We start from the raw sequence: 72089 nt of genomic DNA on the forward strand, positions 1-72089 counted from the left end.
CATGTGTACTGTTGGTGTAATTTTGGGGTCTACGAAGAGTTTTTGCTCTATCTAGGAGCATGGGAAAAAGTGAAGGGTAAAGGTGAAACATTGTAACTAGCCATCTAATAACCATAGTCAATGAGTCTTTATTTCCCTTCACTGGTAATTGTGCAAAATAAATCTTATTTGGGGATTTCTTTAATTCTTTGAAGGAAAGGCCTATATCTTACACATTTTATAAGCAACAGCTATTTTTAGGCTTGTTTTCAAGGACAGGAATAAATACAGCTGGCAACAATTACTTTTAAAATGTAAGGCTTAAATAAGCATTCTTTTAAAAGGGTATTTAAGAGGGTAGCCACAGCTGGATGTTCCTATCATTATGCCTCCCATGTCAATCAAAGTTTTTCTATAGTCTAGGTCTACATCAAGTCCAATGAACATAACTAACAAAATGTGTATTTATGTAAACATAACAATGTTATTAATAGTAGCATTACAATAATCTGGGATGGTTTGGTAGACCTTCGTTATTTCCAGCTTTTGCCATGGTCTCCTTAAGTAGTATATGAGATGAAATAAACAGAGTTCTTTAAATTTGTGGGAAAATCTGAAAGGCTGCCACTAATAACTCTTTTCCAGATTCAGAGTAACTATCCTTTGAAGGACAGTGTGCAGACTGCTAGTTGAAAAAATAAAATATAGCTTGATATGGGTGGTTGATACATAAACATATACATACACACACATATACCTGTACATGTACACACACGTACATGTACATATAATATATACAAAATCCTGGGCTTGGTAGTAATCAGAGAAACTCTCAAGGCTGCCGATCCTGCTAGACACGTGGTGTAGCAGTTCAGAGTTCCCTGGCTTGCTGCAGCTGCCTTCCACGTGCAAGAAGCCACTTCTGAGAATCAGCAGTAAATGGAGAAAATTACATGTGAGGTATATCTGAAATATGTGATATAGAGACTGACTTATCCTGTAGTAGAGTATATAGCAAGTAGGCTGAACTCTTTTTGTACAATGCAGAGTTCTTTAAATTTGTGGCATAACCTGAAAGACTGCCAAGCATAAAACATCACTTTGCAAATAAACCTGAGTGACTTACACAAGTTAATTTAGAGGACAAAAATGAGTCCTCTAAATTTTCACAGCCTTTCATGTAAAATCATTGGAACTCTAAAATCATAGATTTCAACTTTTGTAGCTTTTAGGTATTGCTATAATTATTATAGAACTTGCAAATATAAAGAAATTGAAATTTACCTCTACCAAACAAGGAACTGAACGTACTCTATGATGAGAACATAGACATTATAAAAGACTTAATTTTTGAAATTTATAATTGTGCTTTGGAATATCTCAACTTGTGGAATCTTTTGATGCAGCTGTTGCTTTTAATTGGATGAAACTATATTTTGTATCTAAATGGATTAAAATTGAGATGACATAATTTTGTAGTATTTTTTTGAGACGAAACCATCAAAATAAACGTACATTTTCAAGACTTATATAATGAGCTTTGTTTTGTAAAAATACTTGTTGCACAATATAACTGAGTGAGGTTTAAAAAAAGACAACAGCTAGGAAAAGATTTGAACTGAAAAATTTGTACATTTCAGTATAGAGAAATTAGAATGGAGAATATGTTTTATTTAGCAGAGTGTTTTGAGCTTAATACGTCTCTCACCACTTAATTTTCCATTTAAAACATTATAGTCTTCAGAGAAGCATTCGTTAAAGCTGTCAGTAATTTTAAATTTATGTGAAACTGTGATGATTTCAGGAAATTTTATGAACAAATTAAAAATAAGAAAGGCCACATTGAAAAAAATTGCATTCTTTGGGAAAATGTGAGTATCTGGTATTGGAGAAAAAACAACTAAGAAACTGATTAAAGTATGTGAATATGCACCAAGAGTAAGTATTCTGCTTATGCCACGTTTAACATTTAGGTAATTGATAAAAAGAAGTTTCATAAAATTATATATGTGTGTATATATATATATATATATATATACGTCACTGTTAAGGGTTTTCTATTAAAGAAAGCAGAAAGCAATAAAAATAAAATGTGAAATAAATTTTAAAGCAAAAAACATAAAATTCTAAATAGGTCTGAAGATTAATTACAGCTTAGTTACAGCTGAAGTTATTTAAAACAGCATTCCATGATAGTGCTTAGTTATCATAAATGAGGCCCACTAAACAAAAAGTTTCCGTAACTTCTCTACTGGGCAGAAATTATTTTAATTATCGTGTTAGCAAACGGCTTAATAGAAATGATAATGTGATATACATATTTCTCATTTAAATTTTCCTCTAAACATAAAATTTTACAACCATGAAACTGAAGGAGTCAACCTATTCAATGACTATAAAGCTGCGTGGCAAACAAGCTAAGTGGTAATTAAAACAGCTTAGGCAAAAATAAATCAAAATTGTAGCTTTTTAAAAATCAATTTTCATCCCCCTAATTCTGGAGAATTTATACTCTGCCTCTTTTCCTTGTGTTTTAGGAAAGAAGCCCAATATTCAGGGTACATGAATTAAAATTAAACATTAAAATCAGTAAACCTCAACTGGCACGAATAAACAATATGAAAGAGTAAGCCCAAACACGATCTATTTGTTTACCCATTTTTCTTATTGTGATAGCTATACTACGAAATTTCTAAAACTAGATGGGAGACTGGCTTAATATTTTGGCAAATAAACACATGCAAGTTAATGAGGAATGGGAAATAGAGCACTCTGGATTTTAGCATAAACAATTAAAATAAAAAGATGTTACATTCCCTATTCCATCAGTTGACGGTATACTTATTTTTCTGGGAGAAATTTGGAATCTAAGCAACTCAGGTCCAGTGAGTGCAAACAACTGACATGCTTAGTCCAACAGGCCCCTGTGAGCAGGCCCTCTAAGGCATTTCCTGACGCCACACGACCAAGGACCTTTCCCCCCTTACTGGACGCTGCGGGTGATCAGGTGGCCCTGAGGAGCAGGAGCCTGAGACCCAGTCAAGCCTGCTGTCAACCTCCATCTGATGGAGGCCACGTCCTTTTCATGAGGCTGGTAAGAATGTCGCCCTATACCCCCACTATTTCTATTTTTGCAACATTCTTCCCAGTCCTTTCCTTCCTTCTCTTCGTCCCAGCCAAAGTAAAAGCATCCCTGGAATTTAATGGACTGAAAGGAGACCGGACGACTGACTGGTAGAACGGGGCCTGAAGTGGCTTTGGAAGCAAGGGGGTTAAGGGAAAGGCAAAAGGGTTGAGCAGAGAGAGGCAAGAGGCAATCTCCCCCTACCCAACTGCCCCTCCCAGGAGCAGATACGGCCCCAACAGCCGGCGAGTCCCTCCGGCCTGGAAGACAAAGGAAGGATCAGGGCCCAGTGGTGACGGGGAGGGTGGGGGCAACGACTCGCGTGAGCTCGGGGACGTGAGAACGCAGCCCCCGCCCCGTTCTCCGCCTCCCCTGAGAAAGGCGGGGCCCCCACGCCGCCCCGAGACAGGTCTCCCCGCCACGCCGGCAGCGGGTCCCAGGAGGCCGCACACGCCCAGGCACGGGCTGCTGTGGGAGGGCGCGGTGGGGGAGGGGAAGGACGCGGGGGCGGAGCCGGCGGGCAAAGAAAGGCCTAACGGCGGGGCGGGGGCGGGGTCTGGGCTGGGAGGGCGGGGCCGCGGAGCGGGGTGGGGCGGAGCCGGCCGGCCGAGGGCTGCCTGAGACAGTCACTGCCCTGACGGCGGCGGCGGCGGCGGTTGGCCGGTGGGGGCTGGGGCGAGCACGACCGATTCTGCTGGGAAAGCTGGAACTGGCAGCCGCCGGGGGCCAAGAGGAGGATCCGGAGCTGGGAGCGTGCCCCGGGCCTGGCGGAGGAGGCGGCTGCAGTTGGAGTGGAGTCCCGGGAGCGCTGCTGGCGGCGACTTCTCAGCGAAGCAAGTGTCTGAGACTGAGTCCGCAGCAGCGGCAGCGGCAGCGGCGGCCACGGCGGCGGCTGGGGCCGAGGTAACCGGGGGGCGGCGGCGGCGGTGGAAGCGAGGCCCCTCCCTCGGGTTGGAAGCTGGGAGGCCGAGGCCGGGGCTTGGACCTGACCCAACCACCCACCCTCTCCGGCCTCGAGCCCCAGATTTGCCCTCTTCCCTCGCACCGCCGTCGGCCGGGTGGGAGCGGGAGCCGGGCATGGGGCGGGAGCGCAGAGGCGGAAGCCGACCGGGAGGCGACCCCTCGTCTGGGATTGGCAAGGACCTCAGTCACCCCCTCCCCCTTCAAAAGACACACCCCAATCTCGGTGCGGGGCGGGGTGCAGAGGCGCTCCCAGCCTCTGGAAGGGCAGACCTCGGTGTGGAGGCTGCACCTTCGCTTGTGGCCTCTCCGAGGTGGCTCCCCTGTGGCTCCTCTGGGCAGTTCAAACCCAAGGTGGTGCCCGGCGCTGGGAATCGCGGAGTTCCTTTTGTCTGTCAGCTGAAACTGGAGGCCGAACCTGTGGGCAGACACCCACCAGCACCGAAGCACTCTACTCTTTATCCCTTTCCTGTCTTGGAAGGAATTTCTCCCTAGCAGCCTTTTCTCCGGCCAGAGCGGTAGATTTTATCCCTGACCTCCATCCTTGGCCCAGAGGAAGGAAGGATTCACATTTTACTTGTGTTTGCTTTATCATTCCTATAAGAACAATCATCCCCCATCGGTTTTTATTTTAAAACCATTTCCCATCTAGCTGCAACCCTAGTAATCTTCCCCTAGATTTTTGCAAACTATCAACAAAGAAGTGTGGCTGGAGGAGTAGACAGTCCTTGACTGACTGGACTGTGTAAGTTAATAGAGCTTCCTTAGCTGGCGCTGTTCTACCAGTCTACTGTGAATGAGCGTTTTGCCTGGAGTTAAGGGTGTTACTGTATGTGCATAAAGTATCTCCCCCCTCCCTTGCTATGGTGAAGTTGCAAAAATCTTGGGTAACTTGATTAAAATGTGGCTGTTTGGGAAGCATAACAACGAGGAAGAAAAATGCAGAGGGGAGAATGTGATTATTTCAGTGGTTTTTGTCCAACTTTTTGAAAGTGCCAAAGGTGAAGTACGTAGATTTTTGAGATTACGTTAACTGGTACACTGCAACCTTTATTGTCCTTAATAAGTTTTTAACATATGATATTTTGCACTGAGGTATTTTTGTTTGTTTTATTTTAGTTACTTGTGGAATTGTTGATTACCTGGACGTCTTAAAACCAAGAAACCTATGAACAGGTTCATTAAGAATCTGCTGTCTTGAAAAATGCGTTTTATGAATGCTTTGAATTAAGAAGGTGTTAACAGTGGTTGTCATTTCTGCCACATAAGAGACTATAATCTGAAACAGTTCCCTGGCAGTTGCCCAGATGCCTGAAACTGGCAAGATCTAGTAGTCTGAGTGATCATCCTTCAACGAGAAATACAGAGCTACTTACATACTGTACCTCATACCGTATAAATGTAATCTCTCTGATGCCATTTAATGCAGTGGACCTCTTTTCTGAATCTAATTGTCAGATGCAGAATTAACACTTGGAATCTGGAGAAGCATTTTGTACAAATTGAAAGATTGGGTTTTTTCTTTAGTTTTCCATGTATTGTCTCATCTCTGTTCTTGAAACATCCACAATCACATAAACTCCATTTATAACCATGGAGTTATGTGACTCATTGAAATATAGGAAAAGTGTTGCTGAGCTGTGGAATCAGGCGTTTTTCCCTCAGTTCAACAACTAATGCATAGACTGCTGATCAAGAATAAGGAACCAAATAAAGTCATGCACGTTCTGTTGACAGATGAACTCTGTGGCTGTTGAATTTTACTGTAACTAGTTACTCTGTCTTCAGAGTCAACTTAATATACAAGTTATGTCATAATGGATGGAAAGACCTGTGTTGATGTATCCAGACTCTAGCAAATGAAGATAAAAAACCTGTTATGACTAATCCTTGGGAAGAGAAAGTCTGCAAAATGGCTCAAACCAGTTTACTGCAAGGGAAGCCGTTTTACTGTAGGGAGTGGGTTTTCCACAAGCTTCAGCATTGCCTCCAGGAGAAAAGTAACTGCTGCAATAGTGCTGTCAATGCACCATCACTTGTAGTGAATTCTGGGAATAATGCTAGTGGTGTCTCTGGAAAGGGAGCTGCCTGGGGTGTGTTGTTGGTAGGAGGGCCTGGCAGTGGCAAGACGGCCCTATGTACTGAACTCTTATGGCCAAGTTCACCTACAAGTTTGCAGAGAGGTTTACATCGCCAAGCTTTGGCCTTTCATTTCTGCAAAGCCCAGGACTCTGATACTTTGTGTGTTGGAGGGTTTATTAGAGGTCTAGTAGCCCAGATCTGCCGCAGTGGACTACTCCAAGGATATGAGGACAAGCTAAGGGATCCAGCAGTCCAAAGCCTCTTACAGCCTGGGGAGTGCGAGAGAAACCCAGCCGAAGCATTTAAAAGGTAACAATAAAAATGTCATGGTGTTCAGATTTCTATGCCGAAATTAAATTAATTTTTAGTTGTAGTTTTTTGTTTTAACTTTGTGGGTTACTTTTACTAATGCTGTACATTTGGCCTTAATCTGAAGTTATGAATATACCTGTTTACTTTGAATATCAAAGGAAGTAAAATTTAGGTTTTGGTATTGCACAGCATATGGATTAAAATGGATTAAAATAATTTTTACTTAATAACAGAACGTTACTTACGTTGCCTATAAATGGTAAGGGAAATTTGTTTTACGGTGGAGAAGCACATTTAGCTGTCTGAAAATAGGTTACATTTTCAGAGGGTGAACTGAACTTATCAGTATAGAATCTAGTATCTTTTTTTTTTTCCTTGTGGTATTTCTTTAAGAAAGGTTTTCTTTAAAGGAGATTATTGGCCACTGAGAATCTGAAGAAAATTTGCTGATGAGTTTTGGATTTATTCTCCTATTAACTAATTGAAAAACTGATATTTTGAAGTATGTGAATTTATAAATAGTGAAAATTTGGGATCATCTTACTGCTTTTAGTGAGTGGTACAAAGAAAGTGGTTTTTCCTAACTTCAACAAAGCTTTTTTTCCACGGTAAATGGATTGGTCCAGGAAGTGAGCAAGTTGCTTTCCGGAGTGGTTTCAGATTCAGATCTGTTCAAGAAAACATAATTCCTTGAAAACATTTTTTTTTTTTTTTTTTTTGCATATCATGCCTCTGCTCATTGTAAAAGTAGCAGGCAAATTGTTAGTTTGTGCCTCACTTCTGCTTGAATTACCCATTTTGCCATAAGCTTTTTCTCTACAATAACATTCTTAGAGGGCAAAAGTTTGTTCTCCAAAGATTCTGGTATACTGTGCACTGGAGGTGTGTGTGTGTGTGTGTGTGTGTGTGGCTCTCTTCTGCTTGAGTGTGTTTCTAGGAGAGATTTGAATCACTCTAAAAAGAGTGATGTTTGTTTTTATGTATCCTCAAATCTAATTGGGTGAAATCTATACATTTCGAAAGTAATACTGAAAATATTTAATAGTAATTACAGTAAACAGTATGTGTCAGTCATTATTCTAAGTGCTTTACAAATATTAGATCATTTAATCCTCATAATAATCCTGTGAGGTAGTTACTACTCCCATTTTATAGATGAGGAAACTGAGGTACAGAGAGGCTAAATAAATTGTTCAAGGTTACAGACTAGTAAATGGCAGAGCTGAGATTTTTTAAGTGTGTGTGTGTGTGTGTGTGTGTGTTAGTAATCTTAGAAATTCTTTGGAGGACTTGATGGGAAGAGGAGGAGTTTAGAAGGTTATGTGTGGCAAAGCTGGAGAACAGGAGTTGTGTCACAGTGTGGTTTGAGTGTGGGTTTTCAGATTACCCATATAGTGATAGAGAGAGTGGTATTCTAGAATGAGAGTTAGGGATGGTACAGAATTCAAATATGGGAGGGATTTATTAAAGTCAGCCAGAGGGATGTATCTTTGAGAGGTGTGATATTCTTGTAGCCTCTTTAATGTGTAAATTTGTCCAATAAAACTCAAGGCAAATCTATTATCTTTTGTTGTTAGCCATCAAAGTCAGCGTTAAAACTGTTGTATCATTCTTAAATTAATGAGGAAATCTGTTAGTTGATGCCTGTGGCATGTGAGATGCAAGGTTTGATGGAGAGTGTTCAATATGGAATCACTGTACGGAATAAATAATGTAGTCTTTAATATAAAACTATACCTTTTAATAGAATTAAAACTGTACATAAGCAACTGTTTTCCTCTTACTGCTTTTTCTGAAGATACTAGTGGCAGAGCAGAATTTTCATTTCTTTGTGATAAGTAATTTCATAAGCTATTTAGATTTATTGACACCTACCAATAACTTTCAAAGAGCTTAGTCTGAGGTGAACTTAATCTGATGTAACCAAGGTATGTAATTTATAATTTATTGAAATTCATATGTAAATTTCTAATACCTGAATGTTTAATGTTTAAAAATCATGTCTGATTACTATATTTTTGATATATTCTGATCCTAAGCATAGCTTTCTCTACGGTATCATAGATTTTCCTGAAAAATAATTCTTTTATTCAATTGTTTCCTTTATTTTTTCTTTTTCCTGTGTGATTCTCAGTTATTAACTAATTGAAGAGGAAGAAGAAGCAATTAGAGCTGTGTGTAAAAACCATACCAGCCCTGCTTTTCTGATTGACAGAAGGAGCCAATCACTTTGCATTCCCAGTTTACACTTTAATAAAAGAGAAGGCATTAGTCTTTCTACTTGGACCATTTTGGTACTCTTCACTGATTTCTTACTGGACTTTTCAAAAACCTGAGTCACTTTCTTTCTTCATCATTAAAGTAATTGATCATGATATTAATTAGGGAACTATGGTATTGAAACACTCTTTTTGATCATTCATAGAGACACATTTCCATTAAAACTGTGAAGCTATAATACAGCTATATTCACTTGCAAACCTGAGAGCACAATTCAAAGTTAAAAAGGTATGTTTTTGTTTGGTATGTGATATTACATGATCTAGGCTTCTACTTTTGGACAAATAATTCAAGATTTTATTGTAGGTTCTATTAGTGATTCACAGATTTCTTAAATAAGTCCTTTAGAGAATTTTAATAGGAACGTATTTTATTTAGGCATGGATAGATCTAATTCAACAGGTGGAAAATGGGGCTGAAGACCGTTGTTTCCAAAGAGTTACAATATTTTGAGGGAAATGGAAATGGAAGTAGCTAATTATAAGATGACAGGAGATTAAATATAAATGTAAGCAAACAGCAGGAAAATATTTATTTTTTGCTTTTGACAAAAATTAAATCCGAAACCAGTTTTTGCATTATTACTTTTTAACCTTTAAATTTCTGCCAATATTGACGGTTTCATATACAGACTTTTCCCAATTTATGATAGTTCAACTTAAGATTCTTTGACTTTAGGGTGGTGAGAAAGCAATATGTATTTAGTAGAAACCTTACTTTGAGTACCCATACAACTGTTCTGTTTTTTACTTTCAATATAGTATTCAATAAATTACATGATATATTCAACACTTCATTATAAAATAAACTTTGTGTTAGATGGTTCTGCTGAAGTGTAGACTGATGTAAGTATTCTGAGCATGCTTAAGGTAGGGTAGGCTAAGCGATGATGTTTGGTAGGTTGAGAGTTATTAGGTGCATTTTTGACTTAAGATATTTTCAATATATAATGGATTTATCAGGGTGTAATCCTATCATAGGTTAAGGAGCATCCGTATTCATGTGTGAAACAATTTTAATAGTTATAGAAAGTTGATAATGAAAAAATCTCAGTTATTCACAGATTCACAAAGCTGGGGAAATTGCAGAGAAGTGATTTACGTGATGCTTTTTAAATCCACTTATCGTTTCTTCAGTTTACTTCCTAGCTTTCTTTAATTTTTTTTGTGCCTAATGATAGTAGATGGAATACATAATACATGAACTTGTATGGCTAAATCGTAATTTGTTAATTACTAGTTCATAATAATTAAGGAAGAATGAAAGGAACTTCATCTTAATCTAGTGAAACATTGCCACTTTCTTCCCTTCTGACATGGTATAGTATATTCTGTAGTTTCTTACATTTAGTTGTCACGAAATTTCTTCTGACATTCATTCATGTGTATGACAAGTAATGAGAGTGTTCTGTGTTTTAAGCATAGTTCATTTGCATTATTTATTAAGAACCTTCTGTGTGTTAGGTAGAGTTCAGCTGGAGATAAATCAGGGAATAGAACGGACAGAATTCTGCCTTCATGGAACTTAAATTCTAACATTAATATTTATCTTACTCATAGAGAGAGAAATCACCATCGGAGTAAATACTTGTTACAGTGTTTATGAAACACGTGAACATTTAAACAGTAGTAGAATTTTGTGATCTGCTAAAGGGAATGATATGAAGACACATTGCTATCTTTTTTTCATTTTATTTTTCGTATCCAGTTAAAGTACAATGCTATTGTTAAAATTAACAATAAAATTAACAATTTATTTACAATATTTTATTTCCTCAATTCTGAAACTAAGTTGATGTTTATATTTTTACTTACTTTGAGAGCCAAAGGCTGATTTCTTTAATTCTGCCTCCCACTTTAGGCCTTTAGTGCAAAACTTTGTATATTTTACATTGACTGTGTCATTTCTAGAGTTAGTGTTAGAGGTGGACTCCTAGTAGTCCTAGAATTGTAAAACAAATTCCAATTATTTTTGACAAAAAACTCAAGCATCTAAGTTAGTGAGGGGTGGAGGGTAGTAGCATTAGGTTTTGTGGCTGGTTTAGAAGATAGCTATTTCATTCAACCAGAAACACCTTTCTGGACTTTGAACAGAAATCGTTTTGGAGATTTAAAAGGATATGGTGTTGGGAAATACAAATTTTTGTTCTTAGTGTATGTCATTACCTCACTTTTATTTTTTGTTAACAGTCTGCAGGACCAGATATGTGATGTCAGTTTTCCTATGTTGGGTAAAAATATTTTGTTCTGTGTAATGTTAACAGGAAAAATTAAACATCTTCAGGGGTACCACGGGTTAAGTGTAAATGGAGTAAAATTGCAATAAAGAATTAAAGATGAATAACTCTTAAGTTTTGAGAGTTTAATGGAAAATTTGTGCTAATGGTGGAAGGCAGTATGCCTTGTTAGAAAAAGAGTGCAGACTGGGAGACCAAATACTGACATTTGTTTTGTGTGTCAAATGGGAATCTTTGAATGTTTGAATAATCCTTCTAATCTTGTCTCTTCCAGGAGCATTTATGGATCTTCACTTATATCTGTTTAGGTTTGTAGCTTGCGTTGCAGTTTTTTTGTTTTTGTTTTTGTTTTTTTTTGAGACGGAGTCTCGCTCTGTCACCCAGGCTGGAGTGCAGTGGCGTGATCTTGGCTCACTACAAGCTCCGCCTCTCGGGTTCACGCCATTCTCCTGCCTCAGCCTCCCAAGTAGCTGGAACTATAGGCGCCCACCACCATGCCTGGCCAATGTTTTGTATTTTTAGTAGAGGCGGGGTTTCACCATGTTAGTCAAGATGGTCTTGATCTCCTGACCTCGTGATCCGCCCACCTCGGCCTCCCAGAGTGCTGGGATTAACAGGCCTGAGCCACCGCGCCCAGCCGTGTTGTAGTTATTTATGCATATATCTTTTGTTATCTTCCCTATTAGGCATATGCTTCATAACGTTATTCATGACTGATGAATTTTTTATATCTGCCATGGTGCTTTGTATATAGCACTTCGCATATAATAATTGTTAAATGACTGTCTTTTGAATGAGTGCATAATGCTGCTTGCCTGTCTAGAATATTTGTGAACCTAATTGAAAGAAGGGTGAAGCTCTTGAATAAGAAAGGAAATTGAAATGTTACGTGATTTAGGTCAGTTTTAAATGCAGACCAGACTGGTATAGTGATTATTAATTTATTAACCTGCTGTCTGTTCTTTAGCATGTATTAGTATGGCATTAGTCCAGATAGTTTTAAGTGGCCAGATATCTATCTCCTGTCTCAACTGGCTCCAGGTATTTTTGGCACTCAACAAAGAAGCCAAGAACAGAAGGGGGCTGGAATGTGTGCCTCCTTCTTAACCTCACTTGTATGTTTTCAAGGCAAAATATATTACATTCATAATCAATCTTGTATAACTAGTTCTCTTTAAAATAACTGTCATCTGTTCTTAAGTATTGTCAAATTAAAAGATTATTCTAAAGTGCCATTACTATTCAAATTTTAAATAAGTGAATCAATATAATTTCATAATCAAAACTTTACATGTTTGTCTTTTAGTCTAAAGATCATCACCTTTCACTGAATGGTCTATCATTTCCAACTTTTAACTATGTCCTTTCTACTTTAAGATACAAACTTCCGTTTATTCAAATCTTCCCACTTTCCCTTCTTAAAGTCTTTTCTTTTTACCCTAGCTTGTCTGTTCCTTTTATATTTCAATCTAAGTGCTGCTTCCTTTGGTTCCTGGTACTCTTTATCATTTGCTGAACCAGTCCTCAACCTCTAATCATTTCTGCTCTAATGACATAACATATTGCTCCTGTTTGCATACTTAGAACTTTGAAGTCAGCCACATTCTTAGTTCTGTTCTGCAATCTAATTTATTGTTTGATAACTCAGATTCCTTTTAGACCAGAGAGAGTGAAGTGGTGCTCTACAAGTTGAGTATGTTTTTTTTTTCCCCAATGCAGCAAATTTCATATACATATCCAGATTTTTGCTTTTTCTTGGAAAAAAAAAAAAAACCTGGAAATTTTGGCAGTACTTCTTTCTCATTCCTTTGAGGCAGTAATCTTACAGACTTGACTCAGCTGCTGTCTTTATATGAGCCCTGCATGTTCTAATTTGGTTCAGTCTTCACCATGCTCTATTATTCTGTACCAGGACCAGTTCATCTATTTACACGTGCCAGCCTGGCTCCTATAGTCATTTTCAAGGACAAATATGTTTTCTATTCCTCTGAAAAAAATGCTATATTTTTTGTCACTCCCAGAATTTGCTCTCATAATGTCTGGAGTTTGCATGTGCAAGCGCTGCTTCCTCTTCCCTATCAGTTTCCCTTCCTCTTCCCTATCAGTTTCTTCCTAGCTTACTAAAATCTAACGTTCATCTCTACACATTTACAGAAAGATGTTTATTCATGATTGCCTGTGAACTTACTGCTCAATTTGCCTTTAGCCTTTTTTTTTTTTTTTTTCAGTATTTGCCCTTTTTTCTTTCAGAATCTCGCACTGACTCCATTCTTTGGTGGACCTTCCTGTGGGTCCTCTCTGGGTGTTTGCCCCACAAGCTTAGATCTTCTCTCTTTACACATATGCCTTCAATTATATTATTTGCTTACACGGCTACCAATGCATAGATAAAGCTGTTGACGCAGATTTGATTACCATCTTATTAGCAATCAAATCTGCGTCAATAGCCTTATCATTCTGATCAATATGTATCCTTTCACTTGGTAGTCCCTCACTAACCTATGTTTAAACTAACTTCTCTTGAAGCATTTCTATTCATTGATGATTCATTTATTTCTTAATCAAGTATTCAGTGTCAACTATGTGTTAGATATGTACTAAGTATTAGGGCTAAAGTGTTGAGCCAAGCAGAACACTAAGTGAGGTAAAATACATTGAACAAATAGTCACAAGAATACATGTTAAGAACACACCTTTGATAAGTGCTAAGAAGGAAGAAACAGGATGATAAAGCATATAATAGGAAGCTTGATTATTATCTACAAATCTGGGAAAACTGACTCCTTATGTAGCTTCTATAATTATTCTTAGTTCATAGGCCGTTTTCTACTAAACAATGCGATCTTAGGATCATCAATATTAGCATCACCTGGGAGCTTGATAGAACTGCTGACTCTCAGGTTTAGGGAATCAGAATCTGCCTTTTAATGAGATCCCTAAGTGAATCCTGTGTGCATTAGAGTGCTTTGAGAAGCACTGTCCTAGGCTGGATTCTAGAGTTTTCTTTGACTGTCTTCTGTCATAATATTCTAGTCTAAAATATTTAATCTTGTTCTTGGGATAGTCCTTGAATTCGTTTACCCTAATCTATAATTTTTATTCACCCATTCCAGTTGACCTACTTACTTCATTCATTTTTCTCACAGTTGCCTAATTAACCATAGTAAAACAGTGTTTTTTTTTTAGGACATTCCTCTGAGTCTGTGATAACCCACAGAACAAATTCAAATTTCTCTGCTTAGCTTTGGAAACTTTTAATAATTTGGTTATGCCTCATCTAACGTGTATTTCTATAACCTCACAGAGCGCATTATGCTTATTCTTTCAAGAGTTATTTTTAAGTCTATGAGACATATTAAAGCTTCTAGGGAATATGGACAAGTGAGAACATTCTTTTTCTTAGCATTTAGTGAAACCTTTATATAAACAGTAGACATATGAAGCTTTTGTTTGATATATGTTGAGGATTTGATTTTTTTGCGGTTTGCTTTTAGGTCTCTTGTTTTTAGCAATTTTGCCTTTTTTAATTTTAATTTTGTGAAGTAAAATAGTTTGATTTTTATGAAAAAAGGTAACTAAATATTTATTTTTTTGTTTTTAAAAATCTCTTTGGCTGGGTGTGGTTGCTCACACATGTGGGAGGCTGAGGTGGAAGGATCACTTGAACCTAGGAGTTCGAGACCAGCCTGGCAACACAGTGAGACCCCATCTCTGTAAACAAACAAACAAATGAACAAATCACTTTGAAGTGTGTTCCTGTTGGTTGCCTGTCTTTACCCTCTAGTTGTTTTAGTAGTGTCTTTGACCGTATAATTTTCATTATTTTAAATTTCAAACCTGTATCTATTATGCTAACCTAATCTCAGAAATATTTCTAATGCCATTTTCTTTCTACTATACACATGTTTAGCTAAGTCTTTAATGATAAAATAGAATTTGAAAATGTTTCTGTAATTGCTTACTAAAGCTAAGTATTAAGAAGAATTACATATTCCTCGTGGTTATCTTGAAGAATGATTTGGAGCTTTCCAGAAACTGGTAGCCTTTTATGGTTCTCTCATTTGTCTCTATTTTTGTCTCTATTCTTTGTACCTCCATCTACTAGTGGTCTTTGTCATAAGAGATTGCAGGTCCTTTCACTAGAGGAAAAGTGTACTTCTTGGTGGGGCGTGGTGGCTCATGCCTGTAATCCCAGCACTTTGGGAGGCCGAGGTGGGCAGATCACCTGAGGTCGGGAGTTCGAGACCAGCCTGACCAACATGGAGAAACCCCATCTCTACTAACAATACAAAATTAGCCGAGCATGGTGGCGCATGCCTCTAATCCCACCTACTCGGGAGGCTGAGGCAGGAGAATTGCTTGAACCAGGAAGCGGGGGTTGCAGTGAGCTGAGATCATGGCATTGCACTCCAGCCTGAGCAACAAGAGCAAAACTCCATCTCAAAAAACAAAAAAAAAGTGTATTTCTCTATCTTTTAATTCAGCCATTAAGATTTGCTTTGGCCAGTGGATTAACAGACATGACCCAAACAGAAGCGTAAAGTTGAGCTTGTCTTCTTGTGCTTCTGCCACCACCATGAGAGGGACAAGATCTTGCTAGCCTGCTGATCCAAGGAACATGGGAGAGCTGTGGAGCAGATGGGACCCAACCTGTAACTTGTCTCCAACCCTAGAGTAAATCACCAAGAGCAGAGATGCAGAAGAAAGCTAAAATGATTGTTACTTTAAGCCACAGAGTTTTGGAATGTTTATGATATACCACTATTGTGAAAATAGCTAATGATACAAAAGTTAAATATTTAAAATGGGAAGTCACTAATTTTTATCAGAAATATAGGAGTCACCATTGATTCCTCACTTTCATTCGTCATCTACATTCAATCCACCAGATACTTTCGTTCTGTCTCCAAGATAAAACAAACACCTCCACTTCTCTCTCTGTCGATCACTACTACTCCCATTTTCTATTGCCTGGACTATTACTGCACTAGACTCCTAACTGCTCTTCTTGTTGCTATTGTTGTTTCTCTTATTTTCACAAAGCAAAATTATCAGATCATGTTACTTTCCTGCTTAAAACCTTCCAGTGGCTTCTTACTATGTTTAGAATAAAACCTAAGCTCTACATGGTCTACCCTTGCCTAGCCTTTGACCTTATCCTGTACTACTTTATTCTTGCACATTACTCTTCATCGACATTGCCCTTATTATGTTCTGAAATAGGCCATGTTCCAGCCAGCACATTTTTGTATGGCTATTTGCCCTATTTTCATTTAGGTACCATCTTTAACATTGCCTCCTCAGAGAGCTTTCCTTATTCACTAAATCTTTAGAAGTCCCCTAGCCAGTCATTGTCTTAAATCACATCACTCCATTTAGCTGTCTTTATTCTTAATTTTCAGTATCTGTAATGATCTGGAACTATTTTGTGCATTTGTTTCTTTTGACTTTCTGCCCATCTATTGGCATAACAGAGTATTTGCTTTTGTTGTCCTCTTTGTATCCGGGGCTTATAATACAGTAGGAACTTAGTAATTATTTCTTGAATTAATGAATAACTATTTACATTTTAATTTAAAACATTATAATTTTGTTCACACTGATAATTTTTATTGCTTTAGCCATGTTCAGTTTTTAAGTAGTCCATGGTTTTTTTTTTTGTGGAACAATTTATATATGTAGATTATATAGTTATAGATGAAAAGGACTTCTTTTAAACCCTATTTTGGTTATTGTATTTGTATCTTTTGAAATTTATGTTGAAATTAATTTTTATCAAATAGAAAATCTTTTGAATAGCATTAGATTTATGTTATTTGATGAGAGTCATATGAGGTCACCTTTTGCCTCTCTTCCATAAATCCATAGTTTGATCTGTGGAATAGCTGTCATTCTTTCTGAGACTGTCACTTAATATTTATTTGGAAAGGAGAAAAAACTTGAATTCAATCTCAATTGATACGTTGGTTAAATTGCCGCTTAGAGTGACACAGGTCACAAACAATAAAAGTCACAGGAATTCAAAGGGAAAAATTAATGGCCCCAGAGGATAAGAAATCCTTATAAGAAAGCAATTTGTTGGGGAAATAATAGATTGTTTTCATCCCCTGAAGCATTTCAGTGATACGGGAAAGTAAACAGGAAAGCAAACATACATGTACCTACCCATTTTTTTTTTTTTTTTTTTTTGTCATATCTGCTTCTAAATCTGAACTTTCTGTCTTGTTTTAAAGAACAAATAATCCACACTTAAAGTCCCTGGGTATCCTTTCTAATTCAGATCTACTCTACTCACACACACCCCATAGATGACCCTTCTCGTGAATTACTTTTTATGAAATCTATGTAGTTTGACCATAAGGGGAGATATATAGGTATACACACGTAATTGTGACAAACTCTAGTTTTGTACATTTTTTATTCTATAGCAACAGTTTTCAAACTTCTTTAATTCATTTACAGACAATTGTCTTTTACAATAACACACAACAAGCCAAATACTTGGTGATAAATCTAATCACAGATGTGTTCAGTCTGTACACTGGAAACCCAAACGTTAAGAAAAACTGAAAAAAAGTAAATGGAGGAGTATATCATTTTTATGGATTAGAGGATTCAGTATTGTAAACTGGCCAATTCCTACAAAATAACCTGTAGATTCAATACAGTCCTAACAAAAATCCCAATTGGACTGTTTGTGCATTCAGTCTCTTACAATACCTCACATCGTGTAGCCCCTGGAAGCTCCACCATATCTTCAGAAGAAAATGAGAGTGAAATAAGCAAATGTTGTATTAATGTTTCTTTCAAAATAATTTTGACCTCACAGACCCCTTGGAAAGTTCTCAGAGTCTTCCAGGGTCCCCATACCACACTCTGAGAAACACTAACTCTCCATTCCCTTGCTCACCTACTTGACCATTTCACACTTCTCTCTTCTCAACCTCTAATATCTCCCTGCCCACCTCCCAACCCTTACTCTTAGCTGTTAACTTGGCTTCCTATATAATAAAAAGTAAATAAAATAGCATATATATAGTAATAAAGTAAATAAAAATAAATAGCATATATATACACACACACGTATATATATTTAGAAGAGAACATCTACAAATTTACTAGAAGATCTGTACTAACTCTCCTGCATTTACATCTACATAGTCTGCCTTACATTAACTATGGTTGTAGAGTATGGATCTATACTCTAACTACGGTTAAACCATCTGTGCTCCTTTTCCATTCACTTATTTACCAGATCCCACCCCATCTCACCTACTCAATGACATAGTTAAGCACTTTACCCTTTCCCATCATTATTCAAATATCCTGTACTAATACCCTTTTTAAAACACTCCCCCAGCCTGTATCATTCTTCAACTCCTACTCAACTTCACTGTTCCCTTTTACAGCAAATGCTTCAAAAAATTCTGGCTATATTTACTTTTGTTTCTTTCATGCATTCATGATCCTATTAGAGTATAATCAAGCTCTATTTTCCACTCTACAAGTATTCCAAGACCTCCATGTTGCTAAATCCAATTCTCAAAATCTTCAACACAGCAGAAAAACCTGACATAACTTATCTCCTGCTGCCCATCCTCCACCCTACCCCACTTCTAGCAACACTTTCTTCACTTTCCTCACTTGGTTCTCTCCTCTTATACCAGCAACTTTTTCTTTATATCTCACCACCCGTATTAGTCTATTTAGTGTTCCTATAAAAGAATACCCGAGGCTGGATAATTTTTAAAGAAAAGAGGTTTGTTTGGCTCATAATTCTGGTTGCTGGAAAATCCAAGAGCATAGTGCTGGTATCTGCCTGGCTTCTGATGAGGGCCTTGTGCTATGTGACAGCATGGCAGAGAAGTGGAAGGGGAAGCAGGTGCATACAAAGAGACCTCACACTACAGGCAACCTCACTTTATAACTTACCTGCTTTCTTGGGAACTAATCAATTCCCTGGAGATCTAATCTAAAGAGAAACATATTAATCTACCTGAATAACCTATTCACCTCTTAAATTGACCACCTCCCAACATTGCTATACTAAGAATTAAGCTTCCAACATGAGTTTTGGCAGGAACACTCAACCATAGCACCAACCTTTGATTTTGAAATACATCAGGGTTAAAATCTTGGCTTTTGTTTACATTTGCTTCTTACATAAAGCTCATTAATGGCCTTAATTATCAACTGTATCTCAGTGGACCCAATATTATTTATGCAGCCATGACCTCTTCTCTGAATCTAGACCTATAAATCTAACTGCTTACTCAACTTCTTTGCTTAGATTTCTAATGTTGAACATGTTCAAAATTAGACTTCTCACTTCCATCCCACATCTTGCTGCTCCCTTAGTCTTCTCCTTTTTAATAAATAGCAATTTTATCCTTCTAAGGAAACCCGTAAGTACCAGTGCAGTAATTGAAGTGAGAGACAGTGGTGCTTGGATTTGATTTGGTGAAGTATCAGTACAAGTGAAAAGTGTACCCTAATTTATGTTTCAAGATTTATATGACATATTGTTGGATGTGGGGTGTGAAAAATTATTGAGATCCTCAAATAATTTTTATGCCAGTTATATCTATCAATGTATTTGCTATATTTGAAATTTAAACTGATAAATTTTAAATATATATATTCATATGTTTAATAATAATTCATTACATGTTAATATAACATTTTGATAATAACTATATTCTCCAAGACAAAAAAACTTAAAACAATGGCATTGTTTTTCATTTTTTTCAAACCTTTTTAATTTTAGTGTTTGTTGAAAAGCTTCTTGAAGTGTTATTTTTGCTCCTTTGGAGATAATGCCTTTTTTCTTGGGCTCGTTTTAAGGGTTTCTGTCTTTGGATTTCTGGCATGACATGCCAAAATGTGGTTTCTTGGTATTTTTTCTATTTTATATTTATTGAGTTTCTTAAATCTGTGGATTGATGCTTTTCATAAGTTTGGAAAAGCCTCAATCTATTACTTCTTCAGATAGTATAGTGCCTCTTCATTCTTCTTCTTTGGGGACCACAATTGTATGTATGTTGTACCTTTTAACTGTGTTCCACACATCTTTTTCATTTTTTCTGTTTTCTCTTTCTTTTCTCTGTCCTTCATTTTGGGTATTTTCTATCAACGTGTTTTGAATTTGTAATCCCGTCTTCTGTTCTAATGAGGGTGGTGTTGAATACATTCAGGGTTCCTAATGTCAAATATTATATTTTTTTTAGTTCTAGAATGGAATTTTATTTCATTATTTTTATAGGTTACATTTTTAAATTATAATTCTTTATTTTTATCCATCTACTCTACTTTCTTTAACATATATTAGTCATGGTTATTTTAGTTTATACCAACAAAAATATTTGCATTATTTGTCTGTATCTATTATCTCTTTTTTCTCTAGATAATCTATAATCCTGAGTTTTTTCTGTTTAATAATTTTTTATTTTATATCCGATAGTGTGTTAAAGATTTTAGATTTCCAGGTGATGTCTTTTATCAGAAAAGGCTAATTAAAACAAAGTAACAACAACAAGAAAACCTTGGACAGATAGGGTGAGGGGCTGATGCAGTCAGGCATTAAGTGGGGCTGGTACTTTTTTATAATATTACTAAGACCCTTGGTTTATTCTGTTATTTTTATGTGGTTCTCTTAAGCTTTTGGTTGGAAAGTCAGAAGAGTCTTTTCAGCTCTGAAAGACCCTTGGTAATTCAGTTCTTTCCCCCAACATAAGAAATTGTGTTTAGCTCTTTAGCTTCCTGCCCCTTATACCTTCAAATTCTTGCAAATCTCCTGAGTTACGTGCTTAAAGTAAGCACCTTCCCTTTAGCAGAATTTTGTTTCCAAGATACTACGAGAGATTTCATGTTGGCTTTTAGATGCAGTTGGCCAAGTTGCCCAGCTTTTTAAGCATGGCCCAGAATTTAAGTTAACATGCGTTGAGGAAATTCAGCCTCGTGTTCGGGACACCACATGTTTGCACTTTGCTTAGAGGAATATAACTGACCCCTTGAAAGCTTTGCTGGTTTGGTTCTCCTGGTAGGGTCCCTGAGGGTGAGCCAAACCTGATTCTTAGTCTGTAACTAAAATCAGTATAGGCCTCCCAAATTAGCAAATAACCCCTGAGAAGAAATGAGCAGGTCATTCTTTTGCTCACTTTGGAAGAGCTCCTATCCTCTGAAATTCTAATTCATATTATCTTCTTGCTTCAGCAAGCCCTCTCATATCTTGAAAAATATAAATTTTGTAATTTATTCATTTTTTTTGTAGTTCTTGCAATGGACGTTTTGGGCTGCTGCCACCTACTACATTTTATCTGGCAGTAGAAGTTTCTATAAACAAGATTGCTCTGGCTCTTTCCAATTTTATTGGAGATGTATCTTTGTTAAATAATTTCTTTTTAAAAAATTAACTTTATACCTATACATTTTCTTTTAATTTTTTGGCAGTTTTATAAATTAATTTGGATATGAATTCATATTCTGATCATTGATTTTGTTGCTCTCTTTCTGGGCATTATAAGTTTTGTAATTTTTTTCACTTTCTTTTTTGGATTTCTTCTCTATTACCATTTCTACTTCTTTGTTCTTCCTGCTCTAATTGTTATTGATTGCCTCCACCATTCCCCATGCCCAGTATGATCTTGAATGAGGGCTACAAATTGAGATATGAAGTTCCTACTCCAAGCTCATACTAACGATTTTGTAAATTCAGTCACTGACCCATGATCTTTTTAGGTTCGGTTCCTGTCTCCATTGAGACTAACTTTATGTGCTCCCTGCTGCTTCTTAAAAGCCATAGCCTTGGGTGGTAGTCAGCAGTGCTTTTTGTTTTATCTTTCTTTCATTATTAATAGGGCATGCCCTAGCTCCAGCTCCTAGTTCCAAACAGTGAGCCTGAGTCCTGTTGCTAGAAGTGGGAGAACCTGTATTCCCTTTACTTCCATCAGCAAATCTCTAGGTTGCCTTGCATACTTTCTTGGCAAGCTAGAGATTTTCTCTTGTTATGCTTCTTTTTCATTTATGATACTTTGAAATGTTTACCTTATTCTTGACTGGCTATATTTTTTTTTTTATTTTCAATTCCATATTTCCCTGCTATGTTTTAACAAAGGGGAGACAGTTCATAAAAGCGTGAAATCACTACACCTTAGTCCAAAATTCAGAGACAAATTGTATTCTACATTTGGGCCAAACTCCTGGACCAATTTTAATTATCAATTTTACTTACTAGTTTTTTATCCTAGTAAATGCATAGATAATATTTGTTCCCCGATTGGAAGTATTAATTGTATTGCCTATTTTTTTGTTGTTGTTGTTTTTTCTTGTTCCACTTGCTTTACTTTATTGGATGGGTAATTTTGCTCCTAAGAAAAGAAGGTCTAGGTTTGTTTCCCCAAAATAAGACAAGATATATTGGGTAAGAATTGTTAGTGCATTATTTTTTCTACTTCTCATCTTGTATAAAAACATAATTTTAATACCTGGCTTTTTGCAAGACTTTAATCATTTGGTTAATAAAGTGATAGGCAGATGTGTCAGCATATACTCCCCAACTATTTTAGAAAGTTTAGTTTCTAGGTGAAATTTAGCATCAAAACAAATCTCATTTCTATTTATTGAAATTTATCATCAAAACTTACATTTAGAGTTTACCTTCTAGGTAATAACGAGATTTCAGGCTTCAGAATTCAGAATGGATAAACTGCTAATGTTATATATAATTTAATTTTTTAAATCCCATAAATATCAAGGTAACTGGTAATGTAGAAAAAATATATGGATACTTACAATTGAAAACCATTAAATTGGAGGATATTTTTGCTTAAAAATCATAATTCTGCATTTAGCGTAGTATAAGGGGTAACAGAATAAAATGAAACTTGTGAGAGCAGGCTTCAGATATACATAAAAAGTATTCTAATACATCACAGGTAATTAACTACAGATCCAGATTTAGTGAATTCAGGAGCTGTAGGTAATTAGACCCTTGATATTAATTATATAATAATTTCAGAAAAATTATTTCAAACACCTGCCATCTATTGATTTTTCTGGAATTTCAGTATTGAGATAAGTGATTTTTAGTAAAGAATTTGTAGCAAACAGGAATGTTTAATACCCTCAGGAAAGTGAAATTTGAAAAGTAGCATATTCAGTTAGAAGACCTTAAAAGTTACAATATTATTTCTTCCACAAAAATATTTTCAGCTAATTTAATTGCTAAAAAGTTAACATCACTTGCCTGGTTTAGCCAGGTTTTAAGAACTTCCTTGTTTAATATTGGACCTCACACTCTTATCTTACACTCTTTGATATTTTCAGAAGCAATTTAACACAATTAAGAAGAGAAACTTTGAAATGAAGAGAATTCTATTTCTTCTTCTTCCATTTACTACTTGTCTCACTTAGCAAGCTACTTACCCTCAAAACCTTTGTTTCTTCATCTGTGAAATGGAAGTGACAATAGTATCTAATTTACCGGATTTGGGTGAGGGATAAATGGGTAAATCCATAGAGATCGTGCTTCTACGTACTCTAGGCATAAATGTCAGTTTGTGTCTTAGTCCGTACAGGCTGCTAAAACAAAATGCAATAGACTAGGTAGCTTATAAGCGACAGCATTTATTTCTTTTGGTTCTGGATGCAGGAAAGTCCAAGCTTAAGATATGGGCAGATTTGAAGTCTGGTCAGGTCCTGTTTCTTTGTTCATAGATGGTACCTTCTTGCTGTATTGTGTCATCACATGGTATAAAAGGGATGAGCTAACTCTCTGGGGTCTCTTATAGAACATTAATACCATTTATGAAGTTTCTGCCCTCATGACTTAATTGCCTCCTACAGGCCCTGCCTCTTATACCATCACATTGGGGGTTAGGATTTTAATGTGAATTTTGGGAGGGACTCAAACATTTAAACATAGCAGGATGATTTTTTTATATTTAGCTTGACTTCCTGAAGAAGAAAATTAATCAACATACATTACATATGTATTTAATTTAAAAGACAAATGCATTATATCCCCCCAACCATTACCTCCCTCCAGAAAGCCAAATTGCTTTAAAATATTTACCAGTTAAGTCACTTTCCAACCATATATTTCAGTGTCTATATATTGAGTGTTTAGTACTTGAGAGTTTTAGTTCATTGTCCACTTCCGAATGCAGAGCAGCCTGAATTAATACAAGTTGAGTATACCTTATCCAAAATATATGGGATCAGAATGTTTCAGATTTTGGATATATATTTTGTTTGATTTTGGAATATTCTCATATACATGATGAGAAATCTTGGGGATGGGACCTAAGTCTAAACATGAAATTCATTTATGTGTCATCTATACTTTATACATATAGCCTGAAGGTAATTTTTTATTTTTCCCTTGGGAACACAAATAAACTGTGTGTGGTGTGCCTGCATTTTGACTTCGGCTTGTCCCATGATGTCAGGTGTGGAATTTTCCGCTTGTGTTATCATGTCAGTGCTCAAAAAGTTTCAGACTTTGGAGCATTTTGGATTTGTATTTCAGATTTTTGGAATAGGAATGCTCAACTTGTGTACTGCTTTCAAGTAGAAATCATTGATCAATAATTTTGGATTGCTGTTGCATTAGTTTTCTCTTCTGCCCTAATTTTAGGACCTTTCACTAGAGGCACACAGTTTTTCCTAGAGAAAAGTGTATTTTTCATTCATATTGCACTATTTGTAGGAGACTCAAAAAGGGCCAGGGGGAGAGAATTACATGAGACATCAGAATGTTTTAAGTGTACTGTTTAGAGCAGAAATGGGAAATCCTTGCAACAAACATTGTTTTACTAATGTTACACTGATCATAACCCAAAAAAATAATTTATTGAACTTTAGTATCTCCAGAGAGTTAAAAATATAAGTACTATTCTCCTTTTTAAAACCAATGGATAACAAAACAAGTGCAGAATAACATAATATTTTGAATCATAAGTGAAAGTGGGGAATTGCCACTCCATTTACAATTCAAACCATAGAGGCTCTTCCTCTGTTTCTTCTGTCCTAGTCCTTCCTTCCTTTCTCTCTCAGTCCTATTTGATTGTTCCTCCTGATATTCCTCTACCATCTACTCTTAAGGCCATAACAAAGAGAATACGTTATATTTATTGAGTTAATGTATGCCTATACTATTTAATAGAAAGTATAAGTGAGTCAGACAATGTATGTCTGAAAAACACTCACAAATTTGTTTGGGGTACATAAGCCGCAATTGATTCTTTCTTCCTTACTTCTTTCTATACTTGGTCTTGCCATCTCTCACACAGGTCAGTGGCCTTAAAGAAATATAACTGTACTGTTCACCCCAAACTTACAGTAGAGTGTTCTAGTAGTATAATTTTTATCAAAAATTGTAAGAATTATTTAACAGCATCCCAAGGGTGGGGAGATGTTAAAGCCTACAGCAGTTAATTGTAGTAAACCATGCATGGTCTTTTTAAAAGTTTTTAAGGTAACACTTTAATTTGTAAAGGTAATGCTATTTATTTTAAATAACTGATTATTTTATTGTACTGTTTATTGTATTGTCCTGTTTTTAATTACCAATATCTATTTTTTCTAGCTTATTAGTTGGAAATGTACATTTTTGGGAAATGCTCTTACATGAAAATAAATCTGTTATAAATATTAAAAAAGACTTTTCTCAGAAGATTTGCTCCCTCTCCTCAAAGGTTAGCTGGTAATTTATATAATGCAGCTTAATCTTAAGATCAGTTATCAAGAGTATAGGAAATGAGGTAATTGTGTATTGCCATTTTTCTGGAAGCTGGGATTTCAGAGATGACATATGGATATTTCTCTAGTCTTGCAGAAGTCAAAGAAAGATGTTGAGTACTCATTGTTACTCCTGAGTGACAGTAACAGGTTTTGCCACATTTTGGCATATTACAAATGTCCCTGCATTTGAGAGGTACTCCTCTCTTAATGACACATGAATTTTTTGTTTGTTTTTGTGTAACTCTAGCATTTCCTTTGGTAGCAGCTTAATTTACTTCTTTCTAGAGCCCAAACCAAAAAAATCATACAGCCTTTTATCTAGTACTTTGGAGTATGGTAAGAATAGGCTAATACTGCAAAAGTGGATGGGAAGATATAAATGTTTTGTAGGTACAAGTGTAAGATATAGAATACACATTTTAAAAAACACAAATTATGTAAGAGTAAATTTAATAAAGTAACCTATATGAAGGGAAATTTTTGCAGTAAGCCCTGTATTATGATTCTCCAGACAAACAGAGCCATTTATGTATTAAAAGAGATTTATTGTAAGGAATCGGCTCACACAATTTTGGGGCTGAGAAATCCTAAGACCTGTGGTCAACAAGCTGCAAACCCAGGAGAGCCACTAGTTTCATTTCAGTGGAGCCCGGAGGCCTGAGAATCAGGAGAGCTAATAGTGTAAATTCCAGTATGAAAGCCAGCAGTCTGAAGACCCAAGAAGAGCTGATTTTTCAGGTCCAAAGGCAGAAAAGGACTGCTGTCCCACCTCGTGGAGTCAGGTGAAAGGGTTAGCCTTTTTTTGTATTCAATCCTTGCTTGAATGAAGGCCACCACCCACATTAGGAAGGACAATCTGCTTTACTCAGTCTACCCATTCAAATGTCAATTTCATCCAGAAACACCCTCACAGACATACCTGCATTAATATTTGACCAAATGTCTGGGCACCCTGTGGCCCAGTCAAGTTGGCACATAAAATGAACCATCACAAGCACCTAGGAGCTGAGTGCAAGCCAACAGTGAACTGTTGTTTTTGTTTAATCTTAAAGACGTGGCACTGGAATAAATAAGCACTGTTCTGTATATCAATAATGAAATAAACCCATTCATTCATTCATTCCATAAATATTTATAAATCATCCACTTTGTGTGAAGTTCTGTGCTAGCTGCTGGAAATGCAGTGGTGAATAATATGTCGGTGGTTCCTTCTCTCCCAAAGTTTTTGAACGTGGATGCTAAACTGCCAATTCCTTAGTTACTTGATTAATTACGCTTGTTATAAGGGCTTTCATGGATGTTGTAGGAGTGTATACATGGAGAACTTTACCTACTTTGGGTTGTCGGGTGAGAAATGTAGTCAGGGAAGACCTCTCTGAATTAGTGATATTTGAGCTGATCTCTAAAGGATAATAGAAACCTTGAAGTGAGGAGGGGTGGAAATTATAATAGGTAAGAGACCAGCATGTATGAAGGTTCTAAGGCCAAAGGGAGGATCTGTTTAAAGAACCAAGCGCAGGGCTGATGAGATTAGAGAAATTGATAAGGCGCCAATTGTTGGTCAGATCCTGGAAAACAGAATCCTGTAGTTTGATTCAGCATTCTGGTAGGTCTAGATGGGCTTCGCTGACTTCAGTGTTAATGATCTGATCTAAGAGCATTGGTCTGTTCAGAAGAACCTCAGAGTACCAGCTGGAAGGAGGACAACTCATTAACAATGACTTGCTCAATATTACACATATGGAGGACATAGTCTCCTGAGTTCTGAATATTCTGACTCCCTGGTAATACCAAGCTATGTCTTTTGCGTTTCAGAGAAACGTTAACAAGTAATAATTTTGTGTTATTTTCAGTTTTCATACAGTAAAATTTACGTTTGTAGAGTACAATTTTATAATTTTGATAGATGCATGGAGTCATGGATCCACCTAGTTGTGATATAGAGCAGTTCCATCACCCCAACAATTCCTACTTGCTGTCCTTTTTAGTAAACTCCTTCCCCCAACTCCAACCTATGGCAACCACTGATGTAAATTTTATTCCTACAATAGTTTTACTTTTTCCATGTGTCATATAAATGCAATAGTATGTGCAGCCTTTTGGAACTGGGCTCTTTAACTTAGAAAATTCATTTAGGATTCACCCATGCTGTTGTGTGGATCAATAGTAGATTTTGTTGTTGTTGTTTTTTCTCTTACGACTGAGTGATACTCTGTTGTATGGGTATGCCACAGTTAGTTTATCCCTTTGCCAGTAGAAGATCCTGTACACTGTTTCTAATTTGGGGGATTATAAATAAAACTGCTGTAAACATTTATGTCATTTATGTACAGATTTTCATGTAGCTGTACATTTTCAGTTTATTTTGGTAAATACTTAGAAGTGGGATTGCTAGGACATGCAGTAGGTGTATCTTTAACTTTTTTAGAAACCTGTCAGACTTTTCCGAAGTGGTTGTACCGTTGGAAATGGCTATGCCATTGCTCTGCACCAGCACTTGGTGTTGTCAGGGTTTTTACTTATTTGCACAATTCTAATAGGTGTCTAGTGGTATCACACTGTGGTTTTAATTTGAACTTCTCTAATGACTGATGATGTTGAGCATGTTTTTATGTTTATTTGATGCCCTTCTGTCTTCCTCTCTAAAGTGTCTATTTTTATCTTCTGCCCATTTAAAAACAATTTTTGTTTTCTTAGTGTTTTGAGAGTGATTTATGTATTCTTAATGTGAGCCTTAGTCAGCAATTTGCTTTACGAATATTTTCTGCCAGTCTTCAGCTTTTCTTTTCATTATCTTAACAGTATCTAATAGCTATAGCTAATTTTAATAAAAGTCAAGTTTTCAATTTTTTTTTCCTTTATGGATCCTGCTTTTGGTTAAGTGTCTAAAAACTCTTTACCTAACTCAGTATTACAAAGATTTTCTCCTAAAAGTTTTATAGTTTTATGTTTTACACTGAAGTTTATGATCTGTGTTGAGTAAATTTTTGTGTGACGGGGTGAGAGATATGTATTGAAGTTCGTCTTTTTTGTATTTGGGCATCCAGCTGTCATTGTTTGTTCAGCATCATTTGTTGGAAAAAAACAAAAACAAAAAACAAAAAACAAAAAACCTGCCTTTCTCAAATGAATTACCTCTACAACTTTGTGAAAAATCATGTTCCTATATTTATGCTGTTCTGTTTCCAGAATTTTTATGTATCTGTCGTTAACAAATACATAGCATACTGTCTTGATTGCACTAGCTTTAACAGTAAATCTTAAAATTGGGTAGTGTGAGTTCTTCAACCTTTTTTTTCTTTCAGAATTATTTCCGTTATTTTAGTATTTTATAATTATTTTTTGAAGCCACATACCGTATGTCAAACAACTGGAAAATAATTGTAAATAGTCTTTACCTGGAAATGGGCCTAGTTTTTGTTTTCTGCAGGAGGCTTTAATGTGGAGGAGAGGTGAGTTAAGCTAGTCAGGAGTCACAAAATTTGATATTTGTTGTTGCTGTGGGTACCCTCAGTGCACCTCTGACCTCAAATCTTCTAATAATATGTTGTATTTAGGGCAGGGGCTGATTTTCCAGGTGGATTTTCTCAATATCTTCTCTACCTTCAGCTCTCAAATTCTTCTCTTCTGCAACTCTCTCAGCAGTGAGGGCAGAGAATGGGGACATTTTCTGTTTTTCTGATTAAGATTATATTATACCCCTCGATTTGGGGTGAGGTCTTCTGATCCTGCCCATCCCGTTGCTGTAGGCTGCTGCAGTGGGTTTCACTTGTGCCTCAAGGACAAGTAATGCTTATTCTATTCCTCCCCACCCACTCCTTGTTAAGGCTTTTCCATAGGAGTCATATGGGAGAAGAGCCTAGTCTGGGGGCGGAGCTTCATTCCATACCTTTCCCAGCCAGGGTGGTTGCTGTATTTTTTAAAGCCCTAAGGGGTCAGTAGAGAAAAGGCAGCAAGAGAGTGTGAACGCTCTTTATCAGTGGCCCCAGGGGCTCCACATTCTGTCTGTAATTCACAATTTTTCTCCCTCCAGCTTGTCTGAGGTGTTTTGTTAAAAGGCTAAAAGGCTAGGAGGGACACTTTTCCTAATACTCTATGTCTGAACAATTGAGGAAGGTGGTGAGCTGAAACCTGATGTTTCCTAGAAACAGTTTTAACTCTAAAGACACTTTTTACATGTTCAATCTGTTTATCCATCTATTATCTAATAGTATATTCCTCATAATTTATTTATAGTACTTTAAAAGCTTATTAATCTCCTAAGAAAAAGGCAGTAAGTAAATTCATTGTATCAAAGAAAAAGAACAATGGATGTCTTTCATTTCAGAATTTCAGCTGCTATTCTGCCAGGAAATCAAGAGTGTCACCACAAAAATGATAACTATGTGAAGTAATACATATGTTAATTAGTTAGAATTAGGCCTTCCTCAATGTATCTCTACTTCAAAACATCATGTTATACATGGTAAATACATATGATTTTATCTGTCACTTTTTTAAAAAAAATTAAGTAAATTAATCAATAAAAGGCTAGCTACAGAAGGATGATCTTGGCATTCCTCATTTTCAAGACAATTGAAAATGGGGGAAAAACTAATTCGAGGATTTTAAATTGAATTAATAAAAAATTAAGAATGTAATAAATATTGATTCAATATTAATGAAGGTAAGAAATGCAAGACATTTAGTTAAGATACACATACAAAGTCAAACCCTGTATCATACCATTGCTTTTAAATACAGTGTTATCTTTGTGTGATTGTGATAACTGACTGTCATTACATTATCTCATTTGGAATAATAATAATGTACATGTATATAAATATTCACAAATACAGAAAAGTCTGTTTTAGACTGTCTAAATTATTTATGTTTTGTGTACACATACTTTGGTGGGATTTTCGTTTTACAAACGATAAAATGTAACCTAACAGAAAAATGTGAATCTGTGTGTCACTTGATGCAGATATCCCCAAATAGGTGCTTTTGAAATAATTGAAAGGGAACTTAATATGGGAATTCTGAGTTTAGTAAACTTTTAATCCTTTGTTTTAAAGTAACAAAACTTTTTCCATCAAGTATTGTTCATTCATGAAGCAAATTTATTGAGTGTTTATGATGTGCTAAGAGTGGTTTTGAGTGCTGGGAAACTTAACAGTGCACAAGATAGGCATAGTTCCTGTCCTCCTGGAGCCTACATTATGAGCAAGGAGATGTGGAGGTGTGCAGGAGCTTCACTCTCAGCCTTGTAACAAAAGCAGTACAGAAGTAACACAACAAGTTAATCTAAGAATGTGATAAATGCTACAAAAAAACAATTGCAGGAACAGTAATGGTGATGAGGGCTGCTTTAGATATGGTGGTCAGAGAAGGCTTCTTTCAGGAGTAAAACTTGTGCTGAAACCGGAAGGATAAGGAGTACTGCCTGGGGGAGGGAGCTTTCTTGGCAGAGAAAGCTCAGTGTTAGAAATAGGTCCTGAATGGAAGAAAAAAAAAAAAAAAAGCTTGGTGTTAAAACAGAAAGGAAGACAATGTGCTAAAACGAAAAGGAGGACTTAGGAATGAACCCTATCTGCTTTTAACATGACTAAGACCATTTTAAATAGTACTGGGAAATAGCTTCAAGGCAAGAAAGTGAATGAAAAGCTCTATGTATTTTGAAACTATGAGAGACCTATAATCCCAAACCTCAATCTAATGTGAAAGTTAATATCAAATTGAGATGCAAAGCTGGCAGATCATTATTCGTTGAAATAATGATCTGCCTCTTGATGAATATCAAGAGGACAAAAGCTCTCATTTGATCCCAGGGAGATAAGTTATAGACTTGTGCTAGAAGTTTCCTGGACCCAGATAAGCATATAGAAAGAATGAAGAGGGCCCTCAGAGTGAACAGGCAACCTATAAAATGGGAGAAAATTTTCGCAACCTACTCATCTGACAAAGGTCTAATATCCAGAATCTACAATGAACTCAAACATATTTACAAGAAAAAAACAACCCCATCAAAAAGTGGGCAAAGGATATGAACAGACACTTCTCAAAAGAAGACATTTATGCAGCCAAAAAACACATGAAAAAATGCTCATCATCACTGGCCATCAGAGAAATGCAAATCAAAACCACAATGAGATACCATCTCACACCAGTTAGAATGGCCATCATTAAAAGGTCAGGAAACAACAGGTGCTGGAGAGGATGTGGAGAAATAGGAACACTTTTACACTTTTGGTGGGACTGTAAACTAGTTCAACCATTGTGGAAGTTAGTGTGGCAATTCCTCAGGGATCTAGAACTAGAAATACCATTTGACCCAGCCATCCCATTACTGGGTATATACCCAAAGGACTGTAAATCATGCTGCTATAAAGACACATGCACACATGTATGTTTATTGCGGCACTATTCACAATAGCAAAGACTTGGAACCAACCCAAATGTCCAACAACGATAGACTGGATTAAGAAAATGTGGCACATATACACCATGGAATACTATGCAGCCATAAAAAATGATGAGTTCATGTCCTTTGTAGAGACATGGATGAAACTGGAAATCATCATTCTCAGTAAACTATCGCAAGGACAAAAAACCAAACACCGCATGTTCTCACTCATAGGTGGGAATTGAACAATGAGAACACATGGACACAGGAAGGGGAACATCACACTCCGGGGACTGTTGTGGGGTAGGGGGAGGGAGGAGGGATAGCATTAGGAGATATACCTAATGCTAAATGACGAGTTAATGGGTGCAGCACACCAACATGGCACATGTATACATATGTAACAAACCTGCACATTGTGCACATGTACCCTAAAACTTAAAGTATAATAATAATAAAAGAAAATTAAAAAAAAGAAATTATCCTTTACTGTGATGCCATAAAGTTATTTTCCTATATTGTTTCTATAAGTTTTATTGCCTTGTTCGTTACATTTACACCTTTAATGTACCTGTAATTGAATGTAGCTTGCAGTTTTGTGTGAGATATAAGTTAATGGTCCATTTTAATAAAAACATCAACCAAAAAAAAAAAAGAACGAAGAGGGCAGGGCAGAATGCGTCACACAGATGAGCCATGTATGTGCAGGAGGAAGGTATTGAGTGTAGTACTGGGTGTAGTAAAAGGTATTGGATGTAGTAAACTCTACGGGTTGTGTACATCCCCGTAGCTTTTGATCTTAATTGGCTAGGGAGAAGTCAAAGCTCAAAGAAATTGTTCATACCTATAACTCTGATGCATAAGGAGACTTCTTGCTAGCCTAGACACTGCATACACTAAACTTTTAATTGCTGATCCAGAAAGAATTTACTCAAAAAGAGCTATCACAGGATACATAAAATATATCTCAGGAACAAATGGGGAAGGAATGTGAAAAACAGGGCATAAGAAACACCATAAAAAATGTTTTCATTGAACAAAAGGAATCTTTGACCAAATATATTGCCTTAAATGAAAACAATTAATGAATGATTACCCGAGTTAAACAGTTGTATGAAGCAGAGATGTTAAGTGCTTGGAAAAGAGTTGGTGAAACAACAGAATGAGATGGAACATAGCAAAAATCTTTTCTTATTATCACTGAACTGGGGAATCCCCTCAGAAATGTGACATAAAACTTAGAAGCTATAAACGGAAAAAAAAAAAAAAAAAGACTGATGTGTTATCTATATAAAAGTAAAAATAACAAAAAGAAAAGAAATTGTGCATGTCCAAAAAAATCCTTTCAAAAAGTCAAAAGAAAAATGACAAATGGTGGGAAAAAATTGTATTACATACAACAAACAATTTCTTTTTTTTCTTTTCTTTTTTTGAGACAGTCTCACTCTGTCACCCAGGCTGGAGTAGAGTGGCACTATCTCAATTTCTTAACACTCAGAGAGTGCCAATAAGAGAAAAATTAGCAGTCTTTGGGGAAATGGGTAAAGTGTATGAAAACACAATTTAAAGAAAAAGAAATATGATTCTTAGGCACATGTGAATATGATTGCCCTTATGGTTGGGAATTATAAATTAAAAGCATGAAGGGGTACATAAATAGAAGGAATATGTTCTAGTATTCAATAAGACTAGTTAACAATTTATTACATTTCAAAATAGCTAGAAAAGAAGAATTGTAATATTCTTAATACACAGAAGATATAAATGTTTGAGGTGATAGGTACCAGGATTACCCTGATTTGATCATTACACATTGCATGTAGGTATCAAAATATCACATATTTTGTACTCCCAAAATATGTACAACTATTATATGTTATATAGTATATAATATTAATATATGTATTATGTAGTTTTTTTAACTATTATGAGGATGCCGTTTTTCACCTAGGTGTAGAAAAAGTAAATAACATTAATCACTATTATGGAGGGGCTAGGAAAACACCTACTGTTACACAACTGTTGCCTGTGTGTGTATAAATATATACATATATATGTGTGATAAATATGTACACACACATTACATATATGAGTATATATATACATTATGTGTGTGAGTATATATGTATGTGTGTATGTGTGTGTATATATATAAAATTTATAAGGACAGCATCGCTTTGGCAATATCTATCAAAATATACATAAAGGCGTCCCTTAATCTAAAAATTCTATTCCTAGTAATATATCCTACTGACATACATGTATATTACAAAATTATGTGGACAAAATCGTGATAGATTTAAACTGTACACTATTAACAACTACATTAAGTGTAAATGATAAATATCTTAATTAAAGGATGGAATTTGACTGGGTAAAAATACAAGATTTAATTATATGTTGCCTATAAAAATTTCACTTCACATATAAAGAGGCAAATAGCTTAAATATAAAAAAATAAAAAAGTATATGCCATGCTAACCCTAATTAAAATAAATGTGGTGTGCTTACATTAATATCAGACAAAGTAGATTTTGGAGAAAAGACTATTACTAGATATAGAGTCATTTCCTAATGATACAGGGGCCAGTTACTTAAGAGGATGTAACAATCATAACATTTGTAGCCCTTAAAACAGAACTTCAAAATATAGGAAGCAAAACTAACACTATTTTAAGAAGTAGACACTTATATTCAAATATCTTAACACTCCCTTTTTAACAACTGATAAAGTAAATAAACCAAAAATCAGTAAGTACATAGGACCCTTGGACAATACTGTTACCAAATGAACCTAATTGTCAATTACAGAACAGTCTGCCCAGCAACAATAGTGTATGCATTCTTTTTAAGTGCATACACAGCATTTGCTAGGATAGATATACTCTGGGCCATAAAATAAGTCACAATAAATTTGAAGCTGTGGAAGTTACACAAAACATGTTATCTGATACAATTGTATTAAACTGTGCTAATACAGATAAAGATAACTGGGACATTCTCAATTATTTGAAAGCTATATAACTCACTTCTAAATAATGGATATTTTAAAGAAGAAATCAAAGGGAAATTATTTTTAAGTGGATGATACTGAAAATGCTTAGAGGGAAATTAACAGCATTAAAGGATTATATTAGAGGAGGAGGAAAGTATGAAAAATGACTTCAATTTCCACTATAAGAAACTAGGTAAAGAAGAGCCAATATCCTGGAATAGGCAAAAGAAAGGAGATAATCACTAAATCCTATTAATATTGCTCACCAAATTTCTTTCAAATCTGTCTACTTTTTGCTATCCCCACTGCTACTAATTTATAATTTGCTTTCTCATATTGGTTATGGCTAGTCAGTGGACCATAGTGGGTAAGAGTGGAGACTAGGGTGCCCCCCACTATGATGTGCCCAGGACTAGGGGAGAAGGAGATTGGGAAGAGGTGGGGCTGGGTCCTGAGACACAGTACTTGAAACTGGGAATGTCCCAGGCAAACCAGGATAGATAGTCCCCCTTGTGTAGGTTCTGGAACCAGACCTTGGACTTGAATCCCTTTCTTACCACTTATAAAGTAACAAGTGACTGATCCTCTTGTGCCTTGATTACCTTTCCTGGAAATGAGTATTATAATAGTACCCACCTTAAAGAATTAATGTGAGAATCAGATGAGTTAATGGATGTGTGAAGTACTTAAAGCGTAAAGAGCACTGAATTAAAGTTGGCAGTGATGGCCTTGGTGATAGTGGTAGTTCTGGATGGAGATTTTTTTTTTCTAAGTTCTAAGCATTGGCCTCATATCTCACTCTTTCCTTCTAGACTTACCGTACATCAGATTTTCCTTCACATATACCAGAGTTATCTTTCTAAACTCCAATATAAACATATCAATTTTCTGCTTAAAATATTACAGTGGCTCCTTAATACCCTTAGAGCAAAGCCCACAATTTATAATAATACCCAGCATTTACTCATTTTCATGCTTCTCATAATTCTTTCTTCCATACTTCACTGATTTTTCTCTTCTTTAAGTCTTTGCATGTGCTGTTGCCTCAACTAGATTTTCTTTCCTGTGTGTCCTCCCCTACCCCCAGCTATTTCTCCTGACTAAACTCCTTCTTCTGGCTCATTACCTTACCAACCTCAATTCCCAATTTCCCTGACCTCTTCCCCCACACTTTCCCTGTCAAAAGTAACTTAAGATGGCTTCCTGTGTGCTATATCTGAAGTGGTACTTATTATGTACATTATTCTAGTATATTGTGTTCTCTATATATTGTACTATATGATTACGTTACTGATTTTTCATCAGCCATCTTTGTGCTCATAATGGTCAAAATATATGTGTAAGATACAATAGAGTAGGTTTTCCCAAACTCAGCATGTTCCTTGCCAGGATTACCCCACCTTCCCTCTACCCTCCTGTAGCAGTATGATTGGTTCCTCAAAACTTAGTTCATCTTGAGCACCTAATATATGAATATTATTCTGACATTCTCTTCTTTCCCTGCCTACTGCACTTGAGTTGGTCATTTCTTCTTATCTTGTTAGTAATTTTACTGCTTTTTATTATAGCACTGAGAACAGTGCATTGAAGTTAATTCATTTTCCATTCTAGCTTGCAACAATGTCAAGTCTTTAGGTTCTACTGTGGGCACTATGCTAGGTTCTAGGGTTATACTGATGAGTAAAACCAATTTAGTCTCTCTTCTCTTGATGCTTACAGCTAAAGAGAAATTTTAAAAAGACACTACATAATTAAATATAAAATTGCAAATTTGTTAGTAGAGTGGAAAAGAACTACTGTATTTGATGTTATGGAAGCATGTAATAGGGATTTGACCTTGAGAAGGTTACTCTCAACATAAAATTGAAGATAACTACATGAAGAGAGATGAGAAGTGCATGCCAGGCAGAGGAAACTGCAAATGAAAAGGCCCATGTGTAGTTGTGTCTCATGAAGTCATTGAAAGAAGGCTAGTCTGGCTGGAATAACATTTGAAGTGACCCTGGCTGCAGTAGAAACTCACAGGAGGCCAGCTGTTGGAGGCATGTAGATTGTTAGGGTAGCCCAGGTAAAAGAGACGAAGAATTGAGGTAGGTTGGCCTACAGTGGTGATGTTACAGGATATTTGAGATTTTTTAAAAACAAATGATTGATTCTTGCATGGTGATAAATTAGATCTTGGTGGCTATTATATTGAAAGACTAAGAAAATACACTTTTAGAACACATTATTTGTAAGTTTCTGGTGTGCATAACTGGATGGATTATGTCCTCTTCACTGTTGTATCTGCTCAGCACATTATTGACCCCACAGCACACATCAAGTAAATATTTGTTGAAAATGAATGAGCATTCTTGTATTTATGAAAATGTTATATTCAACTGCAATATAAGTTACACGCATAGGAAATGCATTAATTAATGGAGTAAAGCCTAATACTTTGTTCTTTACTTTGAAGTTTGAAAATACATCAAATGGGATCTAGAATATAGTTCATCTTTGTACAGTCTTTTAAAATAAAACTTGTGGAAGATGAGCTTGTATAAACTGCAGTAATTTTGTGAGAAAAATGGTGATAAAATACTTCTACTACAGAACTCTTGATATTTTGCTTTTTATTAAGGTGATCCCCAGAGATTGTTTTGTTTTCCACTCTGCAACACATTTTAGCTTTGTCATAAGGAAATCACACTTTTTATCATTGACTCAAAACAATCAGAAAGGGAATATTGAAATGTAGTTTTCTTCAGTTCTGAATGCCTTTGTTAATTATGCTGAATTACACACCCACACACACCCACATACTCTTGATTGTTCAAAATGCTGTAATTGGAAATACAAACTATTTGGGACCAGTGTTGTACTTAAAGTAAGGAATTGAAACTTGTATATTTTTTGTTCTAATACCTTATTTTATTCTTAAAAGAATTTATAATTAATACTGTAATGTTTGAATAATAAATCTTAACATCATAGCCACTTAACATTCAAAATGCTCATGTGTATGTGTTTTACAGGTGTGTTCTACTCCCTCTTCTGGGAATGAAGCCTCCCCAGCAAAGCCTATACCTGCTTGTTGATTCTGTTGATGAAGGGTGTAACATTACTGAAGGTGAACAAACGTCTACCAGCTTATCTGGGACTGTTGCAGCACTTTTAGCTGGTCACCATGAGTTCTTTCCACCATGGCTATTGCTTCTCTGTTCTGCCCGAAAGCAGAGTAAGGCTGTTACTAAAATGTTTACTGGTAAGCATAAATACTTACTGCCATCCTCAAATGCTTTTCATTAATGAACTAGTTTCTCAGAGGAAAAAGTACGCAGTTGAAGATCTGCGTGTTGCATTTGCTCCTTCTATCAGCTATTCTCAACTGTGCCTTTTGAAATTTATATAAAAAAGCCTTAGCATGTTTTTAAGATCATTTAAACTTTACCTTTTTTTCGAGATTCTTTTCCTAAGTGCTTTAGTAACAGGAGTATCTCATGCCATATTTGCTGCTATACATCTTGGGGCTGCATTTATTATGTTGTTGTATCATGATCAATTTAAACCTTTTTCTGATGTTTGAGATTACAGTCTATATAATATATAAAAGTACACTGTCAGAGTTTCTTTTTTTTTTCTTTCTCTTACTTTTTTTACTTTTCTTTATTTACTACCATAATAAAGTTGTGGTTACTCCTATTAGATTAACACACTCCTCTTTGTCCTGTGGGAAATAAAAGGAGTGTAAAACAAGGACCTATCACAGGATATATAGTGTAATTGGAGAGATACTAAGTTAATGGTTAATTAGCCATATAACTTTTGAGTAGTTCTATACATTTTACAGTATGTTGAAATCTTGTTAGTTTGTTAAAATAATTTTCTGTAAGCGGCTTTATTCCTTCTATCAGGTTGTCTCTCTTCAGTTCCCTTGCTACTAAAGGCAGCACTTTCGGTTTCCACATATGGCATTCTTTCTTGTTGTTATTGATAAAAATATAGTTGGTAAAAGTTTAATAATTTAAATGACAATAGCTAACACTTAACGTAGCATTTAGTATGTCAGGCATAGGTACAGTAGAAGCCTCTTTTGGTCTGTGTCACAGTTCCTTTCTATTCCTCATTAGAGAAAACCAGTATTATTCACTTATTTTATATGCTTTCAGCTCATATTTTATATTATGTATGTTTATAGTTTACATAAATGAAACACTCCATACACCATCTGAGCTTTTACCACTCACTAGAGCCATGTGACTTTACAAAATTTATATTCTCTGTGCCTCTGTTTCCTTATCTATGAAATGGGGATTATAATATTACTTTTCTTACAGGGTTTTTGTAAGGTTAAATGACAAATTACATATGAAGCACTTAGGACAAAGCCTAATACATAGTAAGTGCTTCAGAAATATATTGTTGCTATTATTCTTATTATTTGATTCTCTTTTTTTAGCCAACAATATTTTTGAGCCATATTCATTATAAATCCATTTCACTGGTTTTAATTGGTAGATAGTACTCCTTCCCATCAATAAATCTCTTTTTATTTTTCCATTATCCTGTTCATGGACATTTAGATCATTTTCAGTTTTTTGCTGTTACAAAAAATGCTTCATGAACATATTTGTTCACGTATTCTTGTGCACATGTGCTGAAAGTTTACGTTATAAATCTAGACTTGTAATTGCTGGATTATAGAGTATGTACATTTTGAACTCCAGTTAATTGTACTTCTTTTTTTGGGATATTAATTATTTAAATTGTTGGGCTGTATACAAACATGTGACCGCTTCTCTGTTCATGGTAGATGTGGAATTTTGAGGTAAAAACTTAAGGATATTGCTAAAGTTATTAATACATATTGTCAAATTGCTTTCCAAAAGGATATATATCATTATATTCCTACCTGAAAGTGTTGGGTGGTTTCTTTTTACTTGCACCAGTATTGAATTATGTCTTTCTTTAATTTGTCAATGTGATATGTGAAAAATACTCTATTATGTTTATTTGTACTTCTTGTTTACTGTTGAACCCTTTCTCCTTTATGCCTATTTCATCAATTTGCCTTTTTTCCGTGAAATTCTGCTATCTGACCTTTATGTTTTTATTGGGAAGTCAAAGTAATTTTCTTACTGATTTTCAGGGCTTTTATTTGATATTTTTTCAATTCTTTGCAACTATTTTCTTCAGCTTTTTAAAATTGTAATAATTATTTTGAAGTATATTATATGTAACCTCTAATGTATTTCCTTTACTTTTCTGTATTCTTAGTTTTACCTTTAATTATCTTGTCCATATACACTATTTTTTACTATAAAAGGTATGAAATAAAGCTCTAACTTGAATAATCTGTAAAACCATTAATTTTCTCAGCAATTTATTGACTTCCTTTACAATTACTTGGTGATTTTTTTTCATCATACATTAAGTTTGGGTGTGTGTACATATAGATATGTCTGTGTACTATTACTCTATTTCTAAACTATTCATCTGCTTTTCTAAACTATCTGTCAGCATTATTATGCAAATAAAATGTTGGCTTAATTTTTGTAATTTTCTTGCACAATTACTTCCTAGCTCTCTTTGCCATCATTATTATAATTTTAAATTATATATTTTTACCTATATTCCTCTAGGTTGTAATTGCATATTTTAAATTATAACTATCAGTGATATAAACCAAAAAATTATTAAGATTTTGATTAAATTGCAATTTAAATAAGAAAGAATTTGCTGTTTGAAATATGCTTTCTTTGTACTCATAAACGTAGCATATCTGTGCATTTATTCGAGTTTCTCCTTACATTTTCCAGTTTTCCTTCTATATGTCCTACACATATCTTTCTGGTCTTTGCTTATGTTTTAAGTTGAAATGTATGTGTTTTGAGTTGCATGCATTTGAAATTAAAATTGGCAAGTGTATCATCATAGCCAGTAACATTAAGATCTTTACTATGTCTAAATTGGCTTCACCTACTCATATCTGAGGATTAAGCCTTTGGAAAGAGAGTTTTTATAACTTTTCTGATGTATTCATTATTCTGACCAGTAGCATTTTCATTAATGGCTTCAGATTAATCTAATGAAAATTACTTTGGCACTAAGCAGAATTTTGACTACAACTAGGGTATTATCATAGCCTGATAGTTGTTAGGCCTTGTTATGGGACTGAAAGAAATAGCAGCCTATTTCAAAACATTTTGTGCACAAAAAATTAACACTCCAAGATTTTTAAAAGATTGTGTTTATTTTATCTGATTATAAAAGTAATACAGGCTCCATTTAGAACATATTTTAAATGACAACATACACAAATATTACACCAGATAATAATGAGTGCTTAATTATTATTAACACATTGTGTTAAATTCTGTATATGTTTCCCTTCCTAGTTGAGATCATGCTATATATCAATTTGGTTTTCTGCTTTTTAAATTTAATATTGACAAACCTTTCAGTGTCACCATATTGTCTTTTTAATGACTATTTTAATGCTTACATATTTTATTTGTATATTAATATGCTGGCATTTGCTTAAACTTCTTGTTATATTTTTAGGTTTTATTTTCGTATTGCTCATCCTCATATGTTCCTCATGATAATAAGTAATTTCAGTAAGCATCAATTTATAAATATTGGCACAGGTCTTCTCTTTCACTCTGTTTTCACCAGTACTGCGTCATGCGGTACCCTGAGAAATAATTCAAGCAAGAATAGAAAATAACAGAAATGTTTCAAGTAAGAATAGAAAATTTCAAGTAAGAATAGAAAAGAATAGAAAAATACTTCTATTCAAGTAAGAATAGAAAAGAAATAGGGAGGTAGGTGGTCCATCATTTCAGTAAGTCATGTTTTTATTCCCCTAGAAGTTTTGATTATTTTTCAGCCCTATCTTATGTTTAAAAGTGCTTTGATAGCTATATATTGTGTGTGTTCATAATAAGAGGATTACATGTGTATTAGTCAGCAGTTACAATTTTTAAAAGTAATTATTTTCAGTACCGTAACTCAAGATATTTAAGTTGTTGATTAATAGATATTCTTAGTTCTGTTTTAATGAAGAGATAACTATTATAACTATTATTGGTCATGAACATAATAATTTCTTCTATCTAAAATCCATATTATTATTTAGATTGGGGGGAGATTTATTCTGTAAATTACAAATTCTCTGTAAGTTTTCTTTATGAAATTCTATACTTTCTTATAGAATTAATCCTATGTCTCTACTCCCTCCTCTTCACTCCCCTGTCAAACACTTGAGTTTTCTTTCACAGCTTTCTATTCTTGTTCCTATCTTAATGAAAAGAGCAAACTTCAAAGTCAAACAAAACAATCAAAATTTATCACTTTCTAGCTGTGTTACTGTGAGCAATTTATTTAGCCTTTCTGAGCTTTAGGTTCCTCATTTTTTAAAATAGAAATATTTATCTCCCAGGCTTAACAGACAAGGAGGTTTTATATATAATGAGTACTTAAACTGCTGCCTTAGTTGACTCTCAATAAATGTTGCTCTCTTTTATTCCTTTCTGTAGAACCCCTACCTGTTACTCTGGAGTTTCTGTCTTAATAATCTCAAGTTCCAATCATGACATCTTAGTTAATTAGGTTTAAATTTTAGATATTTATTCATAATGTATTATATGATCTTTCATGTAAATCAAGTAATGTAATATAAAGTATTAAAGTAATGTAAAGTATTACATTGCTTCAGAAACTTTAAAACACTATATAATGTAAAATAGTATTATTTCTCAAGTAACTTATTTTATTAGCAATGTACTGGGTATTTCCCTTATCTAACTTAAATTTTTAAGTGAATTGATAAAGCCAAAAGCAAATGGACACACAGAAAAAGATGTGGAGGCAAATCATCTCACATCACTGGTAAATATAGATTGCTGTAAATTTCTAGGTATGTTTTAAACCCTCCTCAGGTGAGCAGTGACTTTTTCATAATTGAAATTTATCTTTTGAAATTATTTCTGTTGAGGATTTAATAACCAATTGTGTGTATATACATATATATGTAAAATTAGATTCTATTTTTATATAGATTTAGGGCTATATAAATCTATATACAAAGGGCTATATTAGGACAACTGTTATTCGTATTTTATTCTTGGTAGGTTGTTTTTAATTTTTCAATAACTGTCCATTTTGTCGACATACTTAAAGCTTAGTATTACAAAATTGAGTTCATCAGCTTTTTCTACAAACCTATTATTTGTCCTTCAGTGGTCTCTTTTTCAGTCCTGTTGGCAGAGCCACAAGTTAATGTCAGCTTTGACTCGTCCTTCTCTCTTTACTTCTCCACATTCACCAAACACTGTATAATCTAGCTCTTATTAAAAATTCCCAAGTCCATCATGTTATTTTTGCTGCTGCTGCTGCAACTGCTGCCACCACCATGGCTGTTGAGGCTCATAGTGATTTTCATCTAGAGTTTATCACAGCCTCTTTAAAAAAGGTTTTTCCTTTAGTCTTGATTTGCTCCAGTTCTTCTTTAGATGTTAGAATATTCCTTCAAAATGCAAATCTGGTCATGTTAGAGACTTGGTAAGTTCATTCACTTAGCAGTTTTTTGTTCTGTTAAGATGAATACACAATTGTCTAATAAGTTCATATCTGTACATCATGATGTCATCTACCTTTAGACAGTGAAATTATGGCTTCCTTTAAAGAACTTAAAATGAGTTTAAAATAGCTATAGCTAGTATATTTTTAGGTTGGTTTAAATCTTATTATTTATTTTACAGTGCTGAAGTTTCTTGACCATAATTTAGCCAAAAAGTTAGATCTTAATTGGTTCAGGCTATTTATTGATGGTCTGAGATTTAGTTATTTTAATTTGATAAAATGTACAGTAATGTAGTTTAAAGACAATGACTGGATATTCTAATTGGATGTAAATATTCAGTCACATAATTAAGGCTAGTGTATATTCAAGTGTATAGGTGAAAATATATAAATTATTTATATGGAAAAGATTTTGTAAAAAGAAACCTTACTTGTTATTTCTCCTGCAACTTTTTTTTCCTAATCGCTTGGGAGTTCAGATGATGTTAACTGGGTACTTTTATGGTTACGTAAGACTGTCTGCTTCTTAATTAGTATCTATTACAATGGAGTTGAGAGAGGCACCAAGCTACTAAAGGAATAAGTAGTTCGATTTGTAGGTAGGAAAATGAAATTTTTCTACCATCAGTGTGTTTTTGCAGAAAGAAAAGAAAACTGATTTACATACTAATAGGTATTAATTGATCTGCTTATTAGTATTAATTTATTAATTGATTTATTTTTTATTATATCGACATTCTCTTTGAAGATATGGTAACTTCTACAATCCTTTTCAACTGATGATATCTACTTTTTTATCTCTTCATTAGGTTTTCGAAAAATAAGTTTAGATGACCTTCGGAAGGCATATATTGTCAAGGATGTTCAGCAGTACATTCTTCATCGTTTAGATCAAGAAGAAGCTTTGCGACAACACCTCACAAAAGAAACTGCAGAGATGTTAAACCAACTGCACATTAAAAGCAGCGGATGCTTTCTTTACCTAGAACGAGTTTTAGATGGAGTTGTAGAAAATTTTATTATGTTAAGAGAAATTCGTGACATCCCAGGAACTCTAAATGGTTTATATCTCTGGCTGTGCCAAAGACTTTTTGTGAGGAAACAATTTGCAAAGGTTCAGCCTATTTTGAATGTGATTCTTGCAGCCTGCCGACCTTTGACCATAACGGAATTATATCATGCGGTATGGACCAAAAACATGTCGTTAACTTTGGAAGATTTTCAACGCAAGTTAGATGTCCTCTCCAAACTTCTTGTTGATGGACTAGGAAATACAAAAATACTGTTTCATTATAGTTTTGCAGAGTGGCTTCTGGATGTAAAACACTGTACTCAGAAGTATTTATGTAATGCAGCAGAAGGACACAGAATGTTGGCTATGAGTTATACCTGTCAAGCCAAGAATTTAACACCACTGGAAGCACAAGAATTTGCATTGCACTTAATTAACTCAAACTTACAATTAGAGACAGCGGAGTTAGCTCTGTGGATGATATGGAATGGTACACCTGTCAGAGATTCCCTTTCTACTTTAATACCCAAGGAACAAGAAGTGCTACAGCTGTTGGTTAAAGCTGGGGCTCATGTCAACAGTGAAGACGATCGCACATCATGCATAGTTCGACAAGCCTTAGAAAGAGAGGATTCCATTCGGACATTATTAGATAATGGAGCTTCGGTAAATCAGTGTGATTCAAATGGGAGAACATTATTGGCTAATGCTGCATATAGTGGCAGTCTTGATGTAGTCAATTTACTTGTCTCTAGGGGAGCAGATTTAGAGGTAGAAGATGCTCATGGACATACACCACTCACCCTAGCAGCTAGACAAGGACATACCAAGGTGGTTAATTGTTTGATTGGGTGTGGAGCAAATATTAATCACACTGATCAAGATGGTTGGACAGCATTAAGATCTGCTGCTTGGGGTGGCCATACTGAGGTAGTTTCTGCACTACTTTATGCTGGCGTAAAAGTGGATTGTGCAGATGCTGATAGCCGAACAGCTTTGAGAGCAGCAGCATGGGGAGGACACGAGGATATTGTACTGAATTTGCTACAACATGGCGCTGAAGTGAACAAAGCTGATAATGAAGGTAGAACTGCTTTGATAGCAGCAGCATACATGGGACATAGAGAGATTGTGGAACACCTACTGGATCATGGAGCAGAAGTAAATCATGAGGATGTTGATGGCAGGACTGCACTCTCTGTAGCTGCACTTTGTGTGCCTGCAAGTAAAGGGCACGCATCAGTTGTTAGCCTTTTAATTGATCGAGGTGCTGAAGTGGATCATTGTGATAAAGATGGCATGACTCCACTGCTGGTAGCTGCCTATGAAGGACATGTTGATGTGGTTGACCTGCTTCTAGAAGGGGGAGCAGATGTAGATCACACAGATAACAATGGTCGTACACCCCTCTTAGCAGCAGCTTCTATGGGTCATGCATCAGTTGTAAATACACTTTTGTTTTGGGGTGCAGCTGTGGATAGTATTGATAGTGAAGGTAGGACAGTCCTCAGTATAGCTTCAGCACAAGGAAATGTTGAGGTGGTACGTACTCTACTGGATAGAGGGTTAGATGAAAATCACAGAGATGATGCTGGATGGACACCTTTGCACATGGCAGCTTTTGAAGGGCACAGATTAATATGTGAAGCACTTATTGAACAAGGTGCTAGAACAAATGAGATTGACAATGATGGACGAATCCCTTTCATATTAGCTTCACAAGAGGGTCATTATGATTGTGTTCAAATATTACTGGAAAACAAATCCAACATTGATCAAAGAGGTTATGATGGAAGAAACGCACTGCGGGTTGCTGCATTAGAAGGGCACAGGGACATTGTTGAATTGCTTTTTAGCCATGGAGCTGATGTTAACTGCAAAGATGCTGATGGTCGGCCCACACTGTATATCTTGGCCTTAGAAAATCAGCTTACAATGGCGGAATATTTTTTAGAAAATGGTGCAAACGTAGAAGCAAGTGATGCTGAAGGAAGGACAGCACTTCATGTGTCTTGTTGGCAAGGCCATATGGAAATGGTGCAGGTCCTGATAGCATACCATGCTGATGTCAATGCTGCAGACAACGAAAAGCGCTCTGCTTTGCAGTCTGCAGCCTGGCAGGGCCATGTAAAAGTGGTTCAGCTTCTGATTGAGCATGGTGCTGTAGTTGACCATACATGTAACCAAGGTGCAACTGCACTCTGTATTGCAGCCCAGGAAGGGCACATTGATGCTGTGCAGGTCTTATTAGAGCATGGTGCTGATCCAAACCATGCTGATCAATTTGGACGCACTGCTATGCGTGTTGCAGCCAAAAATGGACATTCTCAGATAATTAAATTATTAGAAAAATATGGTGCATCTAGTTTGAATGGCTGTTCACCATCTCCTGTTCACACAATGGAGCAAAAACCTCTACAGTCAGTGTCTTCAAAAATGCAGTCATTAACAATTAAATCAAATAGCTCTGGTAGTACTGGTGGAGGGGATATGCAGCCTTCGTTACGTGGTTTACCTAATGGGCCAGCTCATGCTTTTAGTTCTCCTTCAGAATCTCCAGATTCTACAGTTGACCGGCAGAAGTCATCACTGTCAAATAATTCCCTGAAAAGCTCAAAAAATTCATCTTTGAGAACTACTTCATCTACAGCAACAGCTCAAACAGTGCCAATTGATAGCTTTCATAACTTGTCATTTACAGAACAAATTCAGCAGCATTCATTGCCACGCAGTAGAAGTCGACAGTCAATTGTTTCCCCATCTTCCACAACACAGTCCTTAGGACAGAGTCATAATTCACCAAGCAGTGAATTTGAGTGGAGTCAAGTAAAGCCCAGTTTGAAGTCAACTAAAGCAAATAAAGGGGGGAAATCAGAAAATTCTGCCAAGTCGGGATCAGCTGGGAAAAAAGCGAAACAAAGTAATTCTTCACAGCCAAAGGTTTTAGAATATGAAATGACTCAGTTCGATAGAAGAGGACCTATAGCCAAATCCGGGACTGCTGCACCACCTAAACAAATGCCAGCAGAATCTCAATGCAAAATTATGATACCTTCAGCTCAGCAGGAAATTGGTCGATCTCAACAGCAGTTTCTTATTCACCAACAATGTGGGGAACAGAAGAAGAGAAATGGAATAATGACAAATCCAAATTATCATCTTCAGAGCAACCAGGTTTTTCTTGGTAGGGTTTCAGTCCCACGAACAATGCAAGATAGAGGGCATCAGGAAGTGTTGGAGGGATACCCTTCCTCAGAGACAGAATTAAGCCTTAAACAAGCTCTGAAGCTTCAGATTGAAGGTTCTGACCCTAGCTTCAACTATAAAAAGGAAACACCATTATAAAAGGTAATATTTTGTCAACATAAAGAGTAAAAAACAAAAGTATAGTTCCCTCTACTTGGAATGCTCTTTTTCCTGATCACAAGGCCAATTCCCTCAGTTAATCTCTACTCAGATGTCATCTGGGCCAGACCTGCCTCATCACCCCTTTACATCAGAATTCTCCTGCCTCTAGCACTCCTTTCCCCCTTGCCTGCATTATGTTATCCAAAGCACTTACTATTTAAAATACTTCAGATGTTTTCTTTATTATTTTTCTCCTCTGAACTAAAAATACAACCTTTGTGAGGGTAGGGTTTTCTGTCTGTTCACTACTGTATTTCATGTACTTGGAATAGTGCTTGGACCTATGGTAGTTTCCCAGTAAAAATTTGTTGAATAAGTCAATGAACTAATGAATGAATTAATATACTACTTATGGATCCCAGATTAAGAATTCTTTCCTATTCAGTTATGTCCTCCTTTTAAAAGAATTTTGATGGTGTCAGAGGGAGGGGCTATTTCAAACTCATCTTTTTGGTTTGAATGCAATAATGTCTGTAGCACATAGTAGATAGTAAATATTAATTTCAATCCTTTTCACTCAGAAAGAAGTCAAAAACTTAGTAGAAGGTAGTTTTTATGATGACCGATCTCTTGAGACTCTTCCAAGTAATGTTTTCACACATAAGGCATAGACGTGAAAAATGGTAAATGGATGTTTTTGCAATATTGGTATTTAGGGCACTTTATACCTAGATAAATTAGTCATATTTGTTAAATAAAAATATTTTTTTCTCCTCCCTGTGACAAAGGATACTTCATTAATAATATAGGGGATGTTAGTGGGAAAATAGGTATGTAAGTTTTATATTTTAGATACTTTTTCAGAAGCACATTTCCCATATTGGAGATAAATCTGAAGATTTTATTAGGGGTCTTTCCTAGCTTACACTGCAGCTATATTTATCCCACTTTGCTTAATGATTTTTCTTCCTCTAACAAAATTATATATACTCTTTCCTTTTTGCTGCTTCTGTCTTTGTAAATATATTTTAGGGATATAATAGGTGAAACACTATTACAGATAAATTCCTCATATCGTCTAATAATAAACAGCCTTCAATGTGAATCTAGGGGTGACCAGTCAAATGTCATTCAAAAATAATTTGAATAAAGTAGTTAATTCAGTCCCAAATGCAATTCGTTTTTAAAATAATTAGTTCTGATGGTGCACCCTTTCAACTCTCATGATATCTGTTTTAAAGGCAAAGTATAAATACATATTAAAAATGAAACACCAGAATTAAGGTAAACATTTTGTGGAATTTAAAAAGTGGCTTATAAGTTAAATAATAGTTAAGTCTGCTTTGTGCTTTGCATGGTAAATATATAGATAAAGATATATAGAGGTAAATGTATTATATAAAGTTTTAAAATGATATGTAGCTATATAATACGATGTAGAAATTAATTTTTTTTTTAACTTTTGCATTAGTTTCCTATTCTGTGAAACAGAAGACATTGTGATGGAGTGGTTCTTCAGCTACTGGATGGAAACATATGCCTGTTAATTTGCTGAAAAAACAAAAAAAATGAAGAATGTGATCTCTGCAGTACAGTTACCTTAATTACTGTAATGTGCCTAAATAGTAAGGCTGCCTTCTCAATGTAACCCTCTGTGCTTAAAAAAATTTAATTTTATGTGCTTTGTATTCACTACACAGGAATAAGCACTTTTTAAAAATGCAGATACATGCTGCAGTTCCCTGATAAAAGCTGAAAAGAAAATTTGAGTATTTTAAGATTTGATAAAAAAATGTGCATGTGCCATAATCAAATATATATGAAAAGGCAGTGTTCCTTGTATTTATTTTTTTTTCTTTTTGTGGCAAAAGAAACTTAAACATACTGTTTCAGTCACATTGCATTGTAGTGTATGGCCTGTTTCTTGTATCTTTAAAGATGTTGCTCAATAAAACAAATCTTGCAACTGTTCTATGTTCACTACACCTTCAGCATTGGATAAAAATCAGTTTCTATACATTGAAATGAAAAAATGATTTCTTGGCAGTTTAAAAAAATATTTTATAGTAGTTTAGGGAGCTGCTTTAAGTAGTTTAAATCTGGATTTTCCCAGTAGAATTCTTCTCATCTCTGGCTAAACATGTCAGAACAAACAACCAACCAGTCTGTAGGCAGAATAAAGTCCTATTTCATCCGCTGGGATACAATTTCACCTTCCATTCACTTTGTCATTCCATCTCTAAGAAGACAGACTATCATTCCTGAGGCATGAAAATTCTCAGGGACAAAGCCATGCCTCAGTCACATGTGTGTGCAGAGAGAAATGCACCTATCTAAGGGTAGATTTTTGATCCCTGAATAATTCATTGACTAAACTGACCTCTTCCTCCTGGCTAAATAAATTAATTTTGCTGGCTTCTCTCTCAGCGGTTTCTATTTTGTAAATTGCTGCATGACCAAAATAGCCCCACTCAAAATCAATTGAATTAATTTTAATGGTTTGGTTGGATGAATATAAAATGTGCTGTCTTTCACAGATGACACCACTCACCTGTCAATCATAGCACATGTGTACTTTTTATTGTTACTTAATAGTGATAGATTTGCACTATTCTATCCTCATACTCTTTCCTGTTTTCTTCTTTGTACAATTGCATGCAGGAGGGCTGGATGCCAGGGTTAAGAGAGAAATTCATGACAAGGAAGGTAAAATTGGTTCAAATGAGCATGTGACCCACAGCCTTAGTCTCCTTACTCTTAAATCAGTGGAGCTGTAGCTTAGATGGGTCGTTTATATGTCTGGAAAAGTTGTCATAACAGTTTAGAAGCCAAGGTTGTGGATTTGATCTTAGAATGGGCCTGTTAGTCTTATAGAACCCAGAAATTCTGTTCTTTTCATATACTGTTGATAAGGAGGAATGAGGAAAGAGAATCTGGAGATTCAGCACAAAACCATTGCTACTTCTAGAACAAAATCTTTAGAATATGTCCTAATAACAAAGGTCAGTAATGTCATCTTCATATATGAAGGACACATGTGATACATTGTTCGTGGAAATAGAAATGTGTAATTATGATAAATGTTTCACTTGAATCTTATTGTAAGGCTTTTCTTGCTTTTATTTTTTAAAGTCAGCAAAACTCATTTTGTCTGTCATCTATAAGTCATAGTAAGGACTACGAGATAAGTTGATGAGTTCAATTGATATTAAGGTGACATGGCAATATTAGTAACTCAGATGTGAATGTTTCAAGTATTGAATTCTTGTCCCTATGGGACATTTATTAAATACACTTAATAGGACTCTTGCAAAGTAGCCTTAAAAGTGTTAATGAGTCTATTAATAAATATGAACACATACTATTATTAGAACCAACTTTACTCATATCTCAAATACAGTACATTTACATTACTGTAGAGGATGAAGCTCTAATTTCTATTACATGTATTTTTCTTTAGAACGAGAACCCTGAAAGCTGCCAGTTTTCTATTAACTTTGAATTATTGAAATTGTATTTATTTAATTTTATTGTTTTTACAAAATTGCACCTTGTGTCCAAAGGGCGAAGATATGACATTGCATAAGGGATTTATGTTTTTCAAAGAGCTAACTGTTTTCATATCCATACTATATACACTTGAAGCAGTTGGTAGGAAGAGAACCTATTGGAAAAATATGATTTTCAAAAGTAAGTATTCCTCGGGATGTTTTTATATAAATTATGTTTTGGAATAGAACATAAATGACTTTGAGTTAGGATAAGGATGGTAAGATGGGTGCTGGAGATGCCCTGCCTTGCTTATTTGTTTCTGTGGGGGATTTAATACTATAAATGAAAATGGCTTCTGCTCCATTAAAAAGTAAAAATTGTCCTCCAAATATAAAACTCCTTAATAGATATTTTTGAAATTAAAATCTTTAAATTTTATAAATCAGTTGTTGCCACTATACAACTATGATGGCATGTGCTTATAACATTTTTATAACATTCCGTCTGTGTCTATTCCCTAAATATCATGAGTTTATAGTAAGGAAAGTGATAAAAATACAGTAATGAAATAAAAATCTGAATGTTTCTAAGAAAGGTTTTGGAAGGAAAAATGACCTGAAATCGGTGCGTACTGCAAGTACAGCCAATAATTTTTGTTCTTTGTCTTCACCCCCACCCTCACTGGAATTCTCACCAAAAATTTGATACTTAAAAAACAGAAGTAAATACTTTTCTCAATATTGTTTTGGCTATGCAAATACTTGTTTTGCTTAATGTCCTCCATTTACACTTCTCAGCAAATGTAGTTGCAAACAAATGCTTTCTTTTTATTTTTCCCTTGGTTTGAGGTATGTAAATAGCCTAAAATGTACATTGAATTTCACATTGTAAAAGTTTTATTTTATCCCTTGTATGATATTACTCAAAAAATCCCTATGTATATGAAAGTGCATAATAAATATATTTGCTTTACAGAGAAGATCTTGTTTTAATTTTGTCCTTGAACCAGTAGAACATGCATGATATGCATATAGTATAAACAACTGTTAGTTGTTTTAAGTTATTATCTTAAATAAATCCTGAGCAAATGAATTTGGAAACATTTTGCAAAGAAGAAAGTGAAATACAACACTGTCCAAAGGAAGGTAGAAAAACAGAAAGATTTAATGTTTATGTCTTCCTAAGCCTTTTTAAGGACTTAATGTTCTTTCTCCCTCCCCCCCCGTGACTGATTATATACTGTATCACACCATGTCAGGTTTTGTGCCTCTGAGAATTGCAGTAATCCAATAAATTTTGTATATGTGTGCTCCTTGATCATCAGAATATTATGGCCATCTTATGGTGGATATTTTGGGAGTTTATTGCAAACATGGTCATTCATTTTCTAAATAAAATTTGTGTGTTTCTTCACTCAGTAAACTTGCGTCACTTCTTCATGACCTCTTTCCCCACCAGAACACAGCATACACATGCTGTATGTATACACAAACACAAATGGCTTTTTGAATCTGTGGGTTCCACGTCCCTGGATGCAACCAATCTCAGATAAAATATTAGGAAAAAAAAATTCTAAAGTTCTGAAAAACAAATTTGTTATGTGCCAAGTACTACCTGAGTCCACCTGAATGAAGTGATGTGTAGGCATTGTATTAGGTATTGTAAGTAATCTAGAGATGATTTAAAGTATACAGAGCATATGCGTAGGTCATATATAAATGCTGTGCCATTTCATATAAGGGACAGGAGTGTCTGAGGATTTTGGTATCCAAGAGGAGTCCTGGAAACAATCTCCCTATGTTTACTAATGAACGACTATCCTATTACTCCAAAGAGAGGTTTCTAAAAAGGCCAACAAGGTATGTTCTGTAATTTCATGAAAATTGTAGTGTTCTGCAGTTATATTTTTTATAAATTTGTTGAATTAATATAAATCTTATTCTAAAAAATTAATAATATAACAATGTGTTTAAACACAAATGTATGGTATACATAGAAGAATTTAAAAACAGACCAGTAGCTAAATGAACTTACATGGAGTTTTCTAGCTAATGGTCCAAGGAAATACACTGTGAGAACTTGGTGATAATTAATGTTTTCGCTCCTTTGCCCTAGCAGTTGGAAGGATTACAACTACAGTCGTCCCACTGTATCCTGGGTGGATTGGTTCCAGGATCCCAGGTGGGTACTAAAATCTTTGTATGCTCAAGTCCCACAGTTGGCCTCCTGTATTTACAGATTCTGCATCTCTCCAATATTGTATTTTCCATCCGTGATTGGGAGAATCTGTAGATGCAGAATCTGCAGATAGGAAGGGCTGAATGTAGTAGTGATGAGATACACCCTGAGGATTATGTTGTAGAATTTCTGGGAAAAATTCATTTATTGTGCAAATATTTGTGCTAATCTTATTTTCAAGATATAGCCTCTGCTTACCAGTCTTGCTGTTATAGTAAAATTATAATTAGCCAATTTTAAAATGAAATTATTTGAAATTTACTGCATGTTTACACTTCTACTCTTAAATTCACACCATTATTACCACACTGGCAAAATTTAGCTAAGTTCTGAGGGCTGTATTCTTAGAAGAATATATTTGTAATGTTTAGAAGACCCCTGTGTGCCTATATTTTTTACTCATTACTGTTCTATATGTGTGAACACTGATAATGGTATATCCTGATAGAATTGATGTTACATTTTAATGGGTATGTCTGTTACTCCCATTTCATTTGTAAACTTACACTGAACTCTAACATGGATATTTAGGAAAATACACAAATCCTAAGTTGCTATGCTATAAATTTTTACAAATTGAACAAACCTATTAATCACCTGGATCAAGATGTTGGCTATAACTATAATCTCAGAAACCTACCTTGCCATTTCCAGACATTACCCCCAAGAAAGAAAACCACTCTTCTGACTTTCATTACCATTAGTATTAACTGTTTCTTTTTTAACTTTACATAAATTGAATCAAACAATATGTCCTTTCTGTGCTGCTTTCTTTCCCTTAACATTATGTTTGTGAAATTCATTTACACTCTTCTGTTTGTCCTTTTTGAATTGTTGCACAGTATTCCACTGTGTGGATATACCATACTTTTTAAAATACATTTTACTACTAATGGACATTTGGATTCTTTCCAGTTTGGGGGTCTTAAGAATACGGCAATCAATAGTTTTGTACATATATTTGGTATCCGTGTGCATACATTTCTTTTAATAATATGAACGAAATTACTGGATTTTAGGGTATGTGTATGATGAGCTTTAACAACTAGTGCCCAGCAGTTTTCTCAAGTGGTTTTATTAATTTTTACTCTCTATTGCGCTACATGTTTACCGACATTTGGTATTTCATTTTCCTCTTTTTCTTTTCTTAATTCTGTTTGGTTCTATACTAGCATTACACTGAGGTTTGAATTTGCATTTCCCAGATGACTAATGAATCAGCCACTGTTACATATGATTTTTGTCCATTTGGATATCCTATCTTGTCGAGAAATTTGCACATTTTTTCCCCTTGAGTTTCTTGGCTTGTAGAAATTCTTTTATATTTTGGATTTAAGTCATTTTATAGCATATGCAATGCAAATGTCTTCTTAGATTCTGTGCTTTGCCATTTCACTCTCATAATGACATTTTTATAAACAAAGATTCTTATTTAATCTGGTATTTTTTAGTAGTTATGCTTTTTGTGTCCTATTGTATAAAAATTGCCTATCCCAAGGTCATGATGATATTCTTTTATATTCAAATAGTTTTACTTTTCTTAATTATCAAGTTAATCCAGCATTATTTATTGAGCAGTTATCTGTCACTGCATTTTAGTGGTAACTTTGTTATAAATCAGGTACTCTTATATAGGTTGGTCTTTTTGTCCTTCCTTGAGCCAATATTATATCCACTTAATCACTGTAGCTTTATAATAAGTTTAATATCTGATAGTATAAATTCTCCCACTTTTTCCCTCAAGATTGCCTTGGCTTTTTTTTTTCTTTTGGCCCTCTGCCTTCCATAAAACTTTATAATAGTCTTCTTAATTATTTTTTTAATCTGAAATTTTGATTAGGATTGCACTGAATCTACAGATAAATGTGGTGGTGGGTGAATTGATTTGTTTCTACTAATATCTTTACTCTTCCAATCAATGAAGTTGTTACATCCTTCATTGATTTAGATCCTCTTTACCTTAAGTAACGGTTCTTACTAGGTTGGTGCGAAAGTAATTGCAGTTCTTTCCATTAAAAGTAAAAAAAAAACCGCAGTTACTTTTTGCACCAACCTAATCAATTTTCTCCTCTTATCCCCAGCCTCTGACAACCATTGCTTTCATTTCTTAATAGTTTTATCTTTTTAGAGATGTCATATGAGTGAAATGATATAATAAATAGTTGATTATGCCTGGCTTATTTTACTTAGCATAATGCTTTTGAAATGCATCCATCTTTTAGTAAGTATGAGTAGCATAGCTTTTTAATCCTGAGTAGTATTCTGTATTCCACTGTAAGCTTATACCACAATTTGTTTATCCTTTCACAAGTTCATAGCATTTGAGTTGTTTCCAGTTGTTGGCTAGTATGAAAGATGCTTCTGTAAGCATTTGCGTTTAGATATTTATATCAATATGTGATTTCATTTCTCTTGAGTAATATCTAGGAGTGGGATTCCTGGGTTGCTACGTGTACAGTTAAAATGTATAAGAAACTAACAAAACCTTTTCAAAAATGGGTGTACCATTTTGCATTCTCACCAGGAATGGATGAGATTTTTTGTTTCTCCACATTTTCACACACACTTGATATCGTCAGTCTTTTTAGTTGAAATTTTAATTTAGATGATCGTAGATTCACATGCAATTGTAAGAAATAATACAAAGAGATCCCATAGATCCTATATAACCTTGATCTAGTTTTCTCCCATGGGGACAACTTGCAAAACTACAGAACATCATAGCCAGTATGTTAACATTGACAATATCCACTCATCTTATTCAGATTTCCCCAGTTTTACTTGTACTCATTTGTGAAGTGTGTGTGTGTTTATATAACTAATATGTAGTTCTATTAAATGTTATCACATTTATAGGTTCCTGTCTCTACACAATAGTCAAAATAAAAACAGTTCCTTAACTACAAGGAGCCTTCTTGTTGCCCTTTTTATAACCTCACCCACCTTCCTACCCAACCCCTTCATTCCTTTCTCCTGGCAACCACTAATCTAGTCTCTATAATTTTATCATTTAAAAAAGTTACATAAGTGGAATAACAGAGTATGTAACCTTTTGAGACTGACTTTTTTACCCTGAACTCCCTTGAGATTTACCCGTTTTGTGTATCAATGGTGGTGTATTTTTATGTTGCTGAGTAGTATTCCACAGTATGTATGTATCACAGCTATGAACTTGTGAATGGATGAACAAATTGTGGTATAAGCTTACAGTGGAATACAGAATACTACTCAGGATTAAAAAGCCATGCTACTCATACATGCTACAACATGGATGCATCCCAAAAGCATTATGCTAAGTAAAATAAGCCAGGCACAATCGCCTATTTATTATATCATTTCTCTTATATGACATCTCTTAAAAGATAAATCTATTCAATGAAACCAGTGGTTGTCACCATTGATGGACATGTGATCGGTTTACAGTTTTGAGCTATTATGAATAAAGCTGCTATCAACATTTGCATGTAGGTTTTTATGTGAATGTAAGTTACTTTTCTGGGACAAACGTTCAAGAGTGTAAATATTGGGTCACATGATAATTGCATGTTTAGTTTTATAAGAAATGAACTTTTCAATTTTGCTTTTACTGTTTTTCTGAACTTTTTTTTTCTTTTTTCTTTTTTCTTTTTTTTTTTTTTTTTTGAGAGAGATAGGGCTCGCTATGTTGCCTGGGCTGCTCTTGAACTCTTGCACTCAAGTGATCCTCCTTCCTCGGCCTCCCAAAGTGCTAGGATTACAGACATGAGCCACTACACCTGGCCTATTGAGCTACTTTAATGGAACAGGATACTGACTATTTAAGAAAACAGGAAATGTGGCTGGGCACGGTGACTCACGCCTATAATCCCAGCACTTTGGGAGGCCAAGGCAGGTGGATCACTTGAGGTCAAGAGTTTGACACCTCCTGCCCTAGCCAACATGGTGAAAATATAAATACAAAAATTAGTTGGGCTTGGTGGCACATGCCTGTAATCCCAGCTACTCAGGAGGCTGAGGCAGGACAATTACTTGAACCCGGGAGGCAGAGGTTGCAGCGAGCCGAGATTGCACCATTGCACTCCAGCTTGGGCGACAGAAGAAGACTCTGTCTCAAAAAAAAAAAAAAGAGAGAAAGAGAAGGAAAGGAAGGGAAGAGAAAGGGTGGGAAGGGAAGGGAAGGGAAGGAGACGGGAGGGGAGGGGAGGGGAGGGGAGGGGAGGGAAGGGAAGGGAAGGGAAGGGAAGGGAAGGGAAGGGAAGGGAAGGGAAGGGAAGGGAGAAAGAAAAGAAAATAAGAAATGAACTTTTCACGAGTGGCTGTACCACTTTATATTTTCACTGGCAATCTGTAAGTGCTCCAATTTCTTCATATCCTTGCCAGCATTTAGTGCTGTCATAATATTCTATTTCTGCCATTCTTATAAGTGTATAGTGATATCTTGTTATAGTTTTAATTTGTATTTTCCTAATCATTAATGGTGTTGAACACTTCTTCATGAGTCTATTTGCCATCTATGTATGCTCCTCAGTGAAATGTTTGTATCTTTTTCACTTTGCAATTGGGTTGTTTTGTTGGTTTGTTTATACTGTTAAGTTTTGAAGTTCTTTATATACTATAGATACTAATTGTTCATCAAATGCATAGTTTGCAAATATTTTGTTTTGTCTTTTTATTTTGTCTCTTGTCTTTTTATTTTGTCTCGTCTTTTTATTTTCTACACCTACTCTTTTGCAGAGCAAAAATATGTGGTTCAATTTATCAATTTTTCTATAATGGCTTCTGTTTTTTGTGTCATATGTAAGAACTCTTTGCCTAGTCCAGGACCCCAAAGATTTTTACCCTTTTTTTTCCAAATGTTTTACAGTTTTTACACCTTACATTTAAGTCCATGATCCATTTTGAATTACTTTTTGAATAAGGTATGAGGTTTAGGTTGAGTTCATATTTTTGCTAAAATATGAAATATGATGGGTGTTCAATTGCTCTAGCACCATTTGGTGAAAAGTCAATCCTTCACTAATTTGTTTTTGCACCTTTGTCAAAAATCAGTTGAGTGTATTTTTGTGGGTCTATTTCTGAGTTCTCTATTTTGTTCCATTGATCTGTTTGTCTATCCCTCTATCAGTACCACCCTGTCTTGATAGAGTTACTATGCAGTAAGCTTTAATATGGAGCAGGGGTGAACCTTTCCATTTTGTTTCCAAGATTGTTTCAGCTATTCTAGGTCATGTGCCTTTAAAATAGGCTTTTCTAAGTTTATTCAAAACTTTTCTGAGATTTCGATAGAAACTGCATAAACATGTGGATCAACTTAAAGAGAACTAACATAGTAAAGATTTTGTTGATGTTCTCAACCCAGGAATATAATATGTATCTCCATTTATTTAGGTCTTTGATTCCTTTTATCACCATTTTATAATTTTTTATATATGGATCCTGTAATGTTATATGTATATCTAAATATTTAACTTTTGTTGTAGCAATTTTAAATTTGTTTTAATTAAATTTTCACAGTCATTTTTAGTATTTTTTGTTTTAATTTTAAAAATTAAATGTTTCCGTTTTATTTTTTGCTAGATTTTTGGGGATTTTCTGTGTAGACAATCATTCCATCTGAAAATAGGAGTCATATTATTTATTCCTTTTCTCTATGTATGCCTTTCATCTTTTTTTCTTACCTCATTGCAGTGGCTAATTGTTCCAGTGCCACATTAAATAAGAGCAATGAGGATGGATATTCTTGTCTAAAAATTCCCAATTTTAAGGGAAAAATATTTAGTCTTTCACCATTAAGTATGATGTTGACTGTAGGTTTTCTGTAGATGTTCTTCATCAGGTTGAGGTAATATCCCTCTCCTTCTAATTTACTGAAGAGTTTTTTTATGAATGGGTGTTGGGTTTTGTCCAGTGCTTTGTATATCTAGAATGAATCTCACTTTGTCATGATGTACATTTTTTAATACACTGTTAGACTTGGTTTGCTAATCTTTTGTTGAGGAATTTCATCTAAGTTCATGAGATATATTGTTATGTAGTTTTCTTTGTTTGTGCTATCTTTGGTTTTGGTATCAAGGTACTAATGTCCTTATGAAATGAGTTGAGCTGTGTTCCCTCCTCTCATATTTTCTGCAGGAGATTATATAAAATTGATGTTAATTCTTATTTGAATGGTAGCATTCTTCAGCTAAACCATCTGGGCTTGACAATTTTTTCTTTAGGAGATTTTTAATCATGAATTCAAATTTTTAATGATTATAATAGGACTCTTCAGAATATCTGATACAGCATTATTTTATTGACTTCCTCATTTGTTACTTTCAACTTTATTGATTTCTGTTTTTATCTTTACTATTTATTATTTTCATTATTTTCTTCCTTCCGCTTGCTTTGCTTTGTTTTTGGAGAGCTCTTCAGATTGCTTCTTGTTAGTGGAGCTGGGGATGAATCTCCCTCGCTGGTGGTGCCCACCTGCTGTCTCTTACTAGGTTGGGGTTGGTAAAAGGGAGACATGGGTCACCTCTATCAGTTGGGTGGGGGTCATAAGACATCCTGCTTCTGTCTTGTTTGTGTAGTCATAGGCTGCTAAACTAGTTTGCCTTCCTTTTACCATATCTCAGAGTTCTACTTTGGCTGCATCTTACCCGACATAAATAGTTTACAGTCATTCTTAGTGGAGAGGAGGCTGGAGAAATGGGTCTACACCACTTTGTTTGGTTCAAAAGTTCCTTCTCAGTCTTTTTTTAATTTTAACCATTCTGGTGAATATGTAATTGAATCTTACTGTGATTTTTAATTGTTTTTCTTCCTACTTTGTAATGATGCTGAGCCTCTTTTCACATGCTTATTTGCCATCTATACACTTGATAGTCTGAACATTTTGTCCATTTTTCAATTAGGTCAAAATTCTATTTTCTTATTAGTAAATATGACAATATCATTATATATTTTAGATATAATGATCATTTGATAAAAAGACTATCCTTTTCCCATTGAATTACTTTGGCATTTTTGTTGGAAATCAGTTGAACACACACATGTAAATCTGTTTATGGACAATATTCTGTTTCATTGGTCTATATGTCTATCCTTAGTCCATACCACACTATCTTGATTACTTTTACAGTAAGTTTTTATATCAAGTAGATGAGCCTTCAACATTTTTTTTCAAAGCAGTTTTGGTTTTCCTATTCATTATATTTCTATGTAAATTGTCAAGGCACTTTGTTAATATCCACACACAAAAATAGCCTCCTTGGATCTTGATTGAGATTTCACTGAATCTACAGATAAACTGTGGAGACTTGACTTCTTAAGAATGTTGTGTCTTCTGATCCATGGAAACAATATATCTCTATTTCTCTCAGCAATGTTTTATAGTTTTCAGTGTATAGTTCTTGAACATATTTTTAAAATTTATCCTTAAGTATTTCAAGTTTTTATCTGATGCTTTTGCAAATGGTATTTTTAATTTTATTTTCTAATTTTTGTTGCTATTATGCAGAAATACAATTTGTATATATGTGTATAGATATGCAGTAATTTCTTAGAGATTTTCTGCACCTGTGATTATGTCATCTGTGAATAAAAGCACTTGTATGTTTTCTTTTCCAATCTACATGCCTTTTACTCCTTTTCATAGCCTTACTACATTGTCTAGAGCCTTGAGTATAACAGTGAATATGTTTTGGGAGTGAATATTTTTGTGTTATTTCCAAACTTAGGGGGAAAGTAGTCTTTCACCATTAACTGTAATGTTAGTTGTAGATCTTTTATAGATATGCTTAATTATGTAGAGTGTATTTCTATTTCTAGTTTGTGAAGAATTTTTAATCCTGAATGAATGTTGAATGGGCATAGAGAGTTGAGCGAACTAATTCAACTTTAAAAGGCAAATGGTGAAGTGGAGATTGAATTAAGTCAGTCTGATTCTAGAACCTGCACTCTCTTGTAGTGTATCTACTGCCAAAAGGAGCACCAGAACCTATGCTCTTAAATTCTGTACTCTGTTGCCTTTCAAGATGGTGTTGTATATTTTAATTTAGAGACAATTTGGATGGAGTAAACATATTTTTTATTTCAAAATTATCCTAGCTTTAATATTGTATTTGGGAGGCAATATCCATTCAACTTCACCTTCCGTACAGTAATTGGCGTTTGGTCTTTCATCTGTTAAATAACAGTGTGCTAAATAAACATATGACATAATCATCTATGTAGAAAGTCTCTATATACATAATATATAGTTCCATTAAACTGTTAAAACTGTTGTAATTAAGAATGTGTTAAATATCTTAAATGGACTTAAGATTGTATAGTCAAAAGTTCAGTTTAACATCAACATTTTAAAGGATAGTTATTGTGGTACAGAAGAACAAACTTGGTACTCATAGCTATTTGGGATGGGTTTTCAAATCTCAAAAGACCATGATTAAGAGAAAGTAAAATTTTAGCTATTCCAGCAGATGGAGTCCACTCAAATGCTTTTATTCTTTCCATTTTTTGTACACAGTTTATTGTGACTTAGAATGCCATCTTCACCTTCTTAACATGCCAAAATTCAATTCATCCTTAAAAACTAACCACCGTTTGCTGGGCATGGTGGCTCACACCTGTAATCCCAGCACTTTGGGAGGCCAAGGCAGGTGTATCACGAGGTCAGGAGATCGAGACCATCCTGGCTAACATGGTGAAACCCCGTCTCTACTAAAAATACAAAAAATTAGCCGGGCATGGTGGTGGGCGCCTGTAGTCCCAGCTACTCGGGAGGCTGAGGCAGGAGAATACGTGAACCCAGGAGGTGGAGCTTGCAGTGAGCTGAGATTGCACCACTGCACCCCAGCCTGGGCTACAGAGTGAGACTCTGTCCCCCACCACCTCCCCCCAAAAAATCTAACCACTGTTCTGTGAAGATGGTAAGTAATTATTGAGCCCCTATTTTTTGTTATGGGCTGAGAAAACAGCAATACTTATATAGAAATTACCTTTTAGTGATGACGGTAGGCAGGGAGTAGGGATAGAAAATGAACAAATACACAAATGCAGTGGGCCAAGTAGAAAACTAAAACATGGGGTATTCGTCCATTTTCATATTGCTATAAAGAACTACCTGAGACTGGGTAATTTATAAAGGAAAGAGGTTTAATTGACTCACAGTTCCATATGGCTGGGGAAACCTCAGGAAACTTACAATCATGGTGGAAGGCGAAGGGGAAGCAAGGACCTTCTTTACATGGCAGCAGGAGAGAACAGAAGACAGTGAAGGGGAAAGAGCCCTTTATAAAACCATCAGATCTCGTGAGAACTTACTATTATGAGAACAGCATGGGAGAAACCTTGTGCATAATTCAAACATTTCCCACCAGGTCCCTACCTTGACACATGGGGATTACAATTTGAGATGAGATTTGGGTGGGGACAAAGAGCCAAACTATATCACATGGTAACTTCTTGGAAAGGAAGGAGTTAGGCAGCAGAATCATTGCAGGAAAGAAAGAAGGCACGGGGGATCAGTCTAATCTTGGACATATGCTAATGATAGACCACCAGGTAAATAAACTAGCAGTACCTAGAGAGTCTTCTGTAGAATACTTTCAGCAGGACGTCCCTGAGCGAGGAGTGCTTGAGGTAAGCAAACTTGATATTACTGGATTTAAGGTGCATAGCTCCCTGAAAAATGTCATATAAGTACTAACTTTGTATTAGTATACAATAAAATACAGTTGCAACTTAGATGACCACATCCCTCACTTAAAAAACTCACCTGTTATCCTGGACCAGAGTATGTACAATGCAGAAAGAAAGGGCCTGGGGAGTTGTTTTAAGATCCTCTCCTAGCTTGCTGCTTCCTGATCCTTCTTCATTATTTTCATCTTTGGAATTTTTTTAACTTGATACTGGGTAAGATCTCTGATTTATGTGTCTAATTTGATAATCTGACCTGTCATGATATCTTACTGCTTTAGATTGGTGGTTAGGAAAAAAATCTCCCTGAGAAATAAGATTCACACTGCATCTTGAATGACAATAATTTACCTTATGAACTTTTTTCTTTCACTTTTTCTCCTGGTTACTCTGATCTGACTCTTGGGGTCCCATGAATCTTACAATTATTTTTTCACCAAAAGCATCATAATTTTCATCTTATTTTGAATCTATTACTTATCTAAATGTCTCATCTTCCTTGATAACTTGCCTGATTGCTTCTGTCTCACTGATTCACAGCGTTGTCCATCGGTATGAGGTCTTGTTAACTGACAGGTAGGGTGTCACTGCCTGGCCATACTCCTCACCCGTAGGTGGGATTACACTGTCTTGAATTCCTGCTTTCCTGGTTCTCTTTTCTCCTGCTTAAAAACTACTTCTAATGAGTATAAAAGGATTTAATTGCCTGTGTTTCTGCTTCTGGGAGAATTTCGTATATTTTATATATTAAAGTTATAATTTTTTTTTACTGGTAACTTGGCCTGAAAGTTTATCTACTCGTTTAAACTTCATAGTAGCCCCATAGGGTAAATATTATTATCCTCATCATTTTACAGATGAGACACCCCAGGTCTGTACTGAGGTTTCAGTGATTTGCCCAAGTGCACATAGTGAGTGAGCCCAAAAGCCAAGATTGAACCAACAGTCTAGCTTTTGAACCTATGTCACAAATCCCTATGTTATACTATCTTGCTATAAAAGAAAAGTAGCTCAGTCCTTATGTATCATAAAATTCCCAAACGCTAGGTCAAAGAATTCTCTAGACCAAAGATTCTACTAACTACAAAAATGCTTTATGCTTGGTGAATACGCCATTTTGGCAAATGGAATATCATGTTAGGCTTTCTTGTTGTATTAGGTTAAAATTCTTAATTCCTTAATAACTTGTATGCTGCAACCTAATTAAAAATTTCCTAAAGATCCCATTCAGTTATCTTTACTCACCACTACGAACGTAATTGTTGTAACCACTACAAAAATGCTCATATTGAAATATGCTCTTTAACAATGTACCATGTGTAAAACAGCAACATCTATCTTTTTAGGAAAAAAAACAACTTGAAGGAGAATTTGTGAAATTACCCAAAATACTTAATGTGCAAATAGATAAAATGCTCCAAGTCCTAAGCTATTGAGCTAGACTAGGTCACAAAGGCTAATTGTGGCTAAAAGACTGACAAGAATTACTTTCACTTAGCTTTGTTATTAAATCAGCCAATAAGTAGCACATGAATGTACCCAAGATCAAGGACGTGAATGGGACACAGCACCCCAGCATATCCTTCTCTTCAATAAGAGGCATGTACACGGTGGTTTGTGGGGTACACAGGGAGCAGGGCGTTGCATTATTAGAAGAGCTCAGAACTCTTACATTACTATGTGGCAAAACCACCTCCACACTTAGGGGTCTCCCCTGTTATTAGGAATTTCATGCTATGCCACTTACTTCCATGTTGTAATTCTTATTATGTCTGGCTGTGGCCTACCTTAATATTTTAAAAAATAATCCAACGGAAGTGTGTTAATACAATGTTTTTTTTTCCTATTATTTATTTTTTTAGAGACAAATTCTGTCTCTGTTGCCCAGGCTGGAGTGCAGTGGTGTAAGTGCGTCCGGAATTGGTGGGTTCTTGGTCTCGCCGACTTCAAGACTGAAGCCGCGGACCCTCGCAGTGAGTGTTACAGTTCTTAAAGATGGTGTGTCCGGAGTTTGTTCCTTCAAATGTTCAGATGTGTCCGGAGTTTCTTCCTTCTGGTGGGTTCGTGGTCTCGCTGGCTTCAGGAGTGAAGCTGCAGACCTTTACGGTGAGTGTTACAGCTCTTAAAGGCGGCGTGTCTGGAGTTGTTTGCTCCTTCCGGTAGGCTCGTGGTCTCACTGGCCTCAGGAGTGAAGCTGCAGATCTTTGCAGTGAGTGTTAATAGCTCATAAAGGTGGCGCGGCCAGAGTTGTTCCTTCCTCCCGTCCCCCCCGGTGGGTTTGTGGTCTCTGTGGCTTCAGGAGTGAAGCTGCAAACCTTCGCGGTGAGTGTTACAGCAGCACAGACCCAAAGAGTGAGCAGCAGCAAGATTCATTGGGAAGAACAACAGAATACAGCGTGAAACGGGACCCCACCCGATTGCCGCTGCTGGCTAGGTGGCCTGCGTTTATTCTCTTATCTGGTCCCACCCACATCCTGCTGATTGGTCCATTTTACAGAGAGCTGATTGGTCCGTTTTGAGAGTGCTGATTGGTGCGTTTACATACCTTTAGCTAGACAGAGTGCTGATTAATGTGTTTACAATCCTTTAGCTGGACAGAAAAGTTCTCCAAGTCCCCACTAGATTAGCTAGACACAGAGCACTGATTGTTGCATTTACAAACCTTTAGCTAGACACAGAGTGCTGATTAGTGCATTTACAATCTTTTAGCTAGACAGAAAAGTTCTCCAAGTCCCCACCCCTCCCAGAAGCCCAGCCGGCTTCACCTCTCAGGAGAAGCCCAGCCCGCTTCACCTGTCACCAGCACTTGCCGCGGGACTTTGCAGTACCTAGCCCAGGCGCTCCGGCAGCCCAGAGGCAGCTCCTCCCCACCATCAAGCCCAGCAGGCCCCGGCCGGCTGTGCGGGGCCACTGAGCCCGCGCCCACTCAGAACCCGCGCTGGCCCGCAAGCACCGCGCACAGCCCCGGCTCCCGCCCGAGTCTCTTTCTCCGCACCTCTCCGCCAGCAGAGGGAGCTGGCTCCAGCCTCGGCCAGCCCCAGAGAGGGGCCCCCACAGCGCAGCGACGGGCTTGAAGGGCTCCTCAAGCACAGCCAGAGCGGACATGGGGGCCAAGGAGGCGCCCAGAGCGAGCGAGGGCCACCAGCACGTTATCACCTCTCAATGCCTGGCTAATTTTATTTTTAGTAGAGGTGGGGTCTGCTATGTTGCCCAGGCTGGCCTTGAACTCCTAACCTCAAGTGATTCTCCTGCTTCAGCCCCCAAAGTGCTGGGATTTTAGGTTTGAGCCACTGCTCACTGCCAAAATTTTAAAATCTGTGAATATTATGGACACATCTACATATCTAACTCCTCATAACTGTGGTTTTCAACAAGAAGTATGTGTTGTCATTAGTGCAGTACTTGTTCAGGTTTCCCTGTGATTCTTGGAGACAAGAACCAACGCATCTGTGTAATTTTTTATCTAAATGTAAACTTTATATCTGAAGAAAGTAATGTTTATTGTGACGATAGCAGTTACAATAAATTAAACCATGTAATTTTATTAGATTTTGTGACTAACTTTATTAACATACTTCTGTAGGGAGATAAAGAAAAAACAGACACTCTTATACACACACATACATACAGTTAAACTAAGTATTGTAATTGCCATTAATTCTCATAGGGAAAGGCAATTTACGCATTTCCAAATACCAACTAAAAATCTCTACGTGCAATTCTAAAAATTCTAAAATTCATTATATCCAAACTGAAAACCATCAATTTCCCCATCCAACCGTGAGTTATCTCCTGGACTCCTCTGAGAATTAACAGTGTTTCATTCTACTTTAAAGAAACTGAAATTTAATATTGTAGATGATGCCATATGAGGGAGGCATAAACATGAAAGAGGACAAAGAACTCCATCTGGGAACTCTTCTTAGTAGAAAAGCTTTGTTCTTCCTCATGAAATTGGTGAAGAGATGCACATTTTTGTTTTGTGACTAAAATTTTAAATAATTAACCAACCAAATATTTTGATTAGAAAACCAAATATGCATCCTAGTTGAATCAATAAAAGAGCTTCCACTGTACACTTTACTCTCCCAGGCACTGAGGCTTAAAACTCCAAAGTAACATTTACTGAACTTTGTTTCCACATTGTGTCAATAAATCTAAAATAAATGTTTATGTTACACTAGGCTTAGTAATTGCCGCAAGTTATTCCTCTCTCTTAGAAAATTATAATGCATGTTGTCATATTAAAGACTCTGAGAGGTCCTTCAGGAAAAATATTAACTATTTAACCTTACAAAAACTAGTGTTTCTTTCAAAAAAATTTTGACAATAAAATGCCTGCCTCCACATTCTTTTGCAAATTTATGCTGTTCAAAACTAGGTAAGGAATGCATTCCAGAATTGCTTTGCTTCTCTCACCTCTCACATCTAGGTACAGTCACGCTCCGCATCATGATGCTTCAGTCAACTATGGATTGCATATATAATTGTGGTCCTAAATCATTTAATGGAGCTGAAAATTTTCTGTCACCTAGTGACATTGTAACGTTAAGAGCAAAGTGTTTGCTCACATGTTTGTGTGATGCTTTGTGGTAAATAAACCTGCAATGCCAGTCATATAAAAGTAAATACATACAATTATGTACAGTGAATAATATTTGATAGTAAATGACTATATTACTGGTTATTTACTACACTGTACATTTTATCATTATATTCTAGTATATACCTTACACTTAATTTTTTTAAATAAGCTGTAAAACAGCCTCAAGCAGGTCCTAAAGGAGGTATTCTAGAAGCCATCATTATCATAGGTGATGACAGACCTTACAGTGGGGCAAGCTGTTGGGGTGGAAGGTAGTGATATTGGTGATCCTGACCCAGTGTAGGGCTTGGTTAGTTATGTGTGTTTGTGACTCAGTTTGTAACAGAAAAAGTCTAAAAAGTTAAAAAAAAAATTAAAAATAGACAAAAGCTTGTAGCATAAGGATATAAAGAAAATATTTTTACAGCTCTACATTTGTGTTTTAAGCTGTGTTATTACAAAAGAGTCAAAATCCTTAAAAATTTAAAAATAAACTTTAAAAAAGTTAGAGTATGGTAATGTTAATTTGTGATTGAAGAAATACCAATTTTTAAAATAAATTTAGTGTAGCTTCCGTGTACAGTGTTTATAAAGTCTACAGTTGTATACAGTAATGTCCTAGACCTTCCCATTCACTCACCACTCACTGACTCACCCAGAACAACTTCCACTGCTGCAAAGTCTATTCATGACCTATATAGGGATTGGGGGTCTGCTTTTTGATCTTTTATATTGTATTTTTACTATACATTTTCTATGTTTAGATACACAAATACTTGCCATTGTGTCACAATTGCCTACGGTATTCTTTACAGTAACATGCTGTACAGGTTTGTAGCCTAGGAGCCTATGGGCTCTAACTCTATCCCATTTCTCACCTTCCTATTCTGTACTTCTGCCCATTTCCTCCATCCTTGTTTAGAGCCTCTCCTGGTCTCCTGGGACTCCCCCTTAACCCGTACTCCTCTCTAGTGCTCTGCCTTCTCCAGCTCTTCAAGCTGATGGCAGCTAAACTATATTCCAGCAGAGCTCTGAACATGTCACAGCTTCTTCTGTGCTCTTCAGTCCAGTGCATCTGCTCTGCAGTTTTTCCTTCATGTGGCCACCGGTTATCTTTTCAAAACATCACTCTATTACAGCATAATCCTACCTCTAAACTTTTAGGATCTCTCATTTCTAACAGAATGCCAGTTCATGCATGGCACACACAGCTTCTTACAGGCTATCTTTCACCTACCTTTCCAGTTAGTTGCTTCTTCCTCCATTTTCTCTGCCACTTCACTACCACTGGACAGGCACCAAACCCTCTGCTCGCATCCCCATCGAAGTGTTTACTATTGCTGGAACACTCTATGCTCATTCACAGCTATATTTCTCTGCCCACATTGACCTTTGTTCTATTCTCCCAGACAGAGATTATTTATTTTTAATGACTATTGTAATTTATTTTTATATTTCATGTTCTTTTCTGTTTTATGCTAAACAGATTGTCTCATTTTTCTCCCACTGTAATCTTCATTTAGATAGAAAATGAGTCTTACTTATCTTGATATCTTTTGGATTGTCTTGTACATAGTATGTGTTCAATTACTAATCTTTGAATTCCACTTTCTTTTCATTCAGAAACAGCTGTGTGGTAGTGAGAAACATTTAAATCCTGCTATTTTAGGCCACTTGTTAAAACATACTCTTGGCTTATTCGTTCTCAAACAGGATCCCAACTCTTAGTACAAAATAGTTTATATTTTCTTATTTCTGCTTTCCCATCTGTTCTACTCACTCAGTTTGTATTGAATATAATAAGAAACCAACCAATTATTCATCACTTATTCATTTGAACATTTGTGAGTTGGCTGCTTAATTGCTTTTAGCTGATACTCTGCCCGACCTCTTTTTATTGGAGATAATTAAGTTGAATTCAGTTGATTCTTTTAAGAAGAATTTAGTAGCTGTCACTGAGGTCAAAAAGACCTATCCATTTGTCCTGTAATTATCCAACAAGCATGGAGAAAAAGAAGGTTTCAGGTATGCAAAAAGAACAAGTGTGGGCTGTCAGCCGCACTTCATATCACAACCCTTCCTCTGAGCATTCACCATACATGCTACTGGTGCAATAATAATAATAATAGGTATTTGATTTGAGACCTGGTAATGACTCCTTTGATATAAATTATAATAGAAGCTGAATTAAAAACAGATGAGTGGGAAAACTAGCTCATTAAAAATAAAATAGTCCAGGTGTGGTGGCTCACACCTGTAATCCCAGCACTTTGGGAGGCCAAAGTGGGTGGATCACGAGGTCAGGAGATCAAGACTATCCTGGCTAACACGGTGAAACCCCATCTCTACTAAAAATACAAAAAATTAGCTGGGTGTGGTGGTGGGCACCTGTGGTCCCAGCTACTCTGGAGGCTGAGGCGGGAGAATGGCATGAACCCAGGAGGCAGAGCTTGCAATTGCAGTGGGCCGAGATTGCGCCACTGCACTCAAGCCTGGGCAACAGAGCGAGACTCCATCTCAAAAATAAATAAATAAAATAAAATTGGGAAAACAAAAGAAGAGCTATACAAGGATGAAAAATAAAAGAAAGCATAATCTTAGATCAAAAATAGAGGCCCTACAAAGGAAAGCAAGATAAGGTGACAAAAAATAATCAGTGAAGCCAGGTGTGGTGGCTTACACTTGTAACCCACTTTGTAAAGCACTTTGAGAGGCCAAGACTGGGGGATCTCCGGAGGCCAGGAGTTTGAGACCGGAAGGGCAACATAGTGAGACTCTGTTTCTACAAATACAAATAAACAAACAAAAAACAGGATAAACAATCAATAAAGTCTATGATTTTACTCCAAGTTTCTGGACCATATTTCTTGATTTGTGCAAAAAAAAATCATTATTATTCATTAAACTGTAAAATAAACTTTATTCACACATTTCTTATATGCTTTTTATTTACATTTCTCACACTTTTTACTTTTTTCTATTTAATTGTAATCATGCTTATTTTCCAGTTAAATTCTTAATTAATCAAGAATGATTTTTAGTGTTCCTTGAACATTGAGAATTTATTTGCCAAATGCATACTAATTGTGAAAACCATTAGACTGGCCTCACTTAAATACAAGAAGAAACCTATTTATTGTTTCATCATCTTAGGTTTAATGCTTTTAATGTTTGTCTTGGACAATTCTGTTTGTGACCAGTAATGCATTTCAACTTTCCATTGGAAATGTCATTTATTTATTTAGTCAATAAATGCTTTTTTTTTTTTTTTTTTTGAGACGGAGTCTCGCTCTGTCACCCAGGCTGGAGTGCAGTGGTGCAATCTCGGCTCACTGCAAGCTCTGCCTCCCGGGTTCACGCCATTCTCCCGCCTCAGCCTCCAGAGTAGCTGGGACTACAGGTGCCCGCCACCACGCCCGACTAATTTTTTCTATTTTTTTTAGTAGAGACAGGGTTTCACCGTGTTAGCCAGGATGGTCTCGATCTCCTAACCTTGTGATCTGCCTGCCTCAGCTTCCCAAAGTGCTGGGATTACAGGCGTGAGCCACCGTGCCCGGCCAATAAATACTTATTGAATGCTTATTGAATACTTAATATCCACTAATTTCCATGTTAGAAAGTGACTTTAAAAAGCCCAATTTCTGCCCACAAGGAATTTATATTCTAACAGTCTCTTTTTTTAAAGAGAGAGTAGAAATGTGATACAGAATAGTATTAGAATGTGTGCTCAATGACAGCAGAGGCCATTTCCCTTTTGTTAACATCTTGCAGTTCTTGGCATAAAGGAGATGCTCAGGAAGTAAGTCTTTAATGAATGAATGAATCCTTTGAAATAGGTTTCTAACCAGAGAGATGGACAAAATCTAGAAATGTAGGGTGTTTTACTGTTTTTTACTTATGTGTTGAGTAGTATCTTGTTTCTAATCCCCATATGTAGAGGGACATAACCATGCTTTATGAAAAGGCAGGGGGCCACAACACAAAAACACTTATGACCTTGTGGGGAGTGAGACGCAGACTGCCCAGAATGCTGGCTGATTATGTTAGAGTTCTTTGGCAGAAAGAAACAAAGGCCAACTTCAACCAAAAGA

General features: G+C 35.8%; 1 protein-coding gene across 1 annotated transcript; it reads left to right on the forward strand.

The window, feature by feature from the left end:
* The first annotated feature begins 3868 nt into the window (after positions 1-3868).
* ANKRD50 (ankyrin repeat domain containing 50) lies at positions 3869-52928 on the forward strand. Its single transcript, XM_055274643.2, has 5 exons — positions 3869-4006; positions 5183-6454; positions 38113-38342; positions 44473-48023; positions 49495-52928. Exons 2-4 carry the CDS (start codon positions 5943-5945, stop codon positions 48018-48020), a joined length of 4290 nt encoding a protein of 1429 aa, XP_055130618.1. The 5' UTR covers positions 3869-4006; positions 5183-5942; the 3' UTR covers positions 48021-48023; positions 49495-52928.
* Positions 52929-72089: the final 19161 nt, after the last annotated feature.

This window comes from Symphalangus syndactylus, chromosome 4 (genome assembly GCF_028878055.3).
Source record: "Symphalangus syndactylus isolate Jambi chromosome 4, NHGRI_mSymSyn1-v2.1_pri, whole genome shotgun sequence".
Taxonomy (NCBI): domain Eukaryota; kingdom Metazoa; phylum Chordata; class Mammalia; order Primates; family Hylobatidae; genus Symphalangus; species Symphalangus syndactylus.

Coding starts and splice junctions, on each gene's coding strand:
- ANKRD50 (XM_055274643.2), top strand. CDS start 5,943: ATGACTAATCCTTGGGAAGAGAAAGTCTGCAAAATGGCTCAAACCAGT. Junction 6,455..38,112: donor CCAGCCGAAGCATTTAAAAG/GTAACAATAAAA, acceptor TGTGTTTTACAG/GTGTGTTCTACTCCCTCTTC. Junction 38,343..44,472: donor TGTTACTAAAATGTTTACTG/GTAAGCATAAAT, acceptor TCTCTTCATTAG/GTTTTCGAAAAATAAGTTTA.